Raw genomic sequence first — 72089 nt, 5'->3', positions numbered from 1 at the left:
CCTATGCAGTATTGTTCTTTACAGCATCGGACCTTGCTTCTTTCACCAGTCACATCCACAACTGGGTATTGCTTTTGCTTTGGCTCCATCCCTTCATTCTTTCTGGAGTTATTTCTCCACTGATCTCCAGTAGCATATTGAACACCTACTAACCTGGGGAGTTCCTCTTTCAATATCCTATCATTTTGCCTTTTCATACTGTTCATGGGGTTCTCAAGGCAAGAATGCTGAAGTGGTTTGTCATTCCCTTCTCTAGTGGACCACATTCTGTCAGACCTCTCCACCATGACCCATCCGTCTTGGCTGACCTCACGGGCATGGCTTAGTTTCATTGAGTTAGACAAGGCTGTGGTCCTAGTGTGATTAGATTGACTAGTTTGCTGTGAGTATGGTTTCAATGTGTTTGCCCTCTGATGGCCTCTTGCAATACCTACCATCTTACTTGGGTTTCTCTTACCTTGGGCCTGGGGTATCTCTTCACGGCTGCTCCAGCAAAGCGCAGCTGCTGCTCCTTACCTTGGACAAGGGGTATCTCCTCACCACCGCACCTGTTGACCTTGAACGTGGAGTAGCTCCTCTAGGCTCTCCTGCACCCACACAACCACCGCTCCTCGGACGTGGGGTAGCTCTTCCCGGCCGCTGCCCCTGATCTCGGTCTGGGATAGCTCCTCTCGGCTGTTTGTGTGCTGTCGCAGCCTGGCACTCTCGGCCGCTGCCCCTGACCTCGGATGTGGGGTAACTCTTCTTGGCCGCCACCGCTGGGGCATGGGGTCCTCCCGGATTCTGCCCCTGACCTTGGATGTGGGGTAGCTTATGTTTAGGACATACAAATTCTCACAAAGGAGTTCACAAAAAGGGGATGTGCCATTGCCCTCTCCAGAGTGGTAGGCCCTGGAACTTCTGTTAAATTCCTGAAAATTATCTGGCTAACTGAGGGCTACCCCATCCCAACTGAAAAAAAAAAAAACAAAAACAAAAACAAAAATTGATTCTTTTCAGCACCTTCAATGTTTATCCATCCAACATCTTTCAGGTCTTCAGGAGTTTGGGAGGCCACATATTACTTATTACTTATCTACAATTTTACGTATGCCTGTTTATGCAGTTGCTTACAAATCAGCCCAACTTTATTGGAGAACCTTAAAACAAAAAGGCCTAGAATCTGTCCAACTTGAAACCTGCAGGTACTCCCTTTAGTGTCCTTTAGTGTCCTCAAAGAATCTTTCACTGTAGAGACTTTAGCAACCTCTGCTCATGGCTCCTGGAGTCTCTGGACCATGTTACAGAGGCCACAAGCTACCTATGATCTTCTCATACAGGAAACTGCTCCCTTGGCCTTGTGCTGTTTGCCTTTGGAGTGATGACTGTTGGCTACATGCTAAGCTATTCAGAAAACAGTCTCTCGCAGACCCTGGACATCTATGCCCCCACTCCAAGCTGGCCCTTGTTCCTCACATTACGGAAGCAGCCAGCACTGTACCAGCTCCGTACAGTGTCCATGGCGCCTTTCTACAGCCTGGAGCCAAACTCGGACCCTCTAACATATCACCCTGCAGGAAGAAGAGCTTCACTTCTCCTCAATCCCTTGTCAGGTGTCACAGTGCTAGAGGAGGTCCATGTACTCCCAGCCCCCTTGGCAACCCGGAGAGTCTCTTGGGAGCAACTGAGTGGACATTAATGGGACTTTATACAGTTTAAGTACCATATTGTCACCGTTATATGTGCTGGAGCTCAGTGGAATGTTGCTGCTTCCCATTCCTAATCCAGTATATTCTTAATAAGATAGGGACCTGAGGGTCAGCACAGTTGACTACACACCAGAAGTCAGCTTAGGACCAGAGACCCAGGCTAGTAAATACCCATTTACTGTACATTTTAAAAGTAAACTAATATGTGCCACAGGCTTCCCTGGTAGCTCAGATAGTAAATGATCTGCCTGCAATGCAGGAGACCAGGGTTTGGTCCCTGGGTCAGGAAGTTCCCCTGGAGGAGTGCATGACAACCCACTCCAGTATTCTTGCCTAGAGAATCCCCATGGACAGAGGAGCCTGGGGGATTACAGTCCATAGGGTTGCACAGAGTCAGACATGACTGAAGCAACTTAGCATACACACACATACGTGCTACATGAGAGTTGTTCCTTTTGGGACTTCGTAGGTGGTGCCATGGATAGGAATCCACCTGCCAATGCAGGGAACACCCATTCAATCCCTGGCCTGGGAAGGTCCCACATAACCATGTGAAACAACTAAGTCTGTGTGCCACGACTTTTGAGCCTGTCCTCCACTCTGCGTGCAGCAACAAAGATCTAGCACAACCAAAAATAAATAAATTTTAAAAAAAGAGAGAGAGGTAAAGGACTCTGAAAATCTCTTGCCTCACAGATACCTAAACTTTAAATAAAGGTAAAGATGTCACTATCTCCACTAAGCCCCCAATTCAAGGCCTCACCAGAACACTCTTTATTGCCTTCGGAATTCCAATGATCATAGATAGTGGTCAAGGCATTCTTTTCACTTCTCAAAATAGATGATGTTGAGTTTTTGATGAAGTCATTCAATGCACTTCCATGTCCCCTCTAAACCCCAGGCAGCCAGTTTAACTGAGAGATAAAATGCTCCCCCTACCCCCACCATTCTAAAGGAGATCAGCCCTGGGATTTCTTTGGAAGGAATGATGCTAAAGCTGAAGCTCCAGTGCTTTGGACAACTCATGCGAAGAGTTGACTCATTGGAAAAGACTGTGATGCTGGGAGAGATTGGGGGCAGGAGGAGAAGGGGATGACCCAGGATGAGATGGCTGGATGGCATCACAGATTTGATGGACGTGGGTCTGAGTGAACTCCAGGAGATGGTGACGGACAGGGAGGCCTGGCGTGCTGCGATTCATGGGGTCGCAAAGATTCGGACACAACTGAGCAACTGAACTGAACTGAACTGAACCCCTGCCAAAGAGAGCACATGGACCCCCTGCTATCGCCACAGGCCTGAAGCCATGTCCCCTGGGGACAAGCACTCTCCATACAACGCCACAGAGGTTCCTCAGTTTCCCTTAATGTTCATAAAAGGAACACATCTAAAATTCATGTTTTTGAAAATCACCTCACTATGTGCTCTTCTTCCTCCTCAAGTGGCTACTTAACATCCTAAAGAGGCACTTCTACTCCCTGGAAATCTCAGCTAATCACCAATATAAAAATTGATGGCAAATCATCAAGTAGTTAATTATGGTATAAGAACTAAAATTAAGGCCCAGTGTTATGTGCTGCTTTGACAGCTGGCATAACCAGGAGTGCCATTAATGGCAGAAACTCACCTTCCTCATTTTCCACTCAAACACAAGATCCCTTAGGCAAAGTGTTCTCCTTATCAGTAAGTTTCATTTCCTTGCCAGTCTCAGTGAATTCAAATAAGCTAATCACATCCTCCAGTAGGAACCAAGGAGAAACCATTCCTTTTAATATTAAAAAAAAAAAAAAAAGTCAATTTCTCATAGCTTCTGGTGTTCCTTCTATCCCTGAGTGTAAAAATACCGAAGTCCTGTATTTTGTATGGTATCCTTCTCTCCCAAACTGTGAGAATATATTGTTGTCAATAGATTGTTGTCAATTTCATCTGTCTGCCCAGCTTCAGGTGTTATGCGTTCTTCATTCTATAACCCTAGGGTGGAAGTCTCTCCCTCATCAATAGGGTGGATTGTCATTGCTCAGTTGCTAAGTCATGCCTATTTGTGACCCCATAGACGACAGCATGGTCCATGCTCTAGTCCACGCAGTTAGTGAAGGATGATGTCCTTCACCATCTCCAGGAGCTTGCTCAAACTCCTGTCCATACAGTTGGTGATGCCATCCAACCATCTCATCCTCTGTCGACCCCTTCCCCACCTGCCTCAATCTTTCCCAGCATGAGGATTCCTTTCCAATGAGTCAGCTCTTCGCATCACGTGGCCAAAGGATTGTGGCTTCAACTTCAGCTTCAGTCCTTCTAAGGAATATTCAGGGTTGATTTCCTTAATAGGGTGGATAGCTGATAATTAAACTACCCTTTTTCTACCTTATTTATATTTCAGTATTTGACTAAATTAGTTGAAGTAAGTTGAGCTCACTGGGTGAACTTATTAGGTGGGATGATGATGATTTTACAAAATCAGGTTTTCAGACCTATTCTTGGTGAAGCAGCAGTTTGTTGAATATGATTTCTCCGGGAGATGTTCTCATATTTGTGTGACTCTAGTTTTGCTTATTCACTGCCAACTAGCATGTTGTTAAGGCGAATAGAAATGCATATATTAAAGCAACATTCTAAATATAAATCCTAAAAGGACAGTCAGAACTGTCTTTAGTTTCTTAGTTCCAATTTCATGGTGTCTTATACATGAGAATCATACTTACAGATGAGCATGTGGCAGGGAAAGTACTGAAATTTTAAAATATAAATTGAACTTCTAGATGCTTTAACTTACTTGTGTATTTTTAAGTATAATTGCTCCTAGGATTTCAACTTAAAATAAGACACAAGGACTGGAAGTATATGTTAGCCCAGACTGAGGACTCTGAGTCAAGAGAAAGGGTCGAGGTGAGAAGAGTTAGGATAGTGGTTACGTTCTCCCATCAATTGATCTGTATTTGTCTCATCTTCATAGGTAGGATGTGTACATGCATGCTCAGTCACTCAGTTGTGTCCAGCTCTTTGCTACCCCATGGACTCTAGCCCACCAATTTCCTCTGTCCATGGGATTTTCCAGGCAAGAATATTGGAATGGTTTGCCATTCCCTTCTCCAGGGGATCTTACCAGCCATGGGATCAAACCAGCTTCTGCAGCTTCTGCATTGGTAGGCAGATTCTTTACCACTGAGCCACCTGGGAAGCCCAACTTTTTCAAAAATAGTTGCTAAAAATATTTGAATGCAGATGCAAAGGTAGGTTACAAAATAAGTTTTTTACACTTATTGTTTCTTTTATTTATTTTTACTTACATTTCTTTCTCTTCACTGGGTAATGGCATGTGTGTGTGTCACAAAAAAATAAAAAAGGAAGAGCTAGAGGATTTGATTTAACCTGTATCCTTTTTAAATTGATCAAGTACATTTTTGGCAATACACTAGCCAAAGTTCCACATGAAAAGAAGAGTAGTCTTTAAAAATATTCATAATTTACATATTATATATTTATAGAATGGTTTCCAAATAAACATAATTACTGAAAAAATTAACTGAGGAAGTACCATTTAAAAAGTAATAATAATCATCACTTTTCACACAAAGAATAAAATAGAAAATAGTAGAGAGATTTTATTTGATATAAGAGTAAAAGTCTAAAATTCTCTGGGAATTTTAATACATAAGACTGATCAGGTCCCATTTGGATAACAAGCTTAATAAAGCTTGAATGATAAAGTTATCAGACTCTTCTACAAATAAGCTTATCTTCCCCACAAACCTTTTTCTTTCTTTTCTGTTGTCTTGTTAAAGGCAGAAAGATCCACTCAGGCAAACAAATAGGCTCCATGATAACTTCTCCTTCTCCCTCATCAGTCAGCTGACCATCTAATCTGAGAGGAGGTTCAATCTGTCATTTGACATGTCTCTCAACTCTGTCCTTACACCTCCATTTTCACTAGGCCAGTCTGAAGTTAATTGTGCTCATTTGTTGCCTAGCTGGAGATACACAACCTTGGGTCTCTCTTTTTATTCCCCCACAGTTATGAGTTGTCTTACTAAATCTAAGCTTGATAATACTTAGTTACTTGCAGCATTTATTTTCATCTTTAACTGTTGTTGCATCTAACATTGGAATAGATTCTTCTGCAATGAGTGCTAAAAGAAATGTTGCATCTTAAACTAAAACTCTGTGCTAAGGTCTAAACTTGAAATATACTTAATACATATACCTCGTTCACTCCACATAACTGATTTGCCATTGAAAACTTGCTTTCCACCTCAGTAGCAATATCTTGAACTGATAATCACAGTGCAACAACTTTGTCATATAGATTTATGAAATGAGTTGTACCAGTATCATGTGATTCCACATGATTTGTTAATGGTATAATCTGTTTTTCCCTTTTCTGGTTTTTATAATTTCAAGTGCATTATCCTAAGGTCATAGAGACACCTTTGAACTGAGTCTGAGTAATGCAAACACTGATGTGTGAATCCATACATCTTTGTCAAAGAAACAGTGGAATCCAAGGAAGCATCTACTCAGGCATTTTAGTGAAAGTGTTTGGTATTACTATATTCTAAATAAAATGAATTTATTTATTCCCTCTTTTACTTCTTACTGGGTGGGCATACTCTATCACTTTATTTCATTCTTCATAATATTTTAACTAGAAATACTCAACAATCATTTATTTTTATTGCTTTCTCCTTGTTTTAACTTACATAGGTGTATGACAACATGGACTTTAGAAATCAAAACTGCTTTTCAGTCTCTTAAAACTTCCCATAGAATGAAAGATTATTGTATTCTTTTTCTTTTTGTCTCTCTCATTTTTCACTTTCTCTCTCCAATTCAACCTTATTCAGTGTACTTTATTGTAACCATTGTGTTGTTTCATCGTGGTCCATAAGCCAAGTAATAAATAGCAATGGTTTTCACACAATGTCGAAAAAAAAAGAAAAAAATTGACCATTGGTTGCTCAAGGATGGAAAAGCTCAACCCAGCTTGTTGATGATCTAATATTATTATCTTTCAACCAGGCATTTCAATATTCTAAACACTAATTAAGAGAAGGGCTCAAAATTCTGTCTTTTCATGTATTCATCCACGTGAGTTTCTTTGGTGTCAGTTAATACCTCTACCCATCACACACACACACACACACACACACACACACATCAATTTTGAGAGAAATAATTGCCAGAAAACTTTGAAAATGGCCATTCAATCCATTGTTAATTAGGAAACATAACTGAGAGTGACAGAAGTCTCACACTTTCAGAATAAAATTCAAAATTTCAAGTTTATGCAATTCACCCTGTCAACAGTTGTATTCTTCCCTTTGTCATGATTAAGAGGAGTCATTCACGCTAATTAGGGGATGGGAGAGATTGGGAATTGTGCTCCAGACTACCTGATGGCAGTGTTAATTAAATGTACCTTACTCCTAAGTGGATTCCTTGAGGAGTTGCCCAATGATTATCAACTGCTCTCAGAAGTGCATAAATTAAGAGGAAATAAGGCAAAAGTATCTTAATCTACACAATATTCTCAATAGAAATTTTTACATGGACTAATAAATTTTCTTTAAACTATAAATGCTCCCTTAGAAACATTAACTTAGTCAAAGATGAATAAGAATTGCCTTATTTTAGCTGATAAATTTGAATCCTATTTTTCACAAGAACATAAACCTTCCAATTGATTAAAGAGAAAGTGAGAAAAATGTTTAAACTTTTTGCAGACCCAAATGACAACTCTGGAGAACATAGTCTGTCTAGCTAAGAAAGGACAACTTCAAGAAGTCTACAATTAGAATGATTACGAAGAAATCCAATTTCCACTGAGCAGATAGTGAATACTGCCCGCATTCACTTTTATAACATAAGTCATATGCAAAAAATGTGATTCTGTCAGATAGGCAGTTAATTCTAACTCATTTATTTGCATGGAAATATAATAAAGATATTCAGAAAGCACACTGGGGTCAGGTCAAAAAATCAAGTATATATGGCCTAGTGCTGAGGCAGGAGATAAGGTGACTCCCCAGCCCCCCAGAGAAAAGCGATTGGAGATTGATTTCCTGTAGATCAAAACTGCTAGAGGAGAATAGCAGGGCAATTGAGGGAGGAAGTTGGTCCTGCTTAGACCATACATTTCTCATTCTTGAAGTCAGGAGACCTCCCTGACCACACGTGCACAGAAAGCCTTCTTTGAGGCCAAAGGAGAATGATGCCAAGGGATGATCTACCCACAGGCCTTTTCAGTAAAATCCATCTTGGCTAAGAGATATGCACACCTCTTGTGACGACACTAAGATATACCAAATACAGACTATGAACAAGGCAAATCAAAATGATTGACCACAGGAAACCTGGAAGAAATGCCCCATAGAAATAATTCAAACTGTTAGGAGGGTATGGCTCAGGGATTCTCCCTCTGAGTCTCCCCCATGTCTATCCACATTTACTGTACTCTTTTCCTCTTAATAAATACTTTACTTTCTTCATTACTTTCTGTCTTTATGGAAATTCTTTTCTGCAAAACCCAAGAGCCAGGGCCCTTGTCACTGACTGCTGGTCTAGTGGCTAAGCATTGGTGCTTTTACCACTGTGACCCAACCTCAGTCTCCAGCTGGGAACCTGGGCCCTTCTCTAAGCTACTGCAAGCTGGGGCCACCTAAGATCAGGGCTATCATACTTGTACACTTTTCATTAGTATGTACAGATAGCAACTTGAGATTGTCAAAAAGCGATTAGAGAGGTGACTCAAAGTCAATGGCTGTGATTTTTGATTTCCTGGGCACCATATCACCAAGAAATAAAGAGGCACCCATGGACTGAGCTGATAAGTGGGTACCAAACTTAGGTATATTTTCATCTTGAAGTTTTGAAATTAGCATTGCTTAAATACAACTCTGAAGCAGTCTGGAATTTTAAGAAAGGAATTATTTCCATTCTCAGACTGTATTCCATACTTTAGGTAACCAAGAATAAAGTAATAGAAAAATATTAATAATAAAATATGCCACTTATTGTGTGTTAGCATACATCAATTCACCCAATTCTCTTCTACAGCTTGGTTAGTGTACTTCCCCCTATTTTAAAAGGTAAAGATCCAGATGTGAAGTAACTTTTCAAAAAGATCTTGCCTGTCTTTTCACAGCTATTAAATAAGTTTAAATTTGAAATATAAATCATACGGTGCAGTGCTTTTCTAACATTTAGGGCAATGTTCACAGAAAGAAATACATTTCACATTGTGACCTAGTTCACTCATGTATCTGAAAAAAATATTTCACAAAGAACTATTGGCTTTTATCACAAATGATGTTTGGATATTTTTCTATGCTACATTTTTCATTTTTGTCCTTTATTATGTCCATCTTTGCATGAAATGTTCCTTTGGTATCTCTAATTTTTTGGAAGAGATTTCTAGTATACCAAGGTATACCAAGGGAACATTTCATGCAAAGATGGGTACAATGAAGGACAGAAATGGTATGGACCTAGCAGAAGCAGAAGATATTAAGACAAGGTGGCAAGAATACACAGAAGAACTATACAAAAAAGATCTTCATGACCTAGATAACCACGATGGTGTGATCACTCCCCTAGAGCCAGGCATCCTGGAGTGCAAAGTCAAGTGGGCCTTAGGAGGCATCACAACCAATAAAGCTACTGAAGGTGATGGAATGTCAGTTGAGCTATTTCAAATCCTAAAAGATGATGCTATGAAAGTGCTGCACCCAACATGCCAGCAAATTTGGAAAATTCAGCAGCAGCCCTAGGACTGGAAAAGGTCAGTTTTCATTCCAATCCCAAAGAAAGGCAATGCCAAAGAATGTTCAAACTACCACACAATTGCACTCATCTCACATGCTAGCAACATAATGCTCAAAATTCTCCAAGTAAGCCTTCAATAGTATGTGAACTGAGAACTTCCAGATGTTGAAGTTGGATTTAGAAAAGGCAGAGAAACCAGAGATCAAATTGTCAACAACCATTGGATCATAGAAGAAGCAAGAGATTCCAGAAAGACACCTTCTGCTTTATTGACTACACCAAAGCCTTTGACTGTGTGGATCACAACAAACTGGAAAATTCTTCAAGAGATGGGAATACCAGATCACCTTACTATAAAGTGAGTACAAAAGAAAAAAAGAGTGAGCCAAGCAGTTAGGCAAGAAAAGGGAAATTTATTAGAGGGAAAAGAGAGGGTGATTGGCTCTTAAGGAGAATCACTGTCCTCCCTTTCTGATGGAGTCCTTCTTATATCCCACCAATGAAAAATCCTCTGAAGAGATGTTCTCCATATAGCTGGAGATCTGGAATCTGGTGGTCTCACAGCTCTGAGAAGTTTTTGATAATCTGATTAAGTTAGAAGTAGCTCGTGGATAGTTTGGTTGGTAAAGGCTTGTAAGCAATCCTGAAGAAATTTTGAAAAAAGACACATTAAACATGAGCGGAAAGTTAGAATTAGGGTAAATAGAAGGAGAAGGACTAGAAAAGTTAGGACCCAGGGCATCCAATTCCAATTGCTTAACCAGTTTTCCCTTGTATTGCTGATGTGTTGGCGTATTCTCAAGGCCATTTGTCAGATTTCTTACTGCTTCCTTTACAGTGCCTGATTTATTGGCATAGAACCAGCAAGCTTCCTCCAAAAATAGGAATAGGCCTCCTTTTTTCTGCTGTGAGATCTCATCCTCTTCTGTTTTGGAGGACCATGGCTGCCAGGGAATCTAGCTGGTTTTGAATGCTGATAAGGCTGTTAGCTATTTCTTCTAGGCTGTCAATGAGGTCTTTAGAAAGGCTTTGATAGTAGTTTAAAGAGGTTGTGAATCTGGCAGTCCTGTCCCAATCCCAGCAGCTATTCCTAAACTGATTAATAGAGGACTGAATTGAATTGCCTGTCTGGGTCGGTTATGAGTGAGTGGGATACGAAGGGTCTGATTGTTAGGAGCAATAGAAATATCTGGGGCCAGATATACCAGGGTGCATGTTCCTCTCCAGTTAGTCAGTTCAGTTCAGTTCAGTCGCTCAGTCATGTCCGACTCTTTGCGACCCCATGAATTGCAGCACACCAGGCCTCCCTGTCCATCATCAACTCCCAGAGTTCACTCAGACTCAGAAGAATAGGAGTGGGGCATTTTGGGAGTATGAGAAAAGAATGGGAAATGGGATATCTTGAAGTGCGCAAGGTAGAGGCTCAGTTATTCATGGCATAGATATTAAACCATCAACCCCCAAACAGAGACTTTAGAGACCTTAGGTTTTTTGGAGTAGGCAGGCATAGCAAAGTAAGTGGGCTCCGTGTCAACGAGAAAGGAGACTGGCTTACCTGCCACTGTAAGAGTTACCCTGGGCTCCTTAGCGGTGATGAGAGTAGGGGCCTTGGGCCCTGGGCATCTTCAGTCTTCAGTGCAAGTCCAAGGAGGCTAGGCAGGGCTGGGTCAGAGGATTCCTGCTCAGGACCAGGAGGGGATGTCCGGATCCCTAGAGGGGGATTTGCGCAGTCAACTTTCCAATGTCCCTTTATGCCGCAGCTGGGACATGGACCTGGAAGGGGCATTGGCTTTAGGCATAAGCGGGCCCAGTGGCCTTCTTTGCCACATTTGAAGCAGGGCCCAGGTGCCTTCCTTTCTTTGTTGGTTGATGGCAGCTTGGAGTCATTTAGGGCAGTGGCTAAAAGGTGGTATTTGGCCTAATCTTGTTGGGCCTTCTCTAGCTTTGCCTGTTCCTCCTGGTTATTGAAAATCTTAAAGGCTAAATTTAAAAGGTCTCGTTGAGGGGTTTGAGGGCCTTCTTCTGCCTTTTTTAGTTTCTTTTGAACATCTGGGGATGACTGGGAGATAAAATGGGTGTTAAGGACAATGGTGCCCTCTGCTGAAGTGGGATCTAATCTTATATATTTTTGTAGCACTTCTATTAACCTGGCTAGAAATTGTGCCAGGTTTTCATAAAGTATTTGAGTTATTTTCCCAGAGCTTATCAAAGATGATGTTTTATGGGCTTTATGCCCTTCCTTTTGAAGACCTACAATGAGGCAAGTAATCATATGCTCATCCAGGTTCCCCTGCCTGATAATCCCAGTTGGTATCATCTCAGGTGATAGCCTTTGCCCCTACAGGCTTAGTGTGTATCTCATCAAGTGTGCCTGAGAGGCTTGCCATACTCATTCCTTTTCTTCTGGGAGAAGAGTGGAGGAAGTTCAGTTCAGTCACTCAGTCGTGTCCGACTCTTTGCAACCCCATGAACTGCAGCACACCAGGCCGCCCTGTCCATCATCAACTCCTGGAGTTCACTCAGACTCATGTAAATCGAGTCCGTGATGCCATCCAGCCATCTCATCCTTTGTCGTCCCCTTCTCCTCCTGTCCCCAGTCCCTCCCAGCATCAGTCTTTTTCAATGAGTCAACTCTTCGCATGAGGTGGCCAAAGTACTGGAGTTTCAGCTTCAGCATCATTCCTTCCAAAGAAATCCCAGGGCTGATCTCCTTCAGAATGGACTGGTTGGATCTCCTTGCAGTCCAAGGGACTCTCAAGAGTCTTCTCCAACACCTCAGTTCAAAAGCATCAATTCTTCAGCGCTCAGCCTTCTTCACAGTTCAACTCTCACATCCATACATGCCCACAGGAAAAGCCATAGCCTTGACTAGACAGACCTTAGTCGGCAAAGTAATGTCTCTGCTTTTGAATATATTATCTAGTTTGGCCATAACTTTTCTTCCAAGGAGTGAGCCTCTTTTAATTTCATGGCTGCAGTCACCATCTGCAGTGATTCTGGAGCCCCCAAAAATAAAGTCTGACACTGTTTCCACTGTTTCCCCATCTATTTCCCAGGAAGTGATGGGACCAGATGCCATGATCTTTGTTTTCTGAATGTTGAGCTTTAAGCCAACTTTTTCACTCTCCTCTTTCACTTTCATCAAGAGGCTTTCGAGTTCCTCTTCACTTTTTGCCATAAGGATGGTGTCATCTGCATATCTGAGGTTATTGATATTTCTCCCGGCAATCTTGATTCCAGCTTGTGTTTCTTCCAGTCCAGCGTTTCTCATGATGTACTCTGCATAGAAGTTAAATAAGCAGGGTGACAATATACAGCCTTGACGTACTCCTTTTCCTATTTGGAATCAGTCTGTTGTTCCATGTCCAGTTCTAACTGTTGCTTCCTGACCTGCTTATAGGTGTCTCAAGAGGCAGGTCAGGTGGTCTGGTATTCCCATCTCTTTCAGAATTTTCCACAGTTTATTGTGATCCACACAGTCAAAGGCTTTGGCATAGTCAATAAAGCAGAAATAGATGTTTTTCTGGAACTCTCTTGCTTTTTCCATGATCCAGCAGATGTTGGCAATTTGATCTCTGGTTCCTCTGTCTTTTCTAAAACCAGCTTGAACATCAGGAAGTTCACGGTTCACGTATTGCTGAAGCCTGGCTTGGAGAATTTTGAGCTTTACTTTACTAGCATGTGAGATGAGTGCAATTGTGCGGTAATTTGAGCATTCCTTGGCATTGCCTTTCTTTGGGATTGGAATGAAAACTGATCTTTTCCAGTCCTGTGGCCACTGCTGAGTGTTCCAAATTTGTTGGTAGTGAGTGTAGCACTTTCACAGCATCATCTTTCAGGATTTGAAATAGCTCCACTGGAATTCCATCACCTCCGCTAGCTTTGTTCATAGTGATGCTTCCTAAGGCCCACCTGACTTCACATTGCAGGATGTCTGGCTCTAGATGAGTGATCACATCATCATGATTATCTGGATCATGAAGATCTTTTTTGTACAGTTCTTCTGTGTATTCTTGCCACCTCTTCTTAATATCTTCTGCTTCTGTTAGGTCCCTACCATTTCTGTCCTTTCTCGAACCCATCTTTGCATGAAATGTTCCCTTGGTATCTCTAATTTTCTTGAAGAGATCTCTAGACTTTCCCATTCTGTTCTTTTCCTCTATTTCTTTGCACTGATTGATGAAGTAGGCTTTCTTATCTCTTCTTGCTATTCTCTGGAACTCTGCATTCAGATGCTTATATCTTTCCTTTTCTCCTTTGCTTTTCGCCTCTCTTCTTATCACAGCTATTTGTAAGGCCTCCCCAGACAGCCATTTTGCTTTTTTGCATTTCTTTTCCATGGGGATGGTCTTGATCCCTGCCTCCTATACAATGTCACGAACCTCATTCCATAATTCATCAGGCACCCTATCTATCAGATCTAGGCCCTTAAATCTATTTCTCACTTCCACTGGATAATCATAAGGGATTTGATTTAGGTCATACCTGAATGGTCTAGTGGTTTTCCCTACTTTCTTCAGTTTGAGTCTGAATTTGGTAATAAGGAGTTCGTGATCTGAGCCACAGTCAGCTGCTGGTCTTGTTTTTGTTGACTGTATAGAGCATCTCCATCTTTGGCTGCAAAGAATATAATCAGTCTGTATGATGTAAATATCATGCAAGGTTAAGTCCTAAGACTGGGTAAGATACTTGAATTCTTTTAGATAATTATCTGGGTCTGACGAGATAGAGCCAAGATGCTTTTCAATCTGAGATAGATCTATGAGGGAGAATGGAACAGGAACCCTAACAATGTCTTTTGCTCCAGCTACTTCATGTAAAGGGAGAACTGGGGCAGGAGACAGAGTGGGATCCTGAGGTGAAGTTTCCTGATTTAAAGTTGTTCAGTTGTACGGGGAAGAGATCTAGGGAGGTCACGGTAAATAAAGCCTTGGAACCCTCAGGGTAGAGGGTGGGGCTGAGGTCTCTGAGTATATCTCAGGCACAGGCTGGGGAGGGGTGTTGGGAGCTGCAGCTGGTGGAGGAGGACTGCTGAGAAGGAGGGAGGGAGGCAGAGACTTAAGGTGGAGGTTGTGGAACTGGAGGATTCCAGTTCAGTGGCTCAGTCGTGTCCGACTCTTTGCAACCCCATGAATCGCAGCACGCCAGGCCTCCCTGTCCATCACCATCTCCCGGAGTTCACTCAGACCCACGTCCATCGAGTCCGTGATGCCATCCAGCCATCTCATCCTCTGTCGTCCCCTTCTTCTCCTGCCCCCAATCCCTCCCAGCATCAGAGTCTTTTCCAATGAGTCAACTCTTTGCATGAGGTGGCCAAAGTACTGGAGCTTCAGCTTTAGCATCATTCCTTCCAAAGAAATCCCAGGGCTGATCTCCTTCAGAATGGACTGGTTGGATCTCCTTGCAGTCCAAGGGACTCTCAAGAGTCTTCTCCAACACCACAGTTCAAAAGCATCAATTCTTCGGCGCTCAGCCTTCTTCACAGTCCAACTCTCACATCCATACATGCCCACAGGAAAAACCATAGCCTTGACTAGACGGACCTTAGTCAGCAAAGTGATATCTCTGCTTTTGAATATGCTGTCTAGGTTGGTCATAACTTTTCTTCCAAGGAGTAAGCCTCTTTTAATTTCATGGCTGCAGTCACCATCTGCAGTAATTTTGGAGCCCAAAGAAATAAAGTCTGACACTGTTTCTACTGTTTCCCCATCTATTTCCCATGAAGTGATGGGACCAGATGCCATGATCTTAGTTTTCTGAATGTTGAGCTTTAAGCCAACTTTTTCACTCTCCTCTTTCACTTCCATCAAGAGGCTTTTAGCTCCTCTTCACTTTCTGCCACAAGGGTGGTGTCATCTGCATATCTGAGGTTATTGATATTTCTCCCGGCAATCTTGATTCCAGCTTGTGTTTCTTCCAGTCCAGCGTTTCTCATGATGTACTCTGCATAGAAGTTAAATAAGCAGGGTGACAATATACAGCCTTGAGTACTCCTTTTCCTATTTGGAATCAGTCTGTTGTTCTATGTCCAGTTCTAACTGTTGCTTCCTGAACTGCATACAGATTTCTTAAGAGGCAGGTTAGGTGGTCTGGTATTCCCATCTCTTTCAGAATTTTCCACAGTTTATTGTGATCCACACAGTCAAAGGCTTTGGCATAGTCAATAAAGCAGAAATAGATGTTTTTCTGGAACTCTCTTGCTTTTTCCATGATCCAGCAGATGTTGTCAATTTGATCTCTGGTTCCTCTGCCTTTTCTGAAACCAGTAGAACAAGGTGGAATCGAAAGGCGGATCTGGAGCTGCTGCAGGGGGATTGGGAGCTATAGGGTGTGGGCTGTGGCCCGAAGGGTCGAAGGAAGAAGAAAAATCTAAACAGGGATCGGGAGACATTTTCTTAGGAAGATATGGCCCAGAGTGGGCTAAGAGTATTTGAGAAGTAAAATAAGATTCACAGAGAGAGCGGAGAGCGAAGAAAACCTGAACATAAGAGATTTCTAAGCACTTTCCCTTGCAGCAGCAGCTGAAGTTATTGAGGTTCCGTAGAATATTATAATCGAGAGTTCTATTTTCTGGCCACTGGGACCTGTTATCAAGTCTCTATTTAGGCCAGACAGTGTTAGAACAGTAAATAAGTCTTTCTGGTCTCATCTCCCCTTGGAAGCCCAAGGCTTTTAGGTTTCCGAGAAGGCGTTTTAGAGGATTAGATTTTGAGGGCTGGGATTAAGAATTTCCCATTGTGGCCAAAAAGGAACGTTAGGCAAAGGTGAGGGAAAGTGAGGAGAAAAGTCCTAGAGAAGAGGCATCCCCGTCCTCAGGACTTTTTCAGAGAGTAATAATAGTCTGCTTTGAAATGGGCGCCCCCTATTCCAAAGTCAGATGGGGCACAAGGCAGAGGGCCCGAGGGCCATGGGGACCCTTCTGCCTAGCGCTAGGACTTGGGAAAGAGGTGAGAGAGAGAGAATTCGAGGGAATGGGATTTCACTCACCTTGCAACCGATGGATGAAATGTGGGCCGGTGTGTGGATGTCAGTTGCAAGGCAAGTGGAGAGTCGCGTCCCAGAGCTCGCTCAGCATCTCAGCAAGGTCCAAGCTAGGGGACCACTGGAGCTGGGCTTGTGAGAGGAGCCACCCAGCTGCGGTGGATCTTCCCTCCCAGGTTTCAGCACCAGAATGTAAGGCAAGTGCAGAGGAAAAGAGAGCAAGCCGGGCAGTCAGGCAAGAAAAGGGAAATTTATTAAAGGGAAAAGAGAGGGTGACTGGCTCTTAAGGAAACAGGCGTCCTCCCTTTCTGATGGAGTCCTCCTTATATCCCATCAGTGAAAACTTCTCTGAAGGGATGGTCATGTAGCCAGAGGTCTGGAATCTAGTGTTCTCACAGCTTTGAGAAGATAGGTGCCAGTGAGATAACAGCATGCCATTTGGACAATTTGGTCAGTCTCACAGATCACTATGATTTTAATCTTTGTTTGAGAGGTCAATGTAAGGAGCCATCTTATTAATGAGACCCCATGTGGGCCCTATCACTTACCTACTTCTTGAGAAATCGGTATCCAGGTCAAGAAGCAACAGTTAGAACTGGATATGGAACAACGGACTGGTTCCAAATAGGGAAAGGAGTACGTCAAGGCTGTATATCGTCACCCTACTCATTTGACTTATACGCAAAATACATCATGTGAAATGCCGAGCTGGATGAAGCACAAGCTGGAATCAAGATTGCTGGGAGAAATATTAGTAACCTCATATATACAGAACCCTTATGGCAGAAAGTGAAGAACTAAAGAACCTCTTGATGAAAGTGAAAGAGGAGAGTGAAAAAGCTAGCTTAAAATTCAACATTCAAAAACCTAAGACCATGGTATCCAGTCCCATCACTTTATGGCAAATAGATGGGGATAACAATTGCACTCATTTCACACGCTAGTAAAGTAATGCTCAAAATTCTCCAAGCCAGGCTTCAGCAATATGTGAACCGTGAACTTCCGATGTTCAAGCTGGTTTTAGAAAAGGCAGAGGAACCAAAGATCAAATTGCCAACATCCGCTGGATCATGGTAAAAGCAAGAGAGTTCCAGAAAAATATCTATTTCTGCTTTATTGACTATGCCAAAGCCTTGGACTGTGTTGATCACAATAAACTGTGGAAAATTCTGAAAGAGATGGGAATACCAGACCACCTAATCTGCCTCTTGAGAAATCTGTATGCAGTTCAGGAAGCAACAGTTAGAACTGGACATGGAACAACAGACTGATTCCAAATAGGAAAAGGAGTACTCAAGGCTGTATATTGTCACCCTGCTTATTTAACTTCTATGCAGAGTACATCATGAGAAACACTGGACTGGAAGAAAGACAAGCTGGAATCAAGATTGCCGGGAGAAATATCAATAACCTCAGATATGCAGATGACACCACCCTTATGGCAGAAAGTGAAGAGGAACTAAAAAGCCTCTTGATGAAAGTGAAAGAGGAGAGTGAAAAAGTTGGCTTAAAGCTCAACATTCAGAAAACAAAGATCATGGCATCCGGCCCCATCACTTCATGGGAAATAAATGGGGAAACAGTAAAAACAGTGTCAGACTTTGTTTTGGGGGGATCCAGAATCACTGCAGATGGTGACTGCAGCCATGAAATTAAAAGATGCTTACTCCTTGGAAGAAAAGTTATGACCAACCTAGATAGTATATTCAAAAGCAGAGACATTACTTTGTCGACTAAACTCCGTCTAGTCAAGGCTATGTTTTTTCCTCTGGTCATGTATGGATGTGAGAGTTGGACTGTGAAGAAGGCTGAGAGCTGAAGAATTGATGCTTTTGAACTGAGGTGTTGGAGAAGACTCTTGAGAGTCCCTTGGACTGCAAGGAGATCCAACCAGTCCATTCTGAAGGAGATCAACCCTGGGATTTCTTTGGAAGGAATGATGCTGAAGCTAAAACTCCAGTACTTTGGCGAGTTGACTCATTGGAAAAGACTCTGATGCTGGGAGGGATTGGGGGCAGGAGGAGAAGGGGACGACTGAGGATGAGATGGCTGGATGGCATCACAGACTCAATGGACATGAGTCTGAGTGAACTCTGGAGGATGGTGATGAACAGGAGGCCTGGCGTGCTGCGATTCATGGGGTTGCAAAGAGTCGGACACGACTGAGTGACTGAACTGAACCGAACAATGGAAACACTGGAATATTTTATTTTGGGGGGCTTCAAAATCATTGCAGATGGTGACTGCAGCTATGAAATTAAAAGATGCTTGCTCCTTGGAAGAAAAGCTATGACCAACATAGACAGAATATTGAAAAGCAGACATTACTTTGTCAACAAATGTCCATCTAGTCAAAGCTATGGATTTTTCCAGTAGTCATGTGTGGATTAGAGAGTTGGACTATAAAGAGAGCTGAGTGCTGAAGAATTGATGGTTTTGAACTGTAGTGCTGGAGAAGACTCTTGAGAGTCCCTTGGACAGCAAGGAGATCAAACCAGTCAATCCCAAAGGCAGGAGTGATGCTGAAGCTGAAGCTCCAATACTTTGGCCACCTGATGTGAAGAACTGACTCATTGGAAAAGACACTGATACTGGGAAAGATTGAAGGTGAAAGGAGAAGGGGTCGACAGAGGATGAGACGGTTGTTTGGCATTCCCGACTCAATGGACGTGGGTTTGAATGAATTCCGGGAGTTGGTGATGGACAGGGAGGCCTGGTGTGCTGCAGTCCATGGGTTCGCAAAGAGTCGGACACCACGACTGAGCAACTGAACTGAACTGACGTTTTTCAGGTCCTAAATACTTATTCTTGATCTTATGCTACTGCCTTAATATATTGAATTGCTCTCACAACTCAGTGTGGGGTTTTGACCACAAGTGTGATCACTGACTTATTTGATTATTTTATTATTTAATAGTCTCTTCTTATATCTTTGGTTCCCAAAGCAAATTATTAATAGAATTTTCTTGAAGACAGATATTAACATGTTACATCCCCTCATTGTCAAACCTTAATATATGTTGAGAATCTAATAAAATTTAACTTTACCTCTGAAAATTTATAATCTGGATTAAATAGAAGAGTCCATGATGTGATTCACAAGGCAGATAATAGTAAAGGATAGGAGATCCAGGTGCACAGGGAACCAAAGCTGCTTGTAGTTGTAGCTGTTAACATTTAACTGAGAACCATCATTCCTGCATATTTTATTTAGTTCTTTTCCATTATCAGATTGGCTTTACTACATGTTCATATGCCTAGGCTTTTCTTTTTGTTTCATAACATGAACCTCTGTCCAGATGTGTGTAGTTTGAACTCAAGAAAATAAGTTATGCAAACCACACATGGGATTAAGAAGCACAAATTTTTTCTATTACCATTTAGCTATTAAAGAACATAAATTTCTATATGAATCATTCAGATTCTTTTACATTACAGAAAATTCTCTACCTTAATTCATGTTTTCAACTTGGGCAATGATACCCATATGATTTTTTTAAATGTTTCCATTCACTTTAAATATGAAAGGGTTTGCTTCTAAAATTTCCGATAAATTTTTTTTCTTTTATTGCTTGAAGGCACTTATATCCTACGTATAACTTTGTTTTAATCCTTGTGGGCTTTTGTATTACTACAACTTAAACAATTAAGAAAATATAACATTAGGTGGAAAAATACGTGTATAAAATATTCATTGTGGCTATCATGAGACTCATATGGAACTAAATGCCTACTTTCAAAACTATAAATATAGTGAAATCCTTTAAACCTAGCATATGTTGCTTCAAATGAGACTTGGTTTTGAACAGATGTCCCCTTAGACCTGTTATATTAAGACTAAAATTACTAAATCAGCATTAGTTGTTTTTAAACTTAGGGCCACGTTTTGCCACTGATTTTTATTCAAAGCTCCCACGGGCGTAAGTGGAAGACCCATGCATGGAAAAATGGCATAATATGTATCCTAGTTTTATTTATTTCATATGTATACAGCAGTATAAAATAATATATTACATTTACACTCATTTTACTTATGTATTATTATAGCATTCACAGTAACAAACACTATAGTTAAGATTTAAACTCATCTTTTGTTATAATACCCTGTTTTCACTCACAGATAACTGTCTCAAAAATGTGTTTTGAGCTGAAATTCCCTGCTTACTTTCAGCTCAAGCATGTATGAATGTATTGGAAGTCTGAGTTCTGTCACTCAGAAATTTTTGAGTCTCATGTGAAAATTTAATTTTTTTGCATTATTAATGCATTATATTCATGCAACTCAAAAACATCTCGAGTGTAAAACTTCAAACTAAGCATGTGACAAGTTTTCAAGAAATAAAAGCCATTTTTCTAATTTTACAAATACTTAAAAATAGCAGTGGTTAGAAATACATGCATGCACACTAAAGGTATTAGAATTTTAGTCATATTATTGCCTGCAATACTCTGGCGGCACCCAGCAACCCACAGACTTCCCTGGTGGCTCAGTGGAAAAGAACCCGCCTGAAAATGCAGGAGACTGAGGTTCAATCCCTGGGTCAGGAAGATCCCCTGGAGAAGGAAATGGCAACCCACCCCAGTAGTCTTGGCTGGGAAATCCCACGGACAGAGGAGCCTAGCAGGCTACAGTCCCTGGGGTCGCAAAGAGTTGGACACAACTTAGTGACTAAACAACAAACAACAACCACCACCCATTCTCATAGAACGTTATAATCTAAAACCTATGCCAAGTTTTAGAAGAAAATAAAAATACGTAACAGTAGTTTCACAAATTACTGTCTTAGGGTTTTGTGGTTTTGTATGAGGGATATTCCGTGAAATGCTAACAATATATAAAGTAATTTTACTACTTCATGGCATAAAAAATATGGAATTTTGTAATTTTCTGTTTTTCCTTGTTAAAAAGGAACATAAAAAGGATGTTAAGTGCAAAGCCTTTACCACTACAAAATTTGAGTTCAAAAAGATAACCTAAGAAATTGTAATATGAAAAATATAAGATTTTCAGAAAAATTATCAAGTATATCAATGTTTTCAGTATTTTTGAATTCCTTGGATATTAAATACACACAGAAATATAAAGGGGAGGAAAAAAAACACATGCAATGACAAAGAACAGTGCTATTATCATGAACTATTTTATCTTGCCAAACACTTGCAACATTCTGACTGAATAATTACACTAAAGATGAACTTTTCTCCAGTAAATAACTTCTGGAAGTTAAATGGTACAATTAATGCACAGCTATTGAAGTTTATGTCAAAAACTGTAAGGATTTTCTTTCTTCCTCTTACTGGAGATGCAGGAGGGTTTCTACATTACAAAAGATATGACAGAAAATTATAACACTATGAAGAAATGAAATAGGAGAAAAAATAATTAAAATATTTAAATCTTCTACTGTAGCACTTAATTTGCAATGTTTGATAAAGGCATTGCATTTAATATCTTCATAAAATAAATATACATATTTCCTTAGTATTTACTGAGATAGATGATATGCTTATAATGATATATACGTCTTATATCTGTAAAGTAATTCTGATGCAATATTTAAATATCTGATTTAAAATGATTTCACAAAATTATGTTCACAAGTTAAAAATTAGAGTTTTATATATGGATGAAATATTTCTAAAAATTGTCATTTGACATACCTTTGAAACATCAAGACACTGTTTCCACAGGAAAATATTGACTTTTTACTACTCTAAAACTAACCATGTTAACAAGGAGTAAATGTCATGATTATTCTTTTCTGAAATAATTCATTGATGGAATATTGTCTAATAATTTGGATATTGTTTTGCATGGATATGCATAAAATTATTGGATATAAGGATGGCTAGATTAAATAGAAAACTTATTCTAATTTTTCTTTTCATACAAACCTAGTAAATGTTCATTTGGAAAACTTCATTATTGGTTGGTTGAATCTTTCCATCTTAAAATCCCCCTCACTGGTAGCTAACATTTTGGCCAATTTAATAAAGTCATATGCTTACTGTGTTGTAACTTCTGATTTATGCTGGTTGCAATGAATAGATTAATAACTAATCATTTACTATTTCATGTTTAAATCATTCTAGTTTTTCACAGATTAGGCAAAAAATTTAGTGTGTGTTTACTACAATCTATTAAAAAAATAGACAAACATACGATATGAGAAGTTGATTCAAGGGGGATTATATTCAATGATATGAAAGACTAAATAATTAAATAAATTTTTGGCCAGATGAATTAATATAATTCTTAGAGTATAACATATTTTCAATGCGTGTAATAAGTCTGATGGATGTGGGCTTCCCCCCATATTTGTAAAATTGTGAGTGAAATGTTTTAATTAAAGCAGAGTGATTCAACAAGAAAATAATTTTGTTGTTTATAAAGCAATTACAATGAACAGACTTTTTTTCCAGTTAAATTATTTTAAAACATATAGTTTCTTACTAAAAGAGTCTATCATCCAAAATATTAATGTAGTAATGCAAAAGTTTTGAGAAAACTTTACTGCTGCCTCTAGTGAGTGTGTGTGCTTTTTGTGTCATATGTGATGGATTAGCTTCAGATATTTTTAAAAGGTCCCCAAAAGCCTGGAACATTACACAGATTATTTTGTTACATAAACTGATTGGGATTGTGACATACCTAATATCTATTTTGATAAGACAAATAAGTGATACCAAGATATCACTCAAATATACACAGCAATGACCTAGGAATATATATGCATATTTATATGCATTTTATTGTTAAATCTAGGAAAATATTCCCATTCAAATGACATAAAATTAGGTGGAAACATTTGTTATGTGTCAAGTTTAGTCTGTTCTTTAATAACAGACCCAAACTATCATTGAATGTGCAATCAGTTAAAATTAAGGAAAATATTTCAAAATCAGTCTGCAATTTGGGTTGGGAAAGTATTTAGAGGTAATGTTGAAGGAGTTTTTTAGAGAGGAACTGTGACAAAGCTGGTTTTTGCTTAGAAGATTATCTCACATCTGATTTTCCCTTTCTTATTTGTACTTTAACAAGCAATAAACAGCAGTATAATAAAAGGAATATATGTAAAAGAGGAAAATGCAGATTACTAAATTTAATAATCAACTTGACATAAACATAAAAAGAAAACTTCACTTTTCAAGGCTGACTCATGAAGAATTTTATCTTGAATAAAATAATGACTACATTTAAACTATAATTCTCACACATAAGATAATGCTGAAACAGTAATGTACCATGTTTCTATCCCAAATTTATTTGCTTTAAATTTAGAGATCCTTTATATTTTACAGTTATTCTTTACCAGTTTAGATATTTATGTATCTCTATATACTCATATAGAGTTATAGATTTTATATGTGTAGCATGTGTTATTAGAAGTCATGAAGCTATGCAAAACTATGTAAAATAAAATTCTGTGTGAGTTGTATGATTGAGGACTTCATTTAAAATAGTAATTTTCAGCTACATATTTTACACCACAAAATGTACAGACACCAGTGTTGTTGTTTTTTTTTTTTTTTGCTAACAAGAAATACAGGTAAATGTATAGATTCTTTATAAAAGCTTTAAATGATTCTAAATTCAAAGCCATAGAAGTAGAATTGAAATTAGATTGTTAGATATTTTGAGAGTACATGTTCAGCGCTCTTTTGATAACATCGACAGCTATATCTTTGGCATTGAAAATTCAGTACAAGTTCTTGACAAAATTTTGTAGCTTGGAGCTTCATTTTTTTTTTTTAAACAAGGAAAAACAGGGTTGAAAAAGATATGAAAACTGGGAGGAAACTATTAATGATTTTCTTTTCCTTCGTATGTTTATCTTTGGGACCCTGAATTACCTTTTATTTTATTATATGATGCGGATTGTACGAATCCATTTAAAAACCAACTGAGTTGTACCACATTTTAGGAAAATTATATAATATAATATATATATTTTATATTTATTTAGAAGCTTTGAAATAGTACAGTAAACACTTTGCAACACGGTGTATAAACTACAGAATGTCTTTGATATTTTGTGGGTCTTCAGAATACAACATTTTTTATAACCCACAGGTGAAAAGAACATAATCACAATCTTTCTTGTAAAGTTGGAATAGTTTGGGGAACACTTGATCACACAAAAATAATATAAAACAGTCAAGTTTAAAACAGTGATATTGCATTTATAATGCACAAATTTCCTTTATCTTTATGACTGGCTTCTCGTGGTGAATATAAACATCTAAAGGGCTCAGTGACATTTGGAGAGAGAAAGATATATAGTGCTGTAAACAGGCACACACTGATCGGAGAGGCAAAATCAGTTGCCTAAAGTTTCTACAGTTCTGCACATTTCAACTCATTTCTCAGGCCTGCTGAGAGCAATTAGGTCCTATAATTGGCCATGATACTCTGCCGGCAATCTAATACTCAGTTACACACAACTAACTGGATGGCCAAGATAAATGAAGTTGAAAAGTTGATGCTTTTGTTGGTCGACTTTGTGCAAATCATGCTGCTTCAGGTAAGTCCTGTAGAATTGACTAGCATATCCTTTTCCGTGCTGTGAAAAAGAAAAGAAAAATACTCTAAGAAAAACAGCCTGACTTTTGGTGGTTAGAATTGTACATTATTGTAAAAGAAACAAATACAGTAAGAAACAAGCTGTATCCCTGTAAAAGAACCCTGTGATGGCAAAATATTTCTGTGTCCCTTTGGCTTCTAGTAGTCATAGTCATTCTGCTGTTTGACTTTCTGAAAATGACAATTTTGACATTTATACAAATCGGTTTTGCAAGTGAAATATGAGCTTTAAATACCAACCCCCATTATGTTATTAACTTTTTAAGGTTATATACAAAACAATTCCCACTTCACTATCTATGCACAGTCAGAATAGAGGAAAAATTTGTAGTCCTTACATTTCCAGAATAAGTCTTCAGGATATATATGAATAACTAGACATATATTTAATTTAATAAGCTCTATATTTCATACACTTAATCTACATATAATGAGAGAACTATACCAAGAAGTGTTTATGTAGTGAAAAATTAAAGCATGATTCACATTTTTAAGGTTTGTTTTATTTAAATTTTTAGAATTATATAAAGATCAAATCTTTTTATGGCCTATAATTTTTTAAGGTAAATGTAACCCCTCAAAGGAATCAGTTTTCTCCTAAAGTGGGAAGAGGCAGAGGGGAGAAAAAGATATTATTGAATGTGCTATTGAGTTTTGAAGTAGAATATCCAGATTCAATCATGTAGATTTATGAACTTAAGTTTTTATTTATTTATAAAAAATAAAGGCTATTTCTTTCCAGTTATTCGTTATTTTTGTACTATTTGACCTCGAGCACAATGAGAAGAGAAACTGTGTCTTTAGCTCAGTATCTGGCACATAAGATATATAATGTGCTGAAAATCAAGATAGTTCAATCGTGACTAAAAAACATATGTATGTCTACCTCATTAGAAATTAAGAGCTATGCTAAATAACATAACTGAACTGCTTCAATCCAGTGAATAGTTATGTTTTTACTGTTTCTTACAGTATTTCTACTCATTTCTAGTAGATTTTCAAGTTATATGTTATTCTTAATTTATTTTTGTTGACTATCTTATTTATTTCTCCTCAAAAATTCAGTTCCTGACCAGATCATCAAGCATTTCTTCATTTGTTCCCCTATTAGAAAAGACATCAAATAAAGTTGTAAAAATCAGGTACCACCACTGACAGAAATGAAAGTGAAAACAAGCATATACTTATTCTGTGTAGTAACTGGTATTGAAAATAATCAAAACGTATTTTATAGTATATAACATTATGAATTATAAAATGAGTTAGCTGTAACAGGTGACCACATGGTAGCTATTATAACTCACCTGGTCATAATGCTACACATAGTACTCTAGAGCAAATAGAAACTTTGCTTTTTTCGAAAAATCAAATCCTACTTTCCCATATGCCCTTGTGTTCAAATTCTCTGCTTCATGATAAACTTGATAAATACGAATGAATGCTTTATTTTGTATATATTAAGAAAGATTTAAAATTCTCCAGGAAATTAAAATATTTAGCCATCATAGAAACTTGGGCTTATAAAATGAATTAGAACATATAGTTGCTGTGATCAAATAACTTACTGTCTAAACTGAACAACTGTGTGGGTGAAAGAGAGCACTATTAATAACTACACAAGACATACTCTTGCACTTTTCCAACAACCCATAATATACCATCATCTTACAAATAATATATTTTTTGTTTTTAAAATAAGTTGGAGATATTACTTACAGGTTGAAGTTTTTTCTTAAACAGTATAAATCAGAAACTATTGATTTATAAGAACCATCATTCTACAAAGTTCAAAAACAAAAGAAAGTCATGAATAACCTATTTCAACCTATAAGCCAACACTTTATGTGAAAAAAATGAATTATACTGAAAATATGCATCTTAGTATAAATACAGAAATTAGTGAACCTAACATAGGTTTAACTCAGTAAAATATTTCTAATTAGGTTAAAAGATCACTTATGAAAAAAGCTGTTAGCATAGATATTATATGTTTATTTGATTTAGAGTACCAAAAGGAATAGTGTTATGAAAATAGTTCACAGTTATAATTAATATCTAAAATATAAACAAAAACTTAAAAGGCTTATTTTATTGTTGCTTAGGGTTACATGTGTGATGCTTTTATTTAAAGTGCACCTATTCCAGCAGTGCTCTGAATAATATAATCCACCTTTCATTAAATTTACCTTTTCCCACATATGTGTTAATTCAGGAATGCAAATGTGAATAAGACAAGTGTAAAGACTGAGGTTGATGGTCAGAAGAAATTAGAATGGAGAGGGAAGATTTCTTTTACTTCAAAAGTTAATTCCCTAAACGTTGGGTTTCTCTGGTGGCTCAGAGGTTAAAGCATCTGCCTGAAATGTGGGAGACCCGGGTTTGATTCCTGAGTCAGGAAGATCCCCTGGAGAAGGAAATGGCAAACCCACTCCAGTACTCTTTCCTGGAGAATCCCATGGAGGGAAGAGCCTGGTAGGCTACAGCCCACGGGGTCGCAAAGAGTCAGACACGACTGAGTGACTTTACTTCACTTCACTTCAGACAAGCTAGAGAAAAAGTTACAGTTATATATACATCTTGTTTCAAAACTTTTAAGAAGTTTGAATACAGAATAATGATTATTCTTTAGGTGGTGTATGGATTAAGGTTGAACAAGCAGCACACAATGAAAAAGAAAAATCAATCTTTTTACATTTTAGGCTCTGTACCAAGGACAGTTGTTCCACAGTATTAACTATTATGTCAATGCATTTGTTACATTTCAGGCTAGAGACTATGGGTCAAATACATTGAATCTCTATGCTTTCTGATGTATTCTATATATATTTTGGAATTATCAAAGCATAGTTGAAGAATTTCTGCTTTTTCTTTTCATTTCACAAATGCATTTTTCCTTAGCTGTTCATTAGCATATGTGGGGATTTAACCACTTGATATGAATGAAATATTTTACTTTCAGTCAAATCAAAAGTAATAGGAAAAGGATGATAGCCATTCCTTTTTACCTCGATTCATTCACTGCATTTATTCTTCATAATGAGTCATAAAAATGTTACATTTAAGACAGCTATTTTACAGTCTTAACTACATATGAAAATTATTATTAATGTAGAAGAGATTCAAGTACCCACCTTCTCATAATTTAACATATATGTATGTGTATATTTACCATGTATATATGTATATTTTTAGCATATATGTACAATTTTAATGAAAGTTCCATGATGCAAATTTTTTTCTTATATTGGAGAATCGTGTTGTTGCCTTTAGTAATTTATAAAGTAATTAAACTGTTGGACACTTAAAAATTCTAATGACTTAAGAACAATGACTGTAAATATGTATGTTGCAAAAATAATTGAAAAAAATCACCAGTGGTATTCTGTTCATTCAGCATACTATCGTTTAATAATAGTCTGGTGAAAAATAATTTTGTATGATATATTAAAATGACAATTTAATCATTTGGATAGTCACATTCCTCTGCTTGCATAGCAAGAAGCATAATACCCTTTTATACTTTATGACAGTGTAGATCACAGAAGCTAAAGCAATAAATAAAGCTTACGAAGTGATCTAATCTATTTCTGCCACTGAAAGAAAGAACAGCCTTCAAATACTCCACATGATTGAGACTCTCCACTACAGTGAAAAACTTCTAGAAGCTGAGATCAGTAAGCGACTTGGGAGGTCATTCAAATGTTTCATGAGTCTCACGGTCAGGACACTTCTTTATGTATAAAGTCGACCTAGCACACAAGAGTTTAAGCCTGCTACCCCTTGTAGGAGTCTGAAACACCTGCTCTCTGTTCCCTGTGTGAAAGCCTATGATAAACTGAAAGAGCATTTAAAAGCAAGCCCCCATTAGAGATTTTTCAAGCTGAATAATCAGTTCTTTTAACTTTCCTCTGTCTCATTCTCAAACCATTTTTGAAGATTCTCTTCAAAAATGTCTCTAAAGAATTTTTTTTCTCTTTAACCCTGAAGTTCTGAAATGAGCATAATTGCATTAACTATTAAAAGTTGCTGTTTTGTTTTTTATCTTCCCACTTTCCCATATTTGCTTTTCTTTTTCAATATAGTTGCATATTTTCATATTATGTTTCCCCCTCTCAAAAATTACAAAAATATTTTAAATTAGATATGTATATAATTAAAACCATTACATACTATGCTTTATTATGAATTATAAAGACCAAAAGCCTTCTGTTAGTATAATATAGATTGTCTTTCTAACTATACTAGCTCAGAGCAATGTAATCTTGAGTTCTTATATTTATTTCATATTGTTCACACCACCCTCATGTTAAATTTATTTTTTTTCCTTTCATCAAACAATATACCTCTTTATTCTACTTTGACAGAGTTAAGAGATTATAGAATATATCTAGAAAGAGTTCATTTGGGGAAGGTGATTTCCACCTGTAAACCTGATTAATCTTTTATAAAGGAAACTGAAATAAATGACTCAAAAGAGGCTTCAGAACATTCATATTTCTTATGAAACAATTCAAAAACCAAATGTTTTATTTTTAGTTTAATCTATATAGGCATGCAAGGCTTACAATATACTTTGTAGTTATTAAATATCTATTAAATTAAAAGATAAACCCAAGGGTATTTTAAGAGATAAGAAATCAACAAGTATAGTTTTGTGGATTACAAATGTACATCAATAAGTGAGTAAAATGAATCATTTCTAAAATAAGAGATAAACATTGACACTTAAGTCTAGCAACTCTGACACCCCTAAATAGTCACCATCTTACCTAAGAATCTAACTACCAATACATTTATTTTTTAGTTATGATGTAGACCATATATCAATTTAAGATAAGAAAATAAAAATAAATTGGACTTCATTTGCTTTTTAAGAATGGTTTGTGCAAAGATGGAATTAAATTCATAAGCTGGAAGTTACCCTTGAGATGAAGCAGAGTTCATGCACTATGCAAAGTCCTGAATTTACTACCTGCGAAAATTTCAGAATTTAGTACTGCTTGGAACTTATTTTTAAAGCCTGCTTTGTTGTTAATTAAAAGATTTAATAGCCTTGAAAATACGGGCTTCTATTTGTCTACAAGCACAGTCCAAAAGTATGAGAGAATACCATTACCTTCACATAGCTTTGAGGAAGAGAATCTCCAGAAACACCATGAATTTCTTCTTGATAGAGGATCCACAGGCTTCTAGAAGTTTCTACATACTTGTCTGTATTTGTGTGTATGTGATGTATATGTGATGTGTATGTGTATGTATACTTTAAAATATATTCTTATTAAAGGTGATGCAGATGCTGTCGCTAAGTCGCATCCTACTCTTTGAGACTCCATGGACTGTAGCCTGCCAGACGGCTGTGTCCACGGTATTTCCCAGGCAAGAATATAGGAGTTGGTTGCCATTTCCTTCTCCAAGGGATCTTCCCGACCCAGGAAACAAACCTGAGTCTTCTGTTTGACAGGTGGGTTTTTTACCACTGAACCACCTGGGAAGCCTACTATGGCAGTAAGATATTTCATCAAGAAATATCTATTCTATGGGTTACTACAACTTGGTCAACTATCATTAATACTTTTAACAGGGTAGGGGTAATTATAGTAACTCAATTTTGTTTTGTTTAAAAATCTTTGTCTCTAATTAATTGTATTAAATAAGAGTGCTTTTAAATCTACAAGAAAAAATCTTGATAGTAATTAACTTGTTTAATTAGACAATATATTTTATCATTATTTGAACTGATTTAAGCAAGATATTTAAAAACACATGGTAATCATCTAGACACAAAAATTGTCAATATTTTAAATATCTTTTTTAAACACTAAAGAATTAAACTTTGACATTAAAATATATGCTTAAAAATTTTATCATAATTATGTACTTGCATAAAATTCTATAGATTCAATGGATATATTACAAACTTATCTAGAAATGTCAGAAATTTTGCCTTGTAAGCTTAACGAATATTCCCTGAGGAGGAAAAAGTAATAGGACATGTCCCCACCCAGATATCTTTGGTCATCATCTCTTTGACAAACAAAACCCTCTTGCCTAATGGTATCTCACAATTAAGTCTGAAGATAGAATTATTTTTTAAATCTCTGAAGCTACATAGGCACATATTTAGGAAATTAAACTCTAATGTTTCCATGTTCATAATGTCATTGAAACAATTTCTGGAAAACTTTATCACAATGTACTAAGATAACAACCAACATCACTGTATCACAATGTTAAACCAACCGTTAGTGACATGCACAACTTCATCTTTTATGTGGAAACCAAGAAGAAATTCCAGCAATCAAAGACGGGAAAACTTTAAGAATAAATGCATAAGATCTTAATTTTAGAAATATATAGCCATGTATCTAATTTATTAACCACTAATAGCCTACTTAAACAGGGATAAGACTTCTAAATAATTTAACATTTTAGATAGCTAAGCTATGAAAATAAGTGGAAAATCTTTGGGCTAGTAAATAAAATATTATACTAATAGCATGACTTTTACAGGGTTATTATCAAAAAAAATAGAGACAGCACACATGACTTAGAAACTGTGTGTAAAAGTATGGCTATTTATTTAATATACTTGAATTCCCCTAACATCATTCAGTTGCTTCTATGTCAAAACAAACAACAAATTAATAACAGGAATTACATGGTCAGAAGAGGATTGACATGCTAACACTCTGAAAAGTGAAAGCTAACCACTAGTTTTCTGTATCTAGGGGAAAAAAACAAAAACAAAACACTAAACAGGTTAGGAATCTAAGAATATAGACATCAGCATCAATAACTTATTGAGTGGGGCTGCCAAATAAATACAGATGGTCTAGTTATATTTGAATTTCAGAAAAAAACAATGAATGATTGTTAATACACCCCATGCAGTATTTGGGTATCATGTATTTTTATTTGCTAAATCTGGCAACCCTAGTCTCAAAGTATCAGTTACAAGATCCCATATATGATACTAGTTATCACTTAGGAAAATATACTGTGTCTCCTAGAAAAATATTATATTATAGTCTCTAATTATTCCATAGCACTGTGTCATATAATAAATTTTGTACATATTTCCATCGAAAATGATTTTAAAGTTAAAATGGCAGAATTCAAAAGGAGATAAAAATAAAATATAAGAATAAGTTATCTATGATCATACATGAATACAATCTTGTCATTTAAAATTTTTTGTATTATAATTAAATTTTAACTCTGATTTTGAGTCAGATACTTGTACTGTGAGGTAGCTATAGCATACTTGATTAAATGTTCTTTCTTCTTTCCGTAAGAAGTATAATTTTTAATTATTTATTCTAAAATTTAAACCTAAATATACATTCTCATTTCAGTTCTATTCTGGAAACTCATTAAACTACCTCCCTCTTGGCCTTTCATATTAATCTAGAATAGGATAATTAGAGATTTGAAAACTGATAAGCAGTGAATCAAATCCAGCTTTAAAACATCACAAAAATGCTAAATTGCTAAAATAAGATTATTATCATGCTTGTTAAACATTAAAAATCATTTTAGTTATGTTCTAATTAAATGACAAGGTTTAAATCCTTAAACAGTTATATTACATTCCATAACTATAAACTTTGTGTTTGATTAAGGTTTATCCTAATTACTGCAAATATTTAACTACCCAATAAAAATAAAAAATAAAAGGAAAAGTCATGTAGTACATTTACCATCTATGGAAAGTATCACAATAAATCTAGGAACAAGTTCAAATTTTAAATAATTAACCTTTGTTAAGGCCAGTAAGAGATTCTGGTTAAATGGTATTAATAATGTATATTTATATGTAACATACCTATATCATTAATAAAATATGGCTAGAGTATGAATGTACCTACATATCTGATACTAAAGTTCTCATAAAAATTTTGCATCTTTGTTTAAAAAAAAGCATCTGAGATATTCTTTAGTTGCCCCAATGCCACAAAGAAAAAATTTGAGAATAACTTATGTGAAAATGATGAAAAGCAAAAATACCAAAGATTAAAAAATTCACACAAAAACCCCAAAAACCTACAGGAAAGCCAGAAAAATTGTCTCTAGCCATAGTTGTCCTGAATTATCAACAATTTCTTGCTCATACTTGTTTCTCTGTAGTGGATTGTGTTTTATGTTCATGTATAAGATTACCTTATTTTTACTTAATGTTTATATATATGTTTGTGAATTATATGTGACAGACAATTAAAAAGATATAGACTAGTGACATTAGCAGTTGGTGATACTGAACTATGAGGATTAAGAGGTTATTAATCCAATCAGAAAAGAATAAATACGTAAGGACAGAATAAAAGAACATGAAAATCATAGAAGGTTGAAAGATGATGAAATCCAGGACAGTGTATGTTAGGAACGGAAATGGTTATGTTGGGAGGAGTTGTTTTCCCATCCAGAGATTACTGTAATTATATTAATTTATGTTAACTGGAGAGATATTTAAATAACTAAGGAGAAAAAAATGCACTTGCTTTTTTGGTTTCAGGATGTTTCATCTATTGATTCATTGTTGTAGTCTTATAAGCCTTTATGGGTATTTACTTCACTCCAGACAAAGTTCTGGGTTTTGAGACCTTAAAATAGGTACACATGGATTCTTATCTAAGACATCTACCCTTCCAATCGCTTAACTAGTTTTACAGGATATTTTAAAAACAGCAATTACATATAAAACCTATAAGAAGTTACAAGGAGAACATATATATATCTCGTTGTCTGAGAAGACTTCCCATTTAAGTAAAAGGAGTTGAATCTTGATTGATGAGTAGATGTCCAAGCAGACATGATGGGGAGTGGATTTGTAGATGAGAGAGCATTCCAGAAGGAGAAAGGAATGCCCAAGTATAAGGGCCTGGGAAAAGTGGTGTATAAAGGAGCCAGCAATCATTGAATGGCACGAAAGAAAAAATGCAGGCAGGGTTTAAACAGAAAAGCCCTTAAAGCTAATAAAAATGTGAATTGCTGCAGCCAAAACAGAAAGCCTCTCAACATTCTTAAAGTGGAGAATATTACAGTCAAATATTTATGGATGTAAATATATTCTCTAATTATTTGACAATAGAAGTCAAAACAGAAAAGTAGAGGGGTTTTCATTAATTTTGATGAATTAGGAAGAAATGCTTGGATTCAGGGAATGCAAAGGAAAGCATATTTGTGTCTTCTCACAGAGAAAAAGCAAGGATCCAGAGTTTATACTTCACACATCTGGAAATAGTTTGCATTCCATCACCCTAAATCTTCCAAAAGTGACAAAATGTTTTGCAGCCAAAATGACTGCCTGGATGTTTCGTGGCTGATAACTCAATTCTAAGCATAATTGTGACAGAAAAAAGCAGTTTTATGAGCTGCTAAAAGAAGTCATTCTATCCCAACAACCTCAAGCTTCGGGTTCTATCAGCAGCAATAAAAACCAGGAACCTCTAGAAAAGCATCGGATATTTTTTTTTTTTCTCACAAATTTTGACAAAGACAAACTAGGCTTATAAGGATCACAGACTGATATTAATCATATATAAGGTTTATATATTATTTACATAAAGATTTTGGTGAATATTTTTTAAATTAAAATACTGCTTCAGGGTGTTTTTTTTTTTTTTTTTTTTTTTTTTCCACAGAGAGACATTCACAAGTAAAGTAAATCACTCCCTAGAAGCATCTGGTCTGCAACTCACAGGAATCGTGATGACACAGGGACCATTTTAATCATGGCGTTTAAAATAACACATTTAAAGTGGTTAAAGTTCTCATTGTTGCTGCTGTTGTTTACTGGGGAAGTTGTGTCCAACTCTTTGGGACCCTATGGACTGTAGTCCACCAAACTCCTCTGTCCATGGGATTTCCCAGGTAAAAATGCTGGAGTGGGTTGCCATTTCCTTCTCCAGGGGATGTTCTGGACACAGGAATCAAACCCATGTCTCCTGCATTGGTAGGCAGATTCTTTACCACTGAGCCATCTTAAAGGATACATACATTAGATCAAATATTTCCTATGCAAAAATAAGTTCTGTTATATCTCAACCTACTAGTATTTTCAGTTATCATCTTTCACAGTGTCTACTTTTCATGTCTAAGTATCTTAATTTAAAAAAGAAAACACATTTGTTTTTCACACCATCTCACAACTGTGAGATTGCAGATGCAATCTTCTTCCAATCATCCAGTCTCAAGACTTGAGACCTACCCTTTAGTTTAGTCACTCAGTCATGTCAGACTCTTTGTGACCCCATGGACTGTGTAGCTCACCAGGCTCCTTTGTCCATAGGGATTCTCCAGGCAAGAATACTGGAGTGGCTTGCTATGCCCTCCTCCAGGGGATCTTCCCAACTCAGGGATAGAAACCCAGGTCTCCCACATTGCAGGCAGATTCTTTACCTTCTTTACTGTCTGAGCCACTAGGGAAGCCCTGAGAACTATCCCTGATAACTATTAATACTTCCTTTACCTGTTATTGTTACATTTAGAATTCGAATGCTATACTTTTTTTTCCCCAAAATTTCTCTAATCCTTTCATTTTCATTCTCCATTGGGCTCATATTACCACAAAGTTAGAGACTGCAATAACTCTCTGTTAGTATAACACGAAAAATTAAACCTCATGCAGCAAATCCATGCTGACTTTGTTCTAGTGTCCAATTTCTAAAGCCAGGGATTTAACAGTGAATTGGTTAGAGATGTTTACACTAGAATCAGATGCCAACATACACCATGGGCTGGCTCCCCACCATCTCTTTTTTCTTAATTTTATAATCTATAAAATGGGGACAGTAAGCATACCTATTTTAGTTGGCTGTTGTAGGATTTAAATGCATTAATGTCTGAAAAGTTCTTAGAATAATGCCAGGGACATATGAAGTTCTTAACAATTGTTAGCTACTATTACAATCAGTATTATCATTCAAATCATGTCTAAATTTATCCAAAACATGACTTTCAAATTTAACTTCCAATATTCATTCTGGATTATATTTAAAGATTTAGAAACCTAGAATATTCAGTTCATAATTTTTTGCTCTCTAATCCCATACTTTTCTTCATGAAAGTCTGTACTTTTTGTCTATCAGTTAAAAATCACATAGTGCTCCAATATTGGCCCCAAAAGAGAATTCTATAAATTCTTCTTTGATTACACTCTAAGATAGCAGTCCCCAACATTTTTGGCATCAAGAATTGGTTTTGTGGAAGACAAATTTTCCATGGACTAGGGTGGAGGAGGATGTTTTACATTTATTGTGCACTTTATTTCTATTATTATTACATCTCCACCTCAAATCACCAGACATTAAACCCTGGAGGTTGGGGACCCCTGCTCTTAGGGATCTTTCCCAAAGATAACCAAAGCCATTTTATTCTAGCAAAGTAAACTTAGAACATAGGATCATTGAGAACCATTGCATTTTGAGAGACGATGCTTAATACAGTTGATAGTTTAATATCATTCACGAATATATTAGGTGAAAAAAAGCTAACTCTATTTTAAGATGTCATTTCTTTCATAGCTGGGAAGCAGCACTATAAATGCAGGAAAATTTCACTATTTTATAAAAAAATAAAAAAATTTTATTTTCATAGAAGCCAAACATAAAAAGAAATAAGCACATATGGTGCATACAACTGGGCACCTAACAACAACTTAGTTGTTAGGCCTCTTGCTTTCTAGGAAAATAATGGGCCTCCCTGGTGGTTCAGATGATAAAGAATCTTCCTGCAATGCAAGAGACCCAGGTTCAAATCCTGAGTCAGGCAGATCCCCTAGAAAAGGGAATAGCTACCTACTCCAGTATCCTTGCCTGGAGAGAGGAGCCTGGTGGGCTACAGAACATGGGGTCTTAGAGTCTGACACCAACAAGCAACTAACACTTTCACTTTCACGCAAAACTGAAGTGGAAGGCAGAAGACAAAAAACATAGAGAATTATAAAATCATGAGAATTATACTGGAGAGAGTCCAGTGAATAAGCCATAAACAAAAAGTAAAATTTGGGCAGCTTTTTCAGGCATTAGTCAAAAGGGCTTATGACATCATTTTCTAGTTCTTTCTGACTTTGAAAGACAAAAGTATAAAAACATAAATATAAGGCTGACTGAGAGAATCAGGTTTACCAGATAACAGGATTTTAAAGAAGAAAAATGAGGTAGGAAAAACTTTGAGCTTCTGTGTGTAAAGACTGATTTATGGCAGACATAGATACCTAGTATATCTTATAGAAAGACACAATTTTCCATACTAATAGACTCTTTATATTTACTTTATGTGATAGTTTTAGGGCATTTGTGTCTCTCACCCAGAGCTATCAGAACTCTTTGGAATAACAATATCCTGCCCAAGGCCAAAATTTACTCTAAAGGGTTAGTAAAATTGTCAAAATTCAGATAAAGTCAAATTGGATACGGTCATCCGTTTGTGTCATTTTTAAATTTTTTTGACTTGAAAAATATGTTCTTTATTTTTCTACAATATCAAATATATTCTGCTGCTTTCTGTATGAAATACAAATCCGTTGTTCCAAAAAAGAGTATTCTTTGTCAGATTATTTTTACTGTTTATTGTACATAATCAATATCTTCACTCACTGGAAATGCAGAAGTGCAGTAAAATAATCAGAATATGAAGTATTAAAAGTTATAACCATGCTTTGTGACTAACATCATTATGAAACAAATAAACTTTAGTATTTGCTGTGCATTATGCCTTTGGTTCCCTTCTACGCATTTCATTGGTTTCACAGATGAAAAAGAAAAATAGTCATACTGTACTTTTCAAGCATATGTATTATGTGAAAGAATATATACTGCAGATGTAAAATAGTGATATATCATGAAAAGAACATTTGGAGTCTGATTTTTCTCTGGGAGTAAAAGAAAGCATAATTAGTTCTATTTAAACCCAGAATTTAAATTTTCTCCATACTCAGGCTGATGTCATTGTTCCAATTTTAACTGAATATATGGTTGCCTTGAACACTTAATGAGTGCTTCCTTTGGGCCGGGCACTCACTGCTTTAATATGTTAAATAATTTAATCTCCACAATGAGCTTTTAAGGATCTATGTCACAGATGAGGAAAATGAGTTCCAGGAAGGTTAAAGAAATTATAGAGGTCATACAGCTAGTAACAGACTGGGTCAGTATGTGAACCTTGGCAGACTGGCTCTCTAACTGGAGCTATTAAGCACACCTCACTTCTTTGACATGAGGATCAGAATAAAGATCCGCTCTTGTAATTTTGTAGAAAGCTAAGGGTCCAAAGGAAATACATGCATACTTTGAGAACAAAATCAGAGAATGATGTCTTGTGAAATTAACCATTCCAAACTATCACATAGTCAAATGAATAAAATTAGTGATGCTTAGAAAACCCTGTCCTGAAAATAATGACTATAGTATTTTTAAAGTACTTACTAAGGACACCACAGGCTTTACTGGAGGCTCAGGGGTAAATAATCCACCTGCCAATGCAGAAGACACAGGTTCTATGCCTGGGTCGGGAAGATCCCCTGGAGAAAGAAACGGTAACCCACTCCAGCATCCTTGCCTGGGAAATCGCACGGACAGAGGAGTTTGGTGGGTTAGAGTCCATGGAGTCACAAAAGAGTCAGCCACAGCTTAGCAACTAAACAACAACAAGGACACCACAGTTCAACTAGGTGAACAGCTTCATAAAGAAAGAAGAAAACTTTTCATTGGCATTGTAGTATGCCTGAGATTGGTTCATTCATTTTTTCAAAATTATTTCAAAGAAGGTTTGTATGAGGTATTATGAGGTATGGAGTGGAGGGATATCAATAATTAAAAATGCTGTTGCGTGTTTCTAACACCGCCCAGAGTAAGTGTCACTGAGATGATCCAAACTCAGTTTTTTGATCTGTGCATGAGACATAGTGTCCTGACAGAGTGAGGATGCCCAAGACTGTGATCACCAGTAATAAAGCTGATCGGAGGCCCTTTACATATTTTTCAACCAGAGTTCTCATAATATTTCCCCTGGATATCTTCCAGGAGTACTTCAGTTGATTCAGTTACTACATATTTTAAATTATGATATCGATCCTATTTCCACATCACTCTGATGAGTTCACGAGCCAAAATCATCTTCATATTTGGCCAGTCTTCAGAACATTCATATAATCTAGATCTAGGGCAAACAAAACTGAAGACCACCATGCCCATAATACAGTAGGTCTTCAACAGTAAGTTTTCCTGAATGCGGGTCACACTGTTTGGGAAGACCTGTTTAAAACAGCTGGTTAAAAATCTTTTTACAGTTTTAAATGGCCGTGGCATTAAAGAACAGTATTACAAACAAAAGGACCTATGGATGTCTACCCCTCAGAATTAGAAAGTAGTTGAAATATGAAAAACTTTAAAAGATTTTTTAAAAGACATAGATTTAAAATTAATTTCAAAGCAATAGAATATGCCCTTTTGTAAACTACAGTAAATGTTTTTGTTTAAAGTGAAGGCAATATTCCCTAAAACTAGATACCTTAGGACACTTTTTATGAGCATTTAGAAATCACAATTTCTATGAAAAATTCCTACAAACATTCCTACAAAATTCCTCCAAACTCAAAATAATTTAAGTTCTCCAGGATGGAGTTTCTAGATTTCGGGCTCAGTTTTAAGTACAAGATGAAAATGAAATTATTCAATGTCAAGTATTTTCCTAAAACCAATTCTAAAGTAAACCTGCATTTAAAAATGTATACTTTTCCCAGTAACATTTAAATAGTCAATATTTTTTATAATGGAGAAATAATTCTCTTTGCATCATTTCATAATGTAATTTTAAAATGTATATTTCTCAAATCTTCAGTTTAATTCAAGTTCAAAGGAGTTAAAATTCACTCCATTTTACCAAAAAAAGTCATTGCTACATTGTCTAATGCTAAACTCCCTTAACCTATATAAAACTGAGTGGATTTATATAATCATGAAATATTTTAAAATAATTTTAAAATTATGTACTATAATCTGAAATTTATAGAGCTTATTTTATCACCCTTGACTGATGAGAATAACTATCACCTTATTTCATCTTCTCATGCCTATATTAAATAGGCATTCAGTAGTAGCTGCTACTATTATTAAATCTAGCATTAATGTTTAGCTAACACAATTCTCCTTTATTTTTCCTTTAAGTGTGTAATGAATTCATGTCTCTACATTACCATTGTAGTTCTACATTTTAATTTACTCTCCAAAATAATCAACCCAAGATATAATGATCATATACAGCCTGTGTGCTATATCTTCTAAAATAATTAAGAAAGCATATATCACTACTAGGCTTAAGGAGAGTAGGCAACTTGATCTTGAATCACTAATGCTGGCTGTTTCATTTTATTTGTGAACCACTTCATAGTAACTAACACCAAGGGTTTTCCTTAAAATTGCTCAACAGAGGAAAATATAATAACCTAACGTAGAAAATTCTTATTATAAGAGAAACAAGCCAACTCAGTGAAGAAAAGATCAATATTTGATGAAGTAAGAGATTTAAAATATCTTCATATATTTGAAATCTATAGCCATGGGTTCTTTTTAAAAAATATTATTATATAATATGAAGTCTTAAATCTTTAAGTCATAATACATACATTTAATAGACAAACCCAATGGTATTTATTGCACATACATAAAATATACTAGACATCTTCATACTCAGATGCTGCATTATTTTCCAAAGTTTCCTTCTGAAACTATGATTTCTTAATTTCTGTTCCTAGACATTTAATCATTCATTGCAATTCCAGGTGTGAGAGGGGAAAAAAAGGATTTAAGAAACCAAATATTTCCCTTCCAAAATTCCAAAGTAGAAAAGAAGTCATCCACGTAGAAACAGGAAAGGAAGGAAATATATAAAAGCACAAGGCTTTCTCAACTGCCTTTCTTTTCTCCCCTAGTAAAATTGAGCCTCACGCCCTCACTCCTTTCTACTAGGCCCAGTGTTAGAAAAGCATTCTGCGGGAATACATCACAGGACTAGAAAGTGCTATTCCACCAAATCACAGTTGGCATATGCGTATGTTTGTAGTTTGTAAAGCTTTCTAGGTAATGTGTTTCCATATCTCTCAGGAGCAAATACCAATGTCAGCGTCAGGATATTTACCATAACATGTCATTTAAATCTCTCAGGTTTCAATATAGATCCTTTTTTTTTTTTCTCTTCTGCTCTCAATAAAGACAGATTAACTGATCGCTATCTTATCTGTGTCATATTTGTTTAAACACTTAACATTTGCTTTGTTACCGATCCTCTTTTCTTCTCAATTTGTAGTTCTTCAAACCTTTTAGACTCTCTTCAGATATGCTATTTTCCAAAATGTTAATCTTTTTACTTTATTCAGAATCGCCTTTAAGCATCTTGGTCTCCAATTTGCCACGATCTTCTAATTGAGACTCAAAGAAATGTGAAACAGAGACATTTCAATTTTTCTACTTTGTTATTATAATCTGGTATTCAAGTCAACATATTTAAATATTTGTTTCTGTAAAACACTGCAAAGTTAACAAAAGATTATGTTTCAATAAGAAGATATAACGAGATATATCAAGGACTTTAAAAATATTAGATGTGGTAAGAACTCCGAAGATAGTAAGAGAAATATCCAAGGAGAATATACCCTAAGTAAATTGTCTATTTAGCTTATACACTGATATATTTTAGCTATATTTGCTTTCCCCATGTTATCAGAGAGAAAAACCAGCTATTATATTCTAGTTAACTTAAGTATACTGCACTATTTATTTAAACTATATAAAATTTTATAACTAGAAAAATCAATCTTTGGCTACAGCCCGGGACAAAAACTAATCTTTGGCTAGGTAACCCCGTGAGTGGTAGTGACTGAAAGGGGACAGAATGGTGGACTTTTTAAGATGCTAGTGATGTTCTGGCTACTAGAGTCAGTACTCAGTTAATGTGCTTCCAGGTGACACAGGTGTGCTCCCTTTCTGAAAACTTCTTGAGTTATCCATTTGTGATTTTTGTACTTTTCTATATGGGTATGATGTGCATGCCGTGTCTGTCCAATATACATATCATATATTAATCAAAGTTAAAAATAAAGATGGGTTTCCATCAACAAACTTGACTTTAATCATGAATAAAATTAATTATAAATGCAAATAAGAGTTATGAAAAAATTACAGAAGTTTGAACAATGACCAGACAATGAACAACAGCAAGAAAATTTTTAAGGAGAGAGAGTATTCTTGTGGTTATGCTAAACTTTAATAAATCTGCTGAAATAGTTATGGATTAAACAGTAGGGTTTCTGGATTTGTTTTACAAAATCTGAATGAAGAGAAGTATATTAACTTTTGGATGAAACAAATTTGGCTGAGAATTGGTAATTGTTTAAGCTGGAGAATGTGGAGAGTTTAGTAAACTATTCTCTTTTTTGAATAAGCTTGAAATTATCCATCAATTCAAACGTTTAAAAACATAACTTGGTAGAGTGTATGGGTTCTACATAATATTGTTCTCTGTTACCATTGTTCTTATCAAAATGACTGAACTAAGTCAAGAACCAATATATATCCCCCCAGGACAGATCTAGGTTCATGATCTCCGGTGCAATTGTCTGATGAACAGTTCTATGGTAACTAAAACTTAAAGCCACATTACTAGTCACTAGCAAGGGGACTAGTTCTGGCATCAGCTTTATTAAAGATGTAAAGTACAATAATTCTATAGGTCAATCTTCAGGTTTTCTACATATTTCTAAAAATAAACGGATAGCAACTGTCAAACTATAACATTAACTTTCTTATCTGAGGACCTACCACCATTTCAATTAAACCTACATGAGAAGTATTTTATCTTAAATACACCATCAAGTGTACATCATCAAGACATCTTGCTATGTATACTTTATCTACTGTTGCCATTTTTGACTCAAAAACTTCCTACCATATGTTGCCCTTTGAGACAAAGCCCAACAGTGTTTTGTTAGGTATGAGAGAAGTTTCTTTTCCCAGGATGATTAACAATATAACCCAGGAAATATACATTTGATATTGAGTTTATTTTATGTATTACTTCTAGGCTTAAGTTTTTCTTATCTTTCAAAACACTTATTTTGGAAATTTCTGACAAAAACATTTACAAATATTCTTTTTATGGAATAATACAGTAATTATCCAAATTTCAGCTGAAACATAGTTACTGGCATATACATGAATCTTGGAATATTTGATGACAAACTAATGTCAATTTTCTACTTTGTGTAAAACATGCAGTTAAACATCCAGCACAAGTGATATTAGAATCTTGTGTGGGATTCTAGTCGGCATCAACATTAAAAAAGAAAAAAAGCCCTACTGATTACACCATTTTTACAAGCAGTAAAAATAATGTCTTCCTTATAATATAGACATCAATTTTCTCTACAGAGTCATGGTTAATTTCGCTACATGATATAATATGAACTGGTCTTCAAAGTAGCAAAAAAATAAAGGAACAACCAAACTTGATTGTATCACTCATCTGTTCCTCAAAAAGCACTACGCTATCATGTTAAACGGCTTCTGATAATGAAGTAGCAGTTAGTTAAATAAATTTACTCTTATCTTAAGCATAATCCTTGTTTATTCTTTCTCTGGAAACTGATAGATACAATTAAAAATTAAACTAAAATTAAAAATATAATGCTTCTCTATGGGATACATATATGCATAACTGTATCCATACAACAGAATCATGAAAATAGGACACAGAAGATATATTTATAATCACTTGTGGAACTCAATGACTTAAAAGCTATGCTTAATGATTTAGATAGCACTTTAAAGTAAAGGTTATGAAACTTTTATTGAAATAAAGTTCACATATAATCTTTTAATCCCTACAGTTAAAAATAATCTGTCTCTAGGAGAAAGAAGTGCCTAGAAGTTAAGTGCCTAGATATAATGTATACACATAAAGTTATGTATTGTATCAAAGAATAAGAAATAAAGACCTGATTTTTTTCCTGTAAATTTTATACCTTATGACCTGTTTTTATTCATGTCATTTTGTATGTGATTACATTTTTGGGTTGAATCTTTCAAATCTTCTATACCGTCCCCACCTAAACTGATGTAGGTTATTAGAAATCATTAATGCAGTAATTAGGGAATCTTATTGGACTTTAATATAAAACTTCCAAGATTATTATTATTAATGTTATTTGGGAAGCATTAAGTGGATCCACATTATGCTGAGTTTAGTCTTGACTCAGTAGTATTATCTAATCTTGAACAATGAACCTTATGGTCCAAAACAGTTTCTAAACTACATTGTCTAAATGATGCTATCTAATTCCTATTAAAAGGATTTCAGAAGACGCAGACTCACTCAAAAAAAGTCTGGCACATTGAGTATTGAACAATGTTTAATGATATTTATAAGCAATTGAAGTTGTAAATTCCAGACTTATATACAATATCTTTATAAATTAATGCATTTAAGTTTTGACCCATGATCTTCAGAATGATGAGGCAGGAAAAATTCCCAAGTAGATATTCCTTTTGATTGATAATTCTATTTATATTTTAACTGATAATCTTCCTTTGTTAGGCTCACGTAATGGACAAATGCTTATGTGGATTTACTTCCAATGTACAAAATAAGAAAAAGAATGAAAATGATCTGTAATATAAAATGAGGTATATAAATAATATTAATACGCTAAATGTTAATTCAATAAAATGCAAAGTGTGCACAAAAAGAATGGTTTTATGTAGATAAAGAATCACTAATCAGTGTAAAACTTTGAATAAATATATAAATTAGTTTTATTAATTGTCTCTTCTGTATGACCTTCAATATTTTATTTAACCATGTATCAATGAATTAAAAAATGCAATTAATAACACACAAATAAACACCTCCTACCTGGGAACTAAGTAAGAAGAATAAGTAACTGTAACAGAGCAAAGAAAGGAACATATACTAGCTTTAAAAAATGTGAAAGATGAGAGCTTATGTACGAAAGTTGCTAGTAAGTAAAACGTAAAGTATTGTTTTACAGACAGAAAGGAGAGCAATTAAAATTCTAAGAGAGTTAAGAAATAAAAACAAACATATTTCTTCCTTAGGATATGAATTCAAGTCTTCAAATAAATCAAAAGAAATTTGAAATCTTAAGGTATTAAAAATACATCATATTTCACAAAACACTTTTGTTAGGTGCATTTCAGTATTTTGAATGAGTTCAAACTCTGTCTTCCCTCATAAAAGCTTACAGACACTATTTAGAGAGAAATATAAGCAATTTAAAACATGTTTTATTAATTGAATAAAGAGATTTGCCTGTTGTTGTTCAGTCGCTAAATTGTATCCAAATCTTTTGTGACCCCATGAACTGTGACCCACCAAGCTTCTCTGTCCATGGGATTTCCCAGGCAAGAATACTGGAGTGGGTTACCATTTCCTTCTCCAGGGGATCTTCCCAACCCAGGGATCTAACCCCCATCTTGTGCATTGGCAGGCAGATTCTTTACCGCCGAGCTACCAGATAATTTGCCTAGAGATATCAAAACTGTGTGTAGCTGTTGTTTAGTTGCTCAGTCGTGTCTGACTCTGTTGTGTCCTCATGGACTGTAGCCTGCCAGGCTCCTCTGTCTATGGGATTTCCCAGGCAAGATTACTGGAATGGGTTGCCATTTCCTTCTCCAAGAGATATCAAAACTGTGTGTAGACGTGTGTGTAAATTAAAATACGATGACAGCATTAAAGAAAATTTGGTTACTTTAATAACACTTATTCATCCATTAATTCATTTCCCATCACATAATTACTTTGCACTTATAATATGTATAGTTGCATAATGAGTCTAAATATGCCAAGAAAGTATCGGCTACTAACTAGTTTCACCCAAAGGCACAAATTTTTAAATGACATATTGTAAGAGAAGCACTGCTGTCTAAATGAGTAAAATGCAAACTGTCCACAGAAATTGCCAGATGTATAGATTTAAGATGAACTGCTCTGTTTCATATCTGCACCTCAGAAGATTTTTGCATCTTTCACTTTAAATCATATTAGTTACAGAAGATCATTACTCAACAACTAAAGGAGAAGAAACAACATAATCTAATAACATCTCACTTATCTAGAGTATAGGAAGGTTCCAGTCAGCTGCTGCATCAGTTAACTGGAATAATGATATGAATTGTGAATAGATTACCACTTTTCAAAACAGTGTAATATTGTAAAATTCAGTGAACATTGAATTCTAACAGTAGATATATAGAGAATACGAACTAGGGTCAGGTTTCTTCTGATCCTGAGTTGTCATACGTTTCCTGCTCACAGAGTTGAGGTGAGTAAACTTTTTTGACTATGAGAGATTAATTTATAATTACAAAATAAAAGAATTTAATGGAAAAATAGAAAGACCGGTGTGATTCAAAGACCAGAGGTTTGTCACAAAGAGATAAACTAAAAAAAGTAATAAGTTAGTTAGGCTCACAAATCTAGATGTATTTTTATGAAGATTAGTGAGAGAACAAAAATCTCAGAAATAGGATATTTTTTTTAAAAAGCAGTACAACTTGAAGAAAAAGTGAACAGAAAAACACATCCATTTTTAAAAAAGGAAAAAAATATTGAAAAAGATGTCCATTCATTTAGTAATGTATGGACCTAAAAAACAAAAATGTTAAAAAGACCACATTTAAAAATACCCTTTGTGGAATTTAATATTTGGTAAAGTGATGCTATGTTTATGACATTAGAGGAATATACAAATCCCAAAGAAAACACCATACATGGATATAAGGGTAATCTGTACTGCTAAGGAAAGTCATTTTATTTTGAATTCTATATATGCTCCTACACAATCTTGACTTTAATGAAAGGATTGGAAAAGGTGGGACTCAACAAAATATACTCTACAATTTTAAGAAGTTCTAGGTAGAAATAATACAGATATAAAAAAGAATTTTTCCTAAAATGATGGTCACCAATGAAAAGTCTAAGTTAAAGTGGCAGCAGTATTTTAAATGCAATGTTTCCAAATTCTGAAATCTTTTCTTAACACTAATGTTATATATGATTTGGGTTGAAATTTCAAAAGGGCTCCAAAGTAGGCAAAAACAAAGTTAGGTCAGGAGACAGCTAGAGTAATTTTTTGACACACCTGGACCACTATAAATGTTATTTGATACGAAAACACAATCAATTGCAACACTTTTCAATAGATGGTTTCCTACAGTCCTAGGACTGTAGAAAATTTCATGGATTTAGGATTTTTAAAAAATCATATCAATGTAGGCTTTTTCACTCTATTCAATATAATTTATTTTGTATGATTCCTTAAACAAATAAAAGAAATATTTCACGAATACATTTTAGATGAAACTTCATTAGTCATTTATCTTATAATTGTCTTCAATTCTTAGGGAACGATTATGTTTTTGACAAGAAATCAACAGGTTTCCAAAACACAAATCTTTATATCTTTAGTACTGTATTGTTTAGGCTGATTTAAACTGAAAGATATACTTGCTTCCAGACAAAAAAAATCTGAAGAGATAATGTTCAAAATGTGAAGCCAAAATCATGAGTAAGAAAGATTACAAAAATAATGTTAAATGAAAGTGAAGTCATTCAGTCGTGTCCGACTCTTTGCGACTTCTCTTTGTAGCCTGCCAGGCTCCTATGACTCATTTGAAAAGACCCTGATGCTGGGAAAGATTGAAAGTGGGAGGAGAAGCGTACGACAGAGGATCAGATGGTTGGATGGCATCAAAGACTCAATGAACATGAGTTTGAGTAAACCCCAGGAGTTAGTGATGGACAGGGAAGCCTGGAGTGTTGCAGTCCATGGGGTTGCAGGGTCCGACAGGACTAAGCGACTGAACTGAACTGAACTGAGGCTCCTCTGTCCATGGGTATTCTCCAGTCAAGAATACTGAAGTGGGTTGCCATTTCTTTCTCCAGGGGATTTTCCCAACCCAGGGATCGAACCTGGGTCTCATGCGCTGCAGGCAGACTCAACAGTCTGAGCCACCAGGGAAGTCCCCAGTATTAAATATACTATTTTAAATATTGGGATTTTCTAAACTACATTAATGATATAACTTTTACTAGTTATATTCTTGAACTTAAATTATTTTTATGTTCCTTATTTGCTTGGACTAGCTAGATTGCTTTATGTTTAACTTATCATGTCACTTGGAACACGTTACTTTTAAATAACATGTTTATAGTTTTAAAGAAATTACTGAATTCCATATGAAAGAATATAAGGAATTTTAAACTCCAGAGAATATTTTTATTGCATTTTAGCAAGTGTTGAAACAATTATTAACTTTTATTAAAAGATGGTTATATTTTATTTGTTATTATTCTCGTAAAAATTAAAGGTAAAGCTAAGCTAAAATTTACTAACATTTTAAAATAAAATCTAAACACTGTATGACCATGTTTAAATTTATTTTCTCAATCTTTCAGTGTATTCCTTTGATCCTTACTAGAGTATTAGAAATCTACAACATAACACAAATAAGAGACGGCATGGTCGTAAAGTGCTCATGACTAATGATGTTAAGTATTAACAGATAAGTTCAAAATTACTCCTGGTTAAAAAAAGTAAGTTCTATTTCATTAAGTGCATTGTATATACTCTTCATGGATCTTTTCTTATACATTGAAAAAGGAAGAAATAAAATTGAATAAAGGTAGTTATTTAGAAACACAAAGTATATTTTTAAAACATGTATATACACACTTTGGTGTAAAAGTTGTTTTCCTCCAATTTTTAATTTTAACTCTCGCAATCAGAGGTGTAGAAATGGAAAGTTCTTGGGTGCAGATGATGACCTCATTTGTATTATTAAGCGTATCACCTGGGATCATTTCTAAGTGATAGTACTAGCCTCATAAGGGTGTTTTTTAGGGCTTCACAAAAGTAACTAAATATACAGCTACATTTTTTAACATAAAAATGTACATTATGTTCATTTAAAAACTAAATGTATGTTTAGCAAAAGTAAGACTGCTTTCTCAAGAATTATTTAAACACTCTGATTTAAAAAAAGGTATTTAGTGCTAATTTTTAGTTTCTTTAGTAACATAAGGGACGTGCTTTTCAATTTAGAAGATGAGAATATTTTCATTTCTGATGATAAATGATAGACATATTAACAGCTACCACTATGTGAATTTGGGGACAAAATACTCAGGAATGGATGGTTCTGATATAGTTTGTATAGATAGATTAAGCATAAAATTGACTACGCTTATTAAGTCAGAGGCACAAGGTAATTTTAAAGATAACTGTGTGTCTAAGATGACAGTAAACACTGGAAGTTAAAAAAAGTTCAGATATGACTAAAGTTATATGAAGAACTGAGGAGAGTATAAATAAAAACAGCAAAATAGCTAATTTTCTGCTGCGTTTTCATCCTAGTCACACTTTACCTCAAATCCTAAATTTTGAGCAATGTGAGCTGAGCTGACTAAAACAGAAGACATAAATTGCTACTCAAAATTAATTGATTATAAAACACATCTGGAAAATATGCAAAAAAATCTTAAATTTCTTTGTAAAATAATACATGCATTCTTTGATTTCTAGCAGTACATATAACTGATAACACATTTCATAATCCCTGAAATCAAGGATCTAAGTGAAAATACTAGACTCCTAAAGTAGAGACATTGGCATTATAATATATGCAGCATTAAAATTTTTATCAACAAAAAATGTTACCATGATTTTTAAAAATAAAAAGAACTAGTCAGTAGAGAAAGACTTTTATAGATGTTCAAAATTTCAGTTCTATAATGTAAATGAAGCTTCATCAAGGTTGGTATTCACTAACAGTTAAAGAGGGTGAAGTGATTTCTCACTATATTTAATGTAGAATTACCAGGTAATATATGCTAACAGAAAATATTGTATATTTATTTAGAAACACACATTTGAATTACTCTGAATCATATACACTTTGAATTTTTGCCTTGACATTACTGGTAATATATTTCTGTAGTGTATATTCTTACTTTAAGATAAACACTAGTGAGAATATGTGGTTTTAAATTTGGAAAACTTTGGTAAGTAAAATTTTAAATCCAAAATTTAGTTTGAGGGGCAGAGTGAATCATAGTCCTTATTTATTAATATTTGATTTTAAGCTCCTTTAAATCATAGTGTATGCGGATGTGTAAGTTAAACATTAGGACTTTAGCATCCAAATTACATCTATAAGATATTTTGTTAGATAGTTCAACAAAATACCTTCTTTAAATATTTGTGCTCTCATATTTCATAACTTTATAAAATGAAGCAAAACAAATATCAATAATTCATAGAGAGGCATAATTATTTGATTCTGAAATGCTAATAATTCCTAAGTAATTTGAAAAACTGAATGCAATCCTTCTAAATACACAATTTGATCATTGTTGCTATCAGAATGCATGTATTCAATGGCAAATTCACATTTTTAATCATAAGATAATAACTCATTATCAATATCTAGAGTTGTAGTCATATCCTTATCCTCCTTGTATTTAATCCATGACTTTCATATTTACATAAAAGGGCTAAATTCTTCTGTTTTTTTTCTTTCATATAAGTATTTTTTCATCCCACTTCATAAGTCATAAAAGAAATGATATATCTGCAGTGGCTCACTTTTGTTTCTAATTTACAGTAACATTATTTTTATTTTTTGCACTGGAAGATGAAAGTATGAAAATGACATGTACATTGGATTTGCTGTACAAGATAAAAATCATTTTTTGATTAAGTTTTTATAATTTCCATTCTTATCAAATATTAGTTGATGTGGTTTGATCAAAATATTGAATCATCAGTGGTATTTAACCATTAACTAAAAAGTAAAGATTCCTTTACAGCAGAGAATAAATGGAATAATTTCCTTACCAAGACCCTCAAATAAAATATAATAAATAATCCTAAAGCATTTGTTTTTCAGCTGATTGTATAAAATAATCCACTTAGAGACTAGGGTCCCCAAATCGAAAGAGCTGAGTACAATTATCAAAGTCTCAATATTAGAAGAACCTATTGTTGTAAATAAATGAATAATATTGCTGTATTGCTATGCTTTCATCATGTAGTTCCTCTGATTGTGATAAGTGACTTGAATCCATGCCAACATATTACTAAACTATGCAAAATTATCAAACTGATGGCTGCAGTGTATTCTGAACTTAGCCTAACATGTTTAATGTCTTTATGGGAAAAGGATGACTAAGCAATAATGCTGGTATCAATAAGAAAACAAAATTTCTCTGTGAATTGTGTCGAGATGTTTTTCCACCTTACATAAGCCCTTCAAAACACATGGAAATCAAGTAAACAGGTGAGCAATACTCAAAGGAAATATGAAGATCATTTGAAAAATGTTTTCAACAACATCAGAAGTTATGTTTGATTTAATATACTAACCCAGGAACCTGTCTTCCGGTTAAGTATATTCGTTTTTGTATTGTAAAGTGCTGCCTGCATCCTGGAGTCACTTTTATCTTTGTTTTTGAAAACAACCTGAATTCTATTTTTACTAAGAAGAAGGGCATGTTGAACTTTATTTCCTGAAAGGGAAGACTTTGATACAGCCTTTTATGTAATACTTACTCAAATATGGTGGTTTGTAAGGCGCTCGTGTATTAGACAGCAGTCCATCCAGCTCTTTCCTCTCCAGGGTGCTGTGAAGGGCCTTCTCTTTGCCGAAGGTGGAGAAGGACCTCTCCGCCCCGGGCTGGGCTTCTGGAGTTTCAAACACTTCAGTGTCTGGAACAGAGTCCATGCCAGGAACATGCAGATTGCTACGATAATCAGCAGCCTGGCGTCCATCAGAAGGGACAAAGGAGGGCATCCAGCACCGATCTGAGTGGCCAAGTGCTTTACATTCCTCGGTGCAGTTGGAGAAGAGATCCATACCTGTGAGCAGAAAACAGAGAAGCTACGAATGGAGACTTTATCAACGCGACCAGCTGCTTGTGTCTGTGCTCAGCCGCGCAATCATGTCCGACTCCTTGTGACCCTATGAATTGTAGCCCACCAGGCTCCTCTGTCCGTGAGATTCTCCAGGCAAGAATACTGGAGTGGGCTGCCATACCCTCCTCCAGGGAATCTTCCCTGCTTAGAAGTGAAAAATTACAGGCAATGTAAAGAGTAATGGGTAAAGGTATCTTAACAGATTTTTCTTGTGTTAACCTGACAGGAGCCCCAAATCGCTTTATATTATTTTGTAGAGGGTAGGACTCTTGGCAAACAGGGTTTTGAGATAGATGTTTCTGAACTGGTCAGGATGTTGAGGGAAAATATTGACTCGAAATTATTTAAATAATTAGAAAATAGTGAGAATGAATATTAAAAAAAAGAAAATCTGAAATTCGTAACAGAAAAAATAAAACCCAAGTGGAAAGCCTTCATTACCTGTAATTTCTAATGATGATAAGTCATATTTTTTTCCTTAGAGACAAAAATGGAAGAAATATGGGAAGCGCGAGTGATGATATTTAGATAATAAGATCTAGACATGAAATAAAAAGTGAAATTCAACAGAAACAGGGCATACATATCAATACAGCAATAAATGATAAGAATAAAATAAGAGTGGCCAAGAGCATGCTTTTTTAGATTCTTAGAAAATGACTTCCTACAAGTTATTTTTCAGTGACACTCTTGTAGTCCATATTACTACAAACTGCTTATCATTTACCACTTAGACAAGCCCAGAACAAATGACTGTAATTAGTGAAACCAAGGTAACCAAGTGCAAGGTGAGTCAGCTGCAGACGCTATTGACGAATACCTTATTACTTGTTCTATATTGGAAAACACTTGTCCCAGACAACACAGAAATGTTTGCTTACTGATCCTAGAATACCAAGATTTCAAATGACATCTTCAAGTTTCATTGTCTCCTGTAGACTGACAAGAATACTAAACATGATATTTATGACCCAAGAAAGCTCACTCAGTCTCTTAAGCAAAATATCATTTTGGGGCACTACAGAATACTAGCTGTTATTCAATTTGATAACTAGCATTATGTAAAAAAGTAAGCACACAAACAAAAATCACATTTTAATGTGTTTCTAGACAGAGCAATGCATTTATTAAATATGTTTAAAAATAGGATCAATTAGAAATAACCAAAGAGTGATTATTCTGTACGTCAGAAACTCTCAAATGCATGAAATGCCTGGTGTGAAAAAACCATGGATTATTTTTTTAATCAAGAGAGTGTAATGAAAACACTTGATTGTTTCTTCTACAAATATTATGAGTGATTTGAGCTCTTGAGCAAGTTTTAGTTTGTAAAATCCTGACACACAATAATTTACTTTTTTATATGCATATGTTAACAGCTCTTTATGTAATACAAAGAAATAATTTTTTCATAATTACTAAGCCCCCAGATTATCCTCAAGTATTCTGGAGTTTAAAACAATTAATTATGTAAATTGTTTAAAGATATAACACCAAACTTCTTATCATATATTAATCTCACATTATAATGACTTTTTAAATTTTAAATTAAACTGTGTATAATGCTGGGGCTTTCCAGGTGGCTTATTGGTAAAGAATCTGCCTGCCAAGCAGGAGATGCAAGAGAGGGGAGTTTGATCCTTGCACTGAGATCTGCTGGAGAAGCAAGTGGCAACTCATTCCAGCTTTCTTGCCTGGGAAATCCTATGGGCAGAGGAGCCTGGCAGGCTACAGTGCACGAGGTCACACTGAGTCTGACATGATTTAGCGACTAAACAGCAGCAGCGGCAGCATGTATAATGCTAAATCTGACTTCGAATATAATAATATATTGATAATTGTCATGCATAAACCCATAACTAAATTACTGATCAGTGCATTATTGAGGAACATAAACGTGAGTTGAAGCTGGGATAAGGAATCAGACTACGATCAGCAAGTAAAACAGGTCAACTATTTTCTAGACACCAGGGAAGTTAAGTTATCTTATTCCTATAAGGAGATAGGTATTAGCAAAAAAAAAAAAAAAAAAGAGGAAGGGAAGAAGAATATCCCTGATGCACACTGACACAGCAGGTAACTAGAAGCTATAGAACCAGAGAGATCTGTATTTTGATTCACTGTACTCTAAACACTCCCTATTTATAGTCTGATAAGGAATAAAAGGTCTTTTTGATAGATAGAGGTACCATTAAAAGTCAATTATGGGCAATTATTTTAAAAATAAATTTATATCATATTAAATTTGAAGTTGATGGAAAAATTCAAATATTAAGATAGAATTATATTACCAGATCCTGATAAAGATGCATACTAATGCAAAATTTGGAATTAATACAATTTTTCATCACATAACTGATAAAACCCTTTCAAATACACCTCATGAGACCATTAATAGTATTTCACATCTTTTTGAGCACTGTACCCAAGGATTCTTATAATTCTGAATAAGATAATCACACAGAAAAGTTTTAATGATCTAGTCTCTGCATTATCTTTAAGATATTTGAAGGTACTTTTATGAGATGTTAGAAGGTACTTTTATTAGAACTTGTTTTCATGGCTAGTTGATATTCAATTGTGCTAAATTTCTTCTCTTGAAGTGTATGGTTTTCTGCCTCTTTGCCTTATTAGACGCTAGTTAAAATTCCCTTAGATGATGAAATAAAGTTCTCTGACTTGAAACCTGTACAAAAAAATTATCATGTGCATAACAAGAACAGTGAGAAATATGATAAAGTTTTCTCTTGGATAAATAGTGTTACCTGCCTGAAAGGGGAACAACACTTGTTCATAATGTTCCTCATAAATTTATGAGCTACTCCATTTAAAGTGGGATCCCCATAGTGATAACACAGCTTTATGTAACTGCAAGGAGACGGAAGATGGCACACCTTGTGCATGAATATGTCTCACATGTTTTACCAACAAAACAAGTGTACTAATTTCTCATGAGGAAAATATCAGATGTAGAAACAATTTTTTTAATCACATAAAATGTATATCAGTAAATTTTAAATAAGTTTTAGAAATATTCAATGAAAAAAAAATTTTTTTTCGTCTCAAATGTATAGTTTGAGAACCAAATAAATTGTGCCCATTACCTGGCCTCACCTTAGGGAGCCACTGAAAGATGAAAATGACTTTATCTTTTTTCATATATCACTAGTTCATGCATTGGAGAAGGAAATGGCAACCCACTCCAGTGTCTTGCCTGGAGAATCCCAGAGACAGTGGGCCCCCATCTAGGGGTCGCACAGAGTCGGACACGACTGAAGCGACTTAGCAGAAGCAGCAGCAGCAGCAGACCCCATTAAGTATACTATTTTAATGACCAGACAAGCAGAGGCATGTTTAAGTTTTGCGGTGGTCAATGACTGTACAAAGGACCGGAATGCCAAGTATTTCAGTACATGGGACATTTAAAAATGCGTTATCTTTCACACTGCTTTTGGAAATTTTTAACATCTCAGGTTGAAGGCCCAAGAGAAAATAACTTCAACACCATTTATTTTTCTCATTCAAATGCCCTTATTTTAGAACCTGTGAGACTTGTATAGCAGAAAACTACAGGCCACACCTGAGTTATGAAATTTTGGTTATTCCTAATGAAACATTTCAACATACAGATTTTATTTGCAATTTATTTTTTTCCACTTCTTGGAAATGGTCTGTTCTACATGGCACGACAGCTGAAGTGATAGACTGCCTGTTATATAGAGATATATTTAGACAAATTTTAAAATACATCTTTTTATACTAGCAAGTAACTTGATCCCTTGATATTACCACTGAGAACAAACTGTGATTTAAAAAATGTAATTATAGTCAATTTGTTCTGTTTCCTGATGAATTCAATACAATAAAATTACATGGACCTTTCTCATGTAACAAGCCTTCAAAAAATGTATTTTTCCCCAAATATGATAAATTAGTTTAAAAAATCAACACACATATTTTTGATGAAATTGTAAATCTTCTTTTAATTATTTAACACTGGAGAAATTAGAGATATTAAAAATAATCACCAAAATTTCTGTAGTTTTTGGTTTGGTTCGGGAACAGAGATTTTACAACATAATTCATCTATGTAAAAATCAAAACATGCACATCAAAATTTTCTCACTATCTAACATATTTCAATATGTTTATATTTTTCTTCATTTTATGTTAATATTTGTCTTATATCTTTTTCAATTGTAAATGTCTCTGCATTACCTAGTTATAGCTCATATTTTCACCAGAAACCTGAGCAAAAAGCTTTTGCTTATTCAGACTATGGTATAAATTCACCTTATTTATAAAGCCAGAAGCTAACTGCCAATATCTAAATTCTTATTGGAGTTGAGAAAGGGAAACTTTTAACTTTATGATAGGCCGAAAATTCTTATTGATATTGCAGTAGTAGTACAATGGCTTAATTTATTTCATGATATATGTTTTTCTACTAGTATGAAGACACTGACAATATAAATCACTTTTTAAATTTATAGTCAAGTTTTGACCATGTGTCATGTACAAGTCTCATAATAATTAGTTAAGAAATAAACACTTTTAGAAGCTAACATGCCTTTTAAATAAAATAAAAAGTTAGAAGAGAAATTTGAAAATTTTCAGGTAAACTATAACAAGTAACATTAACTTATGAGGGTTTTTTTCAATATACATTTTAACAAGGTCAATTATTAAAAAGAAATTCAAATTTAATCTTAGTGTGCACATTGTAAGTACTTAATAAATGGGCGAGGGGAAACAACTACTTACAGCTAAACAGATCTCCTTAAATCTACCTCCAATAATACTAAAATGTTTAAGACTATACAGCTAAAAATGTTGTATCAGTATTTAAATCAGACAAAAAAAATCTATCTTTTAATCTAATGGTATTATAAAATTGAACATATACTAGTTTTAAGTTCACTTTGGCTTTTTTTCTTTCTTTTTTTTTTGGCTATTTAAGCTGTGATTAATCAGTTTCTCCCCTTGTGATGGTTTATGCAAGCATTTACCACATCTCCTTGGACTTCTGCCATACCTAACCGATACATCAATAGTGCACTGAAAAAAACGGAAAGCACCTTGACAAGGCTATAGAAAGAAAGTGCCACAGACCAGTGGTCAAGTCGAAGAATTCCACACATGGAGCCAGGTGCAGTGGAAAACTGAAAAAGCTTATGTGATTCTCTGTGCAGCTGCCTCCGTGTTTAAAGCCCTTCTATGAACAAAATTGGTGACTGCAAATGGCTTAGAGAGGAGAAAAGCAAGTGGGGCAGAGGGAGAAAGAACAAAAAAGAAAACTGTTCATAGAAGAATAAACGGAAGCCATATCCAAATAAATAAATACAAATTAATGTTAACACGGAAAATGAAAGTGGGAATAAATAAAGACTTGGGAAGCTTTAACAGGTGAAGAACTAAGCTAAACAGTGTATACTATGTAACATGAAATGAGGTTTAAACCAGAGAATTCAGAATTCGTGTCTTTTCAGTGTTGTTTTTCCATGATAGTCTAACTTTCCCCTTTAAAACCTAAAGTTGAGTGGGATTTACTTATTAGCTCAAAAGTTTTTCATATCCTAACCCTGGAAACAGATGTGTAATGAAGAATATTCTCTAAATATTGCGAAATTGGAAGACCATCAATAGCTGGTTGTACAAGGAAATAAAGCAGATGTAACTGTTTGCCTGAGATAGGCTTAACTTTTAGGAAATTAACTCTAGCTACTTGGTGTGAAGTTTACAGTACACAACAAAGAATGGACTGGAAAAAAGTCATTAAGTAAAGGCATCTTAATTCTCTGCATTTAGGGTTTTATACTTTAAAAGGTAAACAATGCAGAATCATTTTAACAATGAAACTAGATATATTAAATCTGACTGCAATTCAGCACACAAATGTGTAATTATTTCTTAATACAAGTGTGTTAATACAATTCAAAAACAGCTATCACTATGCCCAGTATGTTGTGGCAACCCTATAAATGCTAATGAAATAGATCCACAGATTGTTAACTCTGTAATATTCTCACATGTTAAAAACCTAAAGACAGAAAAAAAGAATTTGCCATTTTAATAAGAAAAATGAAAACTACCCTGCTTTTAAACATGTTTTCCAAACACAATTTAGCATTTAACATTTTCAAATGTTTTGACATCTCAAATAATTTGTAAGTAATGCTACCAAAATGGCAACATTGAGTGCTTGGGAAATAAAAGAGCCGCTGGGAAGGCACATTGATAAGAACATATTCCCATCCATCTTCCAAATTTAGCACTTTTTGCAGATGTTTATTTCTTTCTCTTTCTTCAGTTAAGTTATTATGGCTCATTATGTCTGAGGAACTAAACTAATTGAAATGTTCATTGAGACTGGAGTGCTACAGATAAAAAAAAAAAAGAAGTAAGGGGGAGTGGGAAAGGAATAAAATACACCCACAAGGAAACATGCAGCGGGGAATTTTCTTTTTTTTTTTTTTTTAATGTTAAACATTTTGTTTCAAAAGCTTTAAAAGGCTGACTATGAAATAAGAAACTGAAAAAAGAATAGGAATGAGCAATTCCAAACGTACACCTTTTAAAAGATAACAATAAATCATATGTCATATATAGGCCAAAAATGAAAGGGACTTTGTACTCAAATATAAACTTCTGGCAAGATCTGGTTTGTTGTCAGGTTCCCAGACACTAAATAGATGCTCTGTTCACTTAGCGTGAAGGCCCGCAAGGGGCAGGGACCTCCGGGGATTCTTGGCAGTTCTCAAGTCTCATTAGGTCTGCATATTAATGACTTGCAGCAATATAAAGAGACCCTTGAGCAGTCTTTTCTCCCCCTCCTCCTGCCTGCGTTTCCCAAGGCCAAGGCAGCCTCAGACACACCACACAGGAGCCAAGAGAGAGGCCTGCAGCCACCATGGCTGCCAGGCGACGGTGGGGCGGGTACTGCCCTTTGACACACTGCCTCAACACCTTTCAGAGGTCCATGGAGTGTGTCAAGGGACAGGTGCTCTCGAGGATCAATGTTACCTGGAAAATGAGAACCCCATCTCCCTATGGCTTAATCACTAACCAAAATAAACCTTAAAAGCTCAAGTGAATGAAGTTGAACCTCCAAACAGATGGGCGTTTTTTAGAAGTGACACAAGTCAGCTTGCCTTTGCATTGCTGTATGTGTCAGAGAAACACAAAACTCAGTTGAAAGAGAAAAAGTTTAAAAAAAAATTCAAAAAGCATCCTTCATCGTTGAAATGCAAAGTAGAAAGAAAATCCAAACCTTGTGAAATTGTTCTCATTATTTTAAGGTACATATTTTATTTCTTTTCAGTGACTTTAATTATTAGTAACTAGAATTATCAGGATCTATAAAACTTAAAGGGGACATGTATACAGGAAAAAAGTAGAGTAAAATAAAGTAAAACAAAGTAAAAAATATGTATCACATTGTAACTCCCATCAGGCAATACCTTCAAGCTTTACATGCAAATACACCCAGAGATCAATTTTTGAACATGGATCCTGTTGAAAATATGAGGAATGCTTCAGAAAATGTACATTATCAAATGTTTACTAATGTCTCAAAGCCTAAGAATCCAGCTTTGGAAATCCTGCTTTCAATCTATTCATGACTTTTAATCACCATTCCTTCTCTCATTCAGTATTCAGTGATATGTAAAATGCATTGCTCTGGAAATGAGAAAATTTGGATTTTGGTTCCCAGTCATCCACTTATCCTCTTGTGACCTTGTGCAGGTCAACCAATTTCATCCATCTTCTGTTATTTCATCCATAAGCAAGTCTAATAATAGCTTAATTGACTGAAGACTGGGGACTGGACCAGGTGAGAAATCTATGTCCTCTGTATGCAATATAATTCCCGGAAAGAACATGACATAAAAAAGAAAAGTTTCGTGATTTCACGTATTCCACAATGAATTTCTAACTTTCATTCTCTAAAGGAACACTAGACTGTATTACAAGTCCCTTTGAGTATACAACTGTCAACATAGGATGACACCAGTTTTCTGTAGGTTTACTAACACTAAAAACTACCTAAAACGTCGTGCTCTCAGGATTTATTTTTAAAAAATCCACTATAAAAGTCAGCATCGCCCTTTAATCACACTTACCAGCTGACTGGCCGCGGTTGGTGGCGTCATGATCACTATCTCCCTGTTCACTGTCTCCATGACCACTGTCCTTAGAGCTTACTATGTCGGCTTCCTGGAATGCAGAACTAGAAGTACAAAAATGTGAATATTAGAATAAAAAAGATTGAAGAAACACAGAAAACATTCTTCTGCCACCACATGGTCACCTATGGTGCTGCAGATGCTTATAGCTCTTGATTTCTACTTAAAGCTAGTTTTTAAAACCTGAAGCCTAACTCTCCAACACTGAGCATCAGCAGTCAGTTTGAGCCCTTAAGGCATGTAAAGTTCAATCATTATTCTATGATTGGAGCTAAGCATATGCTTATATCATTTTCATAGGACAGATATATATGTATATGTCTGGAATAGTTAGAAAGATTATCAGAAGCAGTGTAGGAGTGTAAACTGACAAAATATTCAAATATACTCAGTGGTTGTATATAAAAGAAACACACCAATATTTTTTAATTTATTGTCTAGAAAACCTAATATAATCAATATTTATGTCCTGTCCTAATTAGAAATATTTTATCATATTCTATTTTTATATTGAATAAGATACCTAATTCCTACTTTTAGTAGGTCGTAATTTGTCTATATACCAAGCTAGGAAAAAAAAAAGGAGTCCATACCTGTTAACTCGGCGAGGTCTGTCAACTAGATAGCTGAGCTCTGCTCGCTGGTGTTTAGTCTAGAAAAAAAATAAATAAATCAAGAGCATTCGAAGGCTATGGGTTTAACTAACAGTCTGATTTTGAGGCTAGGAACTATTTGTAGCTTAAGTAATTGTGTACATTTTTAAGGAATTTCTAAGCTGTTCTAAGACCTCAGACTAGTTTTTATAAAGACTAGTGCTAGTAAAGGCAAGAAGATATGCAGATTTTGCATATCTAGATTTTCAGTAAAGGTTAAAAAAATACACAAAAGGCCAATTTTAAGTGCGTGTGTGTATGTGTGTGTCTGTGTGTTTTAAGGAGAGAATGCTAATAACCTCATAGCTGGCCCTCATAAACTATTGTCTCCAATAGAGTCAACCTAGATATACGCTGCAGTCTTTCTTCCAGTGGCCTAAAAAAGTGTTTAGGTGCATACTGGTTGACACAAGAAAAACAGCACGCTCAATAAGCAAAAAGGTTGGATATTTTATGGAATTATTTTGTTGTTTATTTTCAAAATGTGCTTAAGATACAAATGAGCTGTACAAATATTCATGAAAGTCAATGAATAATATCTAAGACTCAAAATAAATAAAATAACCTGCCAAAAAAGGAGTTCATAATACCCGCTTCCCTTCTGGCCCCAATTCTTTCCCCCTCAGAACACACTCTGCATTCTCCTCCCCGCCTCCACCACCCCACACACACCTTTTCCGGTCCAAACTTTCTTTTACAGAAATCAACTCTGTTCTCCCTTTCCCTCCCTCCTTTCAACTTTGCCACTTCTCCATCTTAAAAAAGGAAATCGGAATTAACAAGCCAAATTCTTTGATAAAGAAAGCCAACAGCAGTGATTCATCAAAAACGATGGCAAGAAGGTGATTATTAGCTAAAAGGAATATGTAAGACAAGAACTGTTGAAGCCTTTCCGTGAGTTTACGCTTACAGGGGTTTGTGCCAAAGCAACTTCATTCAAATTCACACTGTGTGGGCGTTGGGCTTCAAGAAAACGTCTGTAAATGCTGTCCAGAGTAGAACTGAAGGCTTTTTTTTGCAACCCGAGTTCAGAGAACAAGGATCTGATAACTCATTCACTAAAACATGCATTCGAGTTTAGACAACTGTGCAAAGTTAAACAATCTATAGCTTACTTTTTACACGCGACTGAAGGCATCGATAAACAAAGCTAAACAATTAACTTTATTATGCTAGGGACAAATGCAAAGAGAAAAAAAGACCTTTGCCAGTGCCAGAAGGTCCCTCCCTGCATTTCCCTCTCCCCTCGGGCACTTTCTCCTTTACCTCCAGCTTTCTAAGAAGGGAAAGGACTGGAGTGGGGTGGGGTGGGGTGAGGGGGCTAGGATTTTAAAGGAAAGATGCCAGAGGGAAGAAGAAGGGTCCAAGGTGGCAAAGCACCAGAGAAGGGGGATGAAAATAAATGTGGAAGGGTGGAGCGCAGAAAATTAGGGACAACGCGAAGTTTAAGTTACACAGGAAAGGGTGGGAGAGGCGGCTTTCCATTCCTGCCCCCACAAAGATACAAATAAGCTAATATCCTTAAAATAAATACACAGTGCACCAGATATACAAGGGCCGGGCTAGAGGAGGCTTTCGGATGGAGGAGATGAGAGATGGTGGTCCTTTCGCTTCAGCCTTACCTCGTTGGACAAAATGCTTCCGTTGGAGATGATGTCGGGCTGCTGGTCTGTGTAACCGGTGACGATGGCCCCGCAGGGGTTGTGCTCAGTGTCCGTACTCCGCGATGGGCTGCAGGGCTTAAGGAACATCAGGTCGGTTTTGGCGGACTCGGGGGTCAGGCAGACCTGGTAGCAGTAATTCTGGTTGTGGTGATGGGAGCCAAAGCCCCCGGACTCCTCCACCGGCACCTGGGCCGGATTACTGGGTACGTTGGAGCTTTGAACCAGCATGATGTCTGACTTGCTGAGTTTCTTCTTGCGCGCCCGGGCTTGGCGGCCACAGCAGGTCGACCCCCCGCTGCCACAGCAGCAGCATAGGCAGCAGTCGCTGGCCAGACACGTGTAGATATTCAGCTTTTTCTCTTTCTGGCAACGCACGGCAAGCACGATCATGGCCAGAAGGAAGATGAAGGATACCGAGCCCAGCGCGATGATGAGGATAAGGGTGAGGTCCAGCGACGTCTCCCCGCCGCCGGAGCGGCTGGGGCGCTGGTGCTCTCCTGACCCCCCGCCCCCGCCCCCGCCCCCGCCCTGGGGCTCGACAGCGCCATCCACCAGCTGCACCACCAAGGTGGCGGTGGAGGACAGGGGAGGTTGCCCGTGGTCGCGCACCTCGATCACCAGTTCGTAAGGCCGCTGGGGGTCGCGCTTGGCTGGCACCCGGCGCGCTGTACGGAGCTCCCCGGTGCGCCAGTCCATGCGGAAGAGGTTCATTTCGTTACCCCTCACAATGCTGTAGGTGAGCCGGGCGTTCTCGCCGTCATCTGCGTCCACCGCGGCCACGCGGGTCAGCAGGTAACCGGGCTCAGCCGAGCGGGGCAGCACCTCGCGCGCCGGAGTCCCGTTGCGCCCCGGAAGGGGGGCTACGATGGCAGGAGCGTTGTCGTTCTGATCCACGATGAGGATGTTGACCGTGGCGTTGCCAGCCAGCGCCTGGGGGCTACCGGCGTCCCGCGCTTCCACTTGGAAGCTGAAGTCCTTGAGCTGTTCATAGTCAAAGGAGCGCAGGGCGTACAGGTAGCCGTTCTCGGAGTTGATGGACACGTAAGTGAAGACGCTCATGCCCTGGATCTGGCACTCCAGGATAGAGTAGGCTAGCTGGGCGTTGGCGCCCTCATCACGGTCTGTGGCGCTCACCGCGTAGATGTAGGCGCCTGGCACGTTGTTTTCGGTCACATACACGTCGTAGACCGGCTGGCTGAAGCGCGGTGCGTTGTCGTTCACATCTGACACTTGCACCTGGATGGACTTACTGGTGGAGAGTGCAGGCTCGCCCCGGTCGCGAGCCACCACGGTCAGGGTGTAGGAGTCCCCCGCCTCTCGGTCCAGAGGGGCCTCGGTCACGATGGTATAGTAGTTCTTGAAGGAAGACTTGAGGCGGAACGGCACATCCCCCAGCAGCTCGCACTGCACCTGCCCATTCTCCTCTGAGTCGCGGTCGGTTACGCTGAACAAGGCCACCACCGTGCCGGGCGCCGCGCCCTCGCTCACCGCCTCCTTCACGGTGCTGAAGCTGATCTCCGGCGCGTTGTCATTGGCATCAAGCACCCTCACTATCACCTTGCAGTGCGCAGGCACGGCGTTGGGGCCCAGGTCCTTGGCTTGAACGTACACTTGGTACACCGGGCTCTCTTCGTAGTCCAGCTCGCCGCTCACCTCCAGCCGGCCGGTGCGAGGGGAGAGTCCGAAGAGCTCGCGTGCCCGGGGCGAAATGTGGCTGCTGAAGGAGTACACGACCTCTCCATTCTGGCCCTCATCTGGGTCTGTGGCGTTAAGCTGGATCACGAGCGTACCAGGCGGCGAGTTCTCTGGTAGGGACACAGTGTAGACGGGTTGGTCGAAGGCGGGCACATTGTCGTTGGAGTCCAGCACTCGGATGGTGAGTAGGGCAGTGCCGGTGCGCTGCTGCTGGGGGAGCAGGCCCCCTCCCCCGCCGCCGCCTCCTCCTCCTTCTCCGCCTCCCCCTCCTCCCCCGTCCACCGCGGTCAGCACGTAGCGGTGCACCGCTTGCTGCTCTCGGTCCAGAGGCTTCTCCAGCACCAGCTCGGCGAATCGGTTGCCATCCCCCTGGGTCTGCACGTCCAGGGAGAAGTAGCTGTTGGGGGTGATCTCGTAGTCGCGCAAGGAGTTGGTACCCACGTCTGGGTCGAATGCGCTCTCCAAGGGGAAGCGGGTGCCCGGCGTGGCGCTCTCAGAGATCTCTACGGTCAAGTCCGGCTCCGGGAAGGAGGGGGGATTGTCGTTGATGTCCAGCACCTCGATCTCCACCCGGAACAGCTCCAAGGGGTTCTCCAAGAAGACCTCCAGGTGCAGGACGCAGGACGGGCTCTGCTTGCAGATTTGCTCGCGGTCAATCTTCTCATTCACGTACAACACCCCGGTCTCCAGGTTGAGGTCCAAGTAAGGGGTCCGAGAGTTGGGCGCCGTTTGAAAGCCGCGAGCCGAAAGTTTTGTAATGTCCAAGCCCAGATCTTCAGCGATATTCCCCACGAAAGTGCCATGTTCCTGCTCCTCTTGCACCGTGTAGTGAAGCTGGGAAAAGACTCCTTCCACCATCCAGAGCAAGGCAAAGAATAATAGCACAATCATCTCCAAAGGGAAAGGAAGCAGCTTCCCGCAGCCAGTCAGCCACCCAATCACCTCCCCCACCACCACGAAAAAAAAAAAAAAACCTCAAAAAATACAAATAAAAGTGCGCTATGTGGGGGGGGGGGGGCTCCTGTGGCTTTCTGTCCTTACAAATCTTATTTCTTTTGCTTCATTTTAGGGTTTCCCCCAATTCAACCTCATTATTTAATCTTAGAGCAGGAAGGGTGACAGGCGTCCCCTTTCCTCATCTGTAATCTTCCTACTGACCAATTAATAAAATAATAATACAATAGTCAGCGTCCTTTATTCCGACAGTCTTGGCGCAACGCGGCGCTGGCAAATCCCAAGGAGGAAATTTCGGTATTTCAAGACTGTCCTCGGTTTGTCTTCTCGCTGATGGGAGGAGAAGAAGGAGGAGGAAAAGGAAAAGGAGGAGGAGGAAGATGAAGAGGAAGAGGAGAAGGAAGAGGAGATGCTGTTGGCACCGCTGAACATGCCTCTTACTGTCAACGGCTGGCAAATGCAAAAGGGCTTAAAAACAGCGAGGGAATTTTGTGCCGGAAAAGCATAGAATGGCTCTGCAGCATAAAACTTTCATTCTCTTCATTTCTCCGGATGGATGTTCTTGCCATTTTTTCCTCTTTCGCTCTATTTGTCTGTTTTGGCTGTCAGAGTCTTGCCTCTCTCTGTCCTCATCTCCACCGTCGTTTGCCTCTCCGTAACTGTGAGGAGCAGTTTCTTTTTTGCTGTTTCCTTCCCAAGCCTCTTCTTTCCTCTAACCTGTCTCTGCTTTTCAGTTCTTCCCTCCTCCTCCTGCCTCAGCCCTAAGCCTGCGATCTCGGCTGGCAGTTTCTGAGCTCCGAGCGCTCCGCTTCTCTGTTTTTGCGCAGCGCCCTCATTCTGCCAACCAATCGTCGAGGAGCACCACCCACCGAGTCAGAGCTAATTGGACAAACCGGCCGTCAAGAAGGCGCGTCACGCAGTAACCGGGCCGGGCGGGATGGAACCCGCGCCTGGGCTGCCTGGGTGAGTGTGAGTGTGAGAGCGAGAACAGCCCGGCAGGTCCCGAGGTGCTAGCTGGGGACTCTGCCGCGGAAAGTTCCCAGTCCCCAGCCGCAGGTAACGGAGAGGGAATAGAGAGGTTTCCCTGTTTGCATCAGCAAATGCGAAAACATAATAGCAGCAGCGGTATCCTCTCCCGGGAGCGGGGTTTCCAATGACGCTAATATTCTTTTTCCTTTAAGGTATTTTCCTTGCTGCTGATCGTGAAAATAAGTCACCGAGAAAAACAGGAAAAAGTTGCAGAGGGGCCACTAATTGGCTGGGGTTACCAATTTAAAGGACTCTGGCGGAGATTAGCAGGACATTTAAAAACAGATATGGCGTAGGCTGTGTCAAACTAAGTGTGAAGGTCTGAAGGGGCTGCGGGGAAAGGGAGTTAGACAGCTGGAGTGTGGAGCGGAGGTGGGTCCCAAACAGCCAGGGGATGCAAGCCCAGGGATGAACCCTGGCGGCTACTATAGACGTGCAGACGCTTTATACTCGCCTCTTCCCTTCCTAAACGTACATCCACAGTATCTTACCAAAAGATTAATTCGCTTAGGGACCTGGTTTGAGGTGAGAGCTTTTTGATCGACGACTGAGGAGTTTCATTCGAGCTCTGCTTTCCAGCCCGCCAGCCTAGCGCTGACTCTCTGGCCTCGGGCACGGAGCTCTCCCGTTCGCTGCAAGGCGCCTCGAATATCCCTGCGCCTCCCCCTGCCAAGTGCGACGCAGCGGCGGCGCGCACAGGCTTTTTTCTGCTTTTTCTGACAATTGGCGATCTCCCCCTCCTCCCTACACTAGACCCGAGCACCGATTCTTGCCCAGCCTGGAGCGAGACCGCAGGATGAGGGCAGCGGGGCGGCTATGAACGCGTGTGCGGGCGGGGGTGAGGGTAGGTGCGGGGGCTGGGGCCGTGCACGCGCGGGGCCCCAGTGTGTGTGAGGCTGCGAGTATCTGCGAACGCGCTTGCACACCCATCCACGGGGCTCGCATTCATCCCGCCTGGTTCCGCTCACCGCTCTGTATAAGCCCCAACGGAGCGTCCCCACAACACCTCCGGGGCCCCGAAGGATGCGCTTGAGGAGCTCCGAGTGCTCACTCTCGGCGAAGCGCCGGGGCAAAGCGGCGCGTAAACGCACCCAGTTCTTGTGAAGTTAAAATATAGCGCAAACTCTTCAATGCTAGAGTGGATTGAATGTTAATTCTCCAAAAAGATTTTTTAAAGCGTAATGTGTATTAATTAATGGGCTGTAGGGGATTGTTTATTCAACCAATGCAGCCCTTGTTCAGTTGCCTTCTTATGCTACAAGATAGAAAGATCCCTTGGGGCTTCCTGGTAATGAATGATCCGGGAGTAACACCGCCACTACCTGCGGGAAAAGGAGAGTCGTTTATCCGATCCTGAGGTATGTTGTCATTCCCTCCTGGCAGGGAATTAAGAAGGGCGAGTGGCCACAGCCGGGAATATAGACTGAGGCTTGCCTCTGCGAGTCCCGAGAGTGCCTGTCTGCTGCTCTAGCCGCTCCCCCCACCCCGCCCCCATTGGCTCTTTCATGGAGATAGGTCCAGCCTTTGAACGGTTGGAAGGAAAGGATGCCAGCAAAAATGGCTAATCCTTTTCCAGCTGCAGTAAACTGACGATTGGCCAAAGCCAAGCGAAAACCGCCGCAGTTAAAATGATTTTAGCGTCACGTCTGCAGCTGAGAATGGAGCGTCAGTTTCTAAAAGGACCTGTGGATCAATGAAAAGGAGATTATAGTGTATCTGGATATTAATAATGGCATTGCATCTGTATTTTCTCCCCCTCCTCTTTCCTGATTTTTCCTTAGATCTGCAGGATTGAAATGAAATGTTTTGAGGTCTTCAAGCTGACTCATCGGAATAATCCTGGAGCATTTTTAAAATGACGGTAATTTTCTAATATTTCATTTGTACGTATGGAAACACTTGTGTGCGTGCGCGTGTTTGCGTGTGAGAAGCATGCGGCTGAATGACAATGCAGATCCAGAAACTGTTTGCGGGAGGGGGGCTGTGTTCTCAAAACATAGATGAAGTTTGAGCAGACTTTGGACGTTCGCTTAGAGCCAGAGAGCTTCCAGAGGTGGAGATGAGAACGTGGAGAGATGGCCAGATTTGCCTGTAAATAATCACTACATCCACTGTTAATACTTGAGCTGCATTTTTTTTTTTTTTTTTGATAGCAGTTGTGTTTGAAAGGGAAACTCTCTCCACAAACGTGGGTTACAGGCGTCTCCTAGCGGCGAAAGCGGCACAGGACAAGCCAGAGAATTTTGCTTTGGGGCTCTGGTTCGGCTGGGCCGGCCTGTTGGGGGCTCTGCAGGATTTCTTGGGTCGCAGAGGCTAGGATCCGCGCCGGCGAAGCCGGCCGGGGTCCTCTAGAGGTCTCGCCTGTCTGACTTCTAGTCTCCAAGGCGCCCTGGAATCGGCGGGGTGACGACGGGGTCTTCCTCTTGTAAGAACAAGCACGAGCCCTCGGTCGGCCTCCCTCTACGTCGCTCCAGCCAAGGGTAATTGCAACAGCATGTTGTCCCGGGCCACGATTCAGACATTGGCGTTAGCAACCTTCTCTGCCTCCTTACCCTGGAATCATTAAACAGCCCCACCCTGTCACCCAAGGAACAAAACAACACTTTAACTCTATCTTTAAAAATGCTTCTTAAATAAAACCCGTGTACTTTCTTCCTTGCTGTGTCAATGGAGCACATTCCCCTCTTTGCTTTTTCACTCGGCGGACCCCAGAATTTAGTGTGGCCGTGATTACATAAATAACAGCCCGGGTGGTGGGGCTGACGACCTCTTTGAAGTACAGAATATCTTATATGCAGCGTCCTTCACCCCCTCCCCGCTCATAACTGAAACCAGCGGGGAGAAGCAATCCTTAACATAACCCTCCTCCCTCTCCACGCCCCCTCCAGGAGCGCCAACTCTCTGGGCCAACGCAAACTGTATCCTAAAACAGATGGGGGAAAGCAGCTATTCCTATTATTTGGAGGGTTGGTTGTCAAAATCAGTCTTCTTAGAAGTCCTTGTTGGTGTGTGAGTGATAAACCTCGTTAATTTCATGGTCCTCTAAGGGCAGCAGGCGAGGGTGGGCGCTAAGAATCTCACAGTCACGTTTTCTGTACACAGCAGTTACAAACTTTGAAATTAACTAACGCGGCTGCTTTCCTCCCTGCCCTTTTCAGGGAAAGGCGGAAGGGAAACAAGTTTGTTAACTAGCATTTGGATGAATGAGTGTTTGCAGTGATTTAACTTGACTTGAAAGCAATTTGTTTCTAAATCCTCTTATTATTGCAGTGTGCCCAGAGCTTTGAGAGAATTTTTTTTTAAAGAAATAGAAAAAAAAATTAAATTGTCAGTAAGGAGCCTTTCAAATGCCAAACCCCTGCCAGGGTTGAGCTGGGTGGTTCACTGCACTTATTATTCCCAGCAAGCACAGTGCAGAGAGCAAAGGCAAAGGACCTGGACTGTATGGCAGCTCTTATGGGTAACCGTGAAATCGGTTTATTTGTTGCAGTGTAACCTAACTTCAGAGGTGGGAAGGCAAGGCTTTTGAACCAATGCCATAGTGTTTGTTTTGGTTCATCTCCAGGAGAGTGAGTGTTGATGAGAGTTGCTGGAAAAAATTTATAGCATATACATGCTATATGTTATAAGCATTCAGGTAACTCTTTAGTTGCTGTGTTCTAATGCTTTGAACCCAATGGGGACCAAACCAACCTGTTTGGGGGACTGAGAATACTAGCTATTAAGTGTTACTTGATAGTCAATGTAGAAACGTTTTCTCCATTTTGTTTAACCTTGTTAATATTGATGTGGCTTCACATTTCAGGGTCTTTCAGTTATCAGACAGGGCCAGCATTTTGTTAAACTCTAAACAGTGAATTAAAAGCACTGATGAGCTGAAGCAGCCCTTTAATGCAGAATGACAAATTGCACTTAAGCAATACATGAACAAGAAAATGATTTATGGATTTTTTACAATAGTCTGAGCAAATGAAAGCAACATGAATTATATATCCTAATGCCCAAAATATCATTTTCTAATAATACTATTTCAGTTCATATGCTATACTCTTATCCTTTCTCTAAGAGGTATTGATCAGTAAGAAGTCCAGGAGTATTTTAAAATCAGGCAATAGTGTTTGATACTGTTTCCAAATGTATTTCCTGAGTATGGGGTGGGTGATCAACATTGAGTACACTCACATTCTTGTCAGCTCCTTCACATATTGTGTCTTATAGTGAAAAATAGATAATCCTTTGGAAACTTATGCTTTGTTCCACACCTTCTTTCAGAATGTAAATAAAGAGATCTGATATGGAATGACAATCTTTATTACATCATGACCTCTTTTTCTGAAAATCAAAATGCATTACCTTATCTTATCCTTCCATAAAAATTGCCTTGGATATTTAAAAATCTGATTTCTTCAAAATATCGCATGTCTTTATATTGGTTTATCCTGTTTTTTATTTTTAAATTTTTCTTAGTGTCCTTAAGACACACCTCAGTTAGTAAAAGTTTCACGGGCCTTAGTTTGGGGGACATTAGTAGACAAGATAGTTTTATTGTTGTCTTAAATTACAGAAAAATACTCAATCAGATAGAATTTGGTGGGGTGCCTATATGAAAAAGAAAATTAGTTACTTCTGTGTTATGAGTGACTACTCCTAGCATTTTTTTAACCATTTGTGGCTCGTATAAGTATTTTGGGGTATGTGTAGAAGTTTAAGTGAAGACATTATCTTTGCTGTATTACATAGTCAATCATAGGAAACTTGAGTTTCCTCTAGAGTCACGTTACTAAGCTTAATATTAATCATCCAGGTTTTTTTTTTTTTAAAGAAAAAGAAAAAAATTGAATTCCAACCTCTGCTTTTGACAGCATTAATAATTACTCTTACTGAAGATTACTGAAATCAATGATGTGATTAGGATTGTAAATAAAACTATAAGACATCACATTTTAAAAAGCCAGCTAACAGGGATGATATGTGGGTTTTACTTACTGATGGGGCCCAGAGGTAGAAATGAAACTTTAAACATTAAGGATGATATAGAACAATTTCAAAAATTTAATTGCAAGCCCTGATTAAGTTTATATGAGTAGCAGAAAAGATGTCTAGAATTCTGTTTTCTTCCCCAGTGAGTTTGCTTCTTTTTTGACTCTCATACAGTCAGCAAAATGCTAGTGTTTGCCTGGCAAGTATACATTGTTTTCATCAAGGGGAAGCCCCTTGATTTTTATGAATACAGAATGAGATTACTCAAATTGTGATTAGGGTTACAAGTCATAGCATTCTTTTCTAAAGGATTTGAAAATGTTATTGGAGACAGGCACCACAGAGACACTATCACATGTAGAGTGAGAATTACATTGGTAATTAGAATTATAATAGTAAACAGACCAAATAGTAGAACAGATATGTCCGTTTAAGAAAAAATATCTTTCTCAGTTTGGCTGGTTACTATAATTCTTTCTATAAGAAACCTGATTTCCTTGATGTCTTATTTAAATAGGCCTGTCTGTGCGATACTGTAAAATGCTTTATTTGATTGCAATTTCTTGTTTTTCTTTTTTTTAGGTCAAAGTGGTTTTTAAATAGCCAGTATATGTCAAGCATTCTTAGATAAGTTGTAGTATTTTTGCCCATGTCTACAGGTAATATCATCCCAACATTATAGAAAAATGACACTCAGGATGTTCAGCATTTAAGTAACTCAGCAAACTAGTACAAAATTCAAATCCAGGCCTTCTGATGCTCTCAGGTTGAGGCTCCACTGTGATGTTCCTCTGGTCTATCTGATTAGATTTACTTTGGAGGTAAAACAAAAAATGAATTAACTTACAGATTAAAAATGGAGTTCAATCTTTAAAGTTCATCTTTAATCCAGATTTTGTAAAACAAAAGTACTGATTTTAGACCAGTC

At 37.4% G+C, this 72089-nt stretch overlaps 1 protein-coding gene across 1 annotated transcript; it reads right to left on the bottom strand.

Annotated features, from left to right (window-relative positions):
* On the bottom strand, positions 22554–66137 carry PCDH10 (protocadherin 10). Its single transcript, XM_018061533.1, has 5 exons — positions 62462–66137; positions 60780–60838; positions 60124–60230; positions 51638–51943; positions 22554–24994 (listed from the first exon to the last, which is right to left on the bottom strand). The coding sequence occupies exons 1-5, from the start codon at positions 65087–65089 to the stop codon at positions 24975–24977; spliced, it is 3120 nt and encodes a 1039-aa protein (XP_017917022.1). The 5' UTR covers positions 65090–66137; the 3' UTR covers positions 22554–24974.

This window comes from Capra hircus, chromosome 17 (assembly GCF_001704415.2).
Source record: "Capra hircus breed San Clemente chromosome 17, ASM170441v1, whole genome shotgun sequence".
In the NCBI taxonomy this organism is placed as follows: Eukaryota; Metazoa; Chordata; class Mammalia; order Artiodactyla; family Bovidae; genus Capra; species Capra hircus.
This window is presented reverse-complemented; position numbering and strand designations above follow the sequence as displayed.

Excerpts from the sequence above, each read along its gene's own strand:
- PCDH10 (XM_018061533.1), bottom strand. The coding sequence starts at position 65,089 with ATGATTGTGCTATTATTCTTTGCCTTGCTCTGGATGGTGGAAGGAGTC. Across the intron at positions 60,839-62,461 it reads GAAGCATTTTGTCCAACGAG|ACTAAACACCAGCGAGCAGA; the intron begins GTAAGGCTGAAG and ends TTTTTTTTCTAG. Across the intron at positions 60,231-60,779 it reads AGACCTCGCCGAGTTAACAG|TTCTGCATTCCAGGAAGCCG; the intron begins GTATGGACTCCT and ends TTGTACTTCTAG.